The sequence below is a fragment of the Cryptomeria japonica genome, chromosome 6, assembly GCF_030272615.1.
Source record: "Cryptomeria japonica chromosome 6, Sugi_1.0, whole genome shotgun sequence".
Lineage (NCBI taxonomy): Eukaryota > Viridiplantae > Streptophyta > Pinopsida > Cupressales > Cupressaceae > Cryptomeria > Cryptomeria japonica.
The window spans coordinates 401,656,575-401,728,663 of NC_081410.1; positions in this window are offsets into that span (position 1 = coordinate 401,656,575).

The following is a 72,089-nucleotide window of genomic DNA, read 5'->3' on the forward strand; positions in this document are numbered from 1 at the left end:
CTTAAGGAAAGCTTGTTTGTCTACTTTTAAGGATGTCACTGAGAAAGGCTTAGTGATAGAGAAGGTCTTAGTTGAACAAGGAGTCATTAAGATATTCAAAGAAAACAAAGAGGACTTTAAAGGAAAAGATAAGCCACGATTTTGGAACAAGAACAAGAACACAGTAAATGATGGTGTTGTCAATGCTAACACAGTAAGACCCAAAATCATTCTTTCTGGATCAAGTTCTACAAACAACCAAGTGAATACTCAAACAACTTCAAAACCATGAAGAAAATATACCCCATTGGGAGAACCACTTGAATTAGCTTTCAAGAAGCTAGTGGCAAACAAGATAATAACAATTCTAGACAGTCCTCCATATGAGCCAAATGTCAAACCAAATTGGTGGAATTACGATGAGTACTGTGAATATCAAAAGAGCAAGGGACACAAAATAGGAAATTGTCATCGGTTGAAGAACATTATACAAGATCTTATTGATAGAGGTGACATCGAGATCGAAGGACATTCATCCAATCAAGAACATGAGATGTTTAAGGAACCATTCCCTAAACATGATAAGGGAAAAGCCAAAGCCATAGATGAGAAAGCCAACTATACCAAAGCATCCTATAACTATGATTCAATTGTTAATCACATTTCTATGGACAACTATGTTTCTACTATTATCATAAAGGACAAAACACTTGAATGTTCTACCCAAAGAGCCAAAGTTGTCATAAAAGTTATTGGACCTTCTTTCTAATCTACCTCTAAATGTAATGTCACAACTCATCGAGGTAAGGTCACCTTGCATGGTGCTACAGCTAAAAACATCACTTCCTCATCAACCAAACCTGAGTACAACCTGGTAGAACAGTTAGGGAAGACACCCACACTTATCTCCATCCTTGAGCTCTTGCATATCCCCCGCATATAAAGCCATTCTTGATAAAACTTTGAGAGAAACTTTTGTCCCCACTGATCTAAATGTGGACCAATTTCAAGCCATGGTGGGATACCTTTCTGTTCCACATTCTCTCACATTCACAAAAGCTGATGATGCCTCTGTGAGACAACCATGTAATGCACCTTTACACATTGAAGCCTTCATGCACAAACATCAAATAAAATGAGTCCTAATAGATGGAGGAGCTGGTCTCAATATATATACTTTGAACACAATAATACAATTGGGATATTCTGATAAAGTTGTGAATGCTACAAACAAAATTACCATCAAGGCATATGATGACGAAGAGCGTTCATCCAAAGGCACACTCACCTTACCTCTTGGGGTTGGGCTAGTTACAAAGGATGTGGTTTGTCAAGTACTAGACCTCAATCTCACATACAACATATTGCTAGGACATCCATGGATTCATAAAATGAGAGTTGTTCCATCAACATACCATCAATGCATTAAGTTTCCTCATAATGGAGTTGAAGTGACCATCAAAGCTGATCCAAACCCATTCATATATTGCAACAATCTACAACCTATATCAGAAATAACAATCCCAGTCAATCAAGAGGTTGTTCCTTCATCAACATGTGTTGATCCAGAATCCTTGAAAGCTTCTACATCAAAACAAGCAGAGATCAAAGAAAAGTTCAAGTTTAAAGACATGGGATGTGGTGAGTATATCTTTCACGTTGATCAACTCCCACTATATCCTAACACATTTTGTCAACAGGAACAACCTACAAAAAAGTTGCAATGCCAAGGAATTGGGTATAAACCACCTAGTGTTATGGCTACTAAATCTGAATGCAAATCTCCTCTAGTGGTGCAAGCAACTCCTGATATCAATAGTCCTAAGAGTGGTTCTAGTGAAGAATCTATTGAGTTTATCACTATCCCTCTTCATGAATCCTATAGCCTTACCATTTCATCCACTCATTCCATTTCCGCTCCACTTCTACACTTGGATCAACAAGAATTAGAAAAGCCCTTACTAATTGAGGATGAAAAATCAAGCTTTGAAAAGAAAAATCTAAAAGTCAAAAATAAAGAAAAGTTCTTTAGTCCAAATCAAAATCAAAAGCTATTGGAATCTGCAAAAATCAAAGTCAAGGATAAAAGTCCTATGAAAGAAAAAGAGCAAGAGTTGATCTCCCCTAATATCAAAATAACTGGGGGCAAAAGTTCTATAATTTTAAGTCAAAATGCATACTCGTTGATCCTAAGTCTCCATCATTTCATGATACTTTCACTTCTTTTCACAATCATAAGCCTTCATAACTCATCCACTTGTTCCACACATCCATTCCCTTTTGGTGATACATCATATTAGTGGACCTTTAATGGAGCTTCCTCAAGGGAATTTGTTATCAGGGATGCCCAAACTTCTTTAGGTGACATGCATATAGGCCTACGTAGTCCACACATTAGTAATTCTATCTCAATTTATTCATCAAGGAAGACAGTCACTCAAGCTACACATCATTCATTCAAGGAATGATGCAACTACAATCATAACATAAAGCCTCACACATTCAAGGTGGGTGACTTAATTCTCAAAGAACATCTTAAAAATCAGCAAGACGAAGAGAAGGGCAAGTTCAAACCAAATTGGCTTGGTCCTTACATCATCACAATAGTTTACGAATCAGGTGCATATCAACTTTCAACACTAGATGGAGAACCTTTGGAGGATCCTATCAATAACATGCACCTTCGTAGGTTTTACACATAGCTCTTTGAAGTATCTTAATTCAAAAATACAAAAAATAATTAAAAAATTATCAAAAATACAAAAAAAAATTCATAAAAATAAAAAATCATTACTTGGTGAAAACCTGGCAAACAGACGCCTTATGACACAAAAAAAAAAATTGAAAATTGAAAAACAGAAAAACATTTCATCCAACGGTGAAAACTGCTTCGGTGGCGCCCTGAGCAAGTACCATGGTAAAAACCGGTTCACCAGTGTCATGTGTAGAGACATTTCTCCTCCCTCCTTCAGGATTCCATTTCATCCTTTCACTTTGCACACACTCACAACCTATCCATCCATAATAAACTTACCCATTCCTATCATGGCTTGTTATTGATCTATCTAAGATTGATTATCCATTCATAATAATCCCTCCTTTCCATCCATAATAAATCAGCTCCTATCTGTGGCTAAGGAAAATCCTATGTCTAGTGATGGGTGTGGAACTAAGATCATCACACATTTCGAGGAGTACAGTTTCTTCCAATTTTCTTCAGTCTATCCACGCACAATCCACAAAAAAGAAATACTTGCATCACCAATCCGCAATAAAGTTTCATCTTCTCCACAATAAAGTATCAGTTTCATGGATTCAGTCAGTTTCAGATTAGACACAACAGCAACAATGGGCTTCAACAAATCAAATCTTTCAACAAACTCAGACAACATTATGGTTCAATTCTATCTATCCTTTTGTTAAAGTAAACATTGTGACGACAATCAAATAGACCCATACAAGTGACAAGAGACACTAAACTTGAGGACCATAATGGATGTTGGTGTCGAGTCTTGGTTTTCTTTTGATTTTATCTTTTGGTGACATGTCTTTTAGCTTTTCTAGGATGTCTCTGACTAGAGATTTTATCTCCGGGATGTCTTTGACTAGAAAGGCAAGGATGGGGTATCGTCGCCTATTTTTCTTTGTTGTCTATGGATTGTCTCTTAGTAATGCTATGACTTGTCCAAGGACATGAGGACACTGTGAGTCTAGTATGAGTTTGGGCATTCCTTGTTTGTGATTGTCTAATCTCTATGCAAATAGGTACAATGACTTTTCGGGTCGAACATATGCCTCAATTGTCATAACCTATTTGCCATAATAAATCTCAATGATGATAATAGCACAAGAAGAATTTTCACTTCCATATCTTCTATCTTCCATCCCTCTTTCTTGATTGACCTCCATAGTCCTTCTTGAGTCCGTGTAGCCTGCCATCACATGACTAAGAATAATGACACACCAAAAATATTTGCATTTCATGTAGTTTGCACCTGCATTTCCACATATTAGCATACATACATATAGATATCAAAATTACATCACATCCTCCACACAACTCATGTTAGCACATTTTACATACTCATCATGTAAATAGTTATTTGCATTATCATATTCATCAGCATTTCATACATTCACATTTGCATTTGCATAACATATAAAACATAAAAGAACCAAAAAAATATTGCATTTCATCATGTATATATTTGCATCCATATCATAAGCATCATATAGAAACAAACATCACATAGAAACCACCAACACATAGGTACACATGCATATAGTTTTCGCAAGGATGAATCATCTCATATCTATATCAAAATCATAAGTGTCATGATACAATGATGTCAAACTCATATGGCTACAATCACCCGAAGGTGTCTACATCATCATACAAAAAATGGTACAAAACTGATACATAGGGAGCCCTTTAAGGCTATGATGAACTCCCTCTCTCGGAGCTAGTTGGCCTCGACGAAGTCCGAGCCCTAGAAGGACCCACCCCAAGATCATCTCTCCTGCCCCCTCTATCTGGTGGTGGTGGAGGACCCATGACCCCACCAATAGATGCTCGTCTCCTATCTCTCCCTCCAATGGTCATCCTAGTCCGTGATGGTCTCTAGAAGCTCCTAGCCCATTGATCTGGTGGCACCACTCGATAGTACAAGTCTCTCTAGTAGGCTATCTCCTCCCCTACCTACAGAACATAGGCATATCCGACCCCTATGTCCTCTGTTGCATGCCTGGCTGCCCTCAGTGTTGTCTCAGCCTTTGTGTAGCACTGAATAGCCTGATCTCTCTCTCGCTCAGTGTCCCTTAGCTATCTCCTGAGCCTAGCCGCATCCCTCTCTAGATCTTGGATCTCATCTGCTTGTCCCTGGCAGATCTCATTCAAGGATAGTAGCTCATCCTCCTCATCCCCTCTCCCCTCACCCTGTCCCTATGGCTGCTCCTGCTCCTATCCCTGTCCTTGTCCTTGTACCTATCTGGGAACCTATACCTGTCTGGACAGAGGAACCCACTGATCACTCCTTCTAGCACCATCGATAGTGGCAATCATATCATTGTCATAGTATCTCAAGCCACATGTCCTTCCCTCATCTCTAGTCCTGGATCCTGAAACACTCATCTTGAAGTGCATCCCTGTCTCCCTCTCGATCGTAAGGAACTAACTCCCCATTGATAGGTATCCTTGGTATCCTATATACATCCTCTAAGGTGACTATCATCTCACCCATCGGCAAATTAAACGTACATGTCTCTAAGTGCCATCTCTCAGCTAATGCAGTCAACAATCCCATGTTCACCCAAAGCTCAGGCACATATATAATATATTGCAGGTCCATAGCCTCTACTATTGCTTTATCCTTGAATGTCATCTCCGCTAGAAAACTCTGAGTTGAAGGAAATCTCTCCCATGACTCTAGCATAGGTAGGTCCTCCTACAGTCAAGCCAATCACCTATGTCAATCCTAGTAGTACTCCCTGTTCATCACAAAGTGCTACTTTTTATCCCAGTGCTTATATCTATCATATGGCACTCTATCCTAGTAGTACTCTCTATTCATCACAAAGTGTTGCTTTTATCTTATCTCCTAGGGCACCTACTTGAGTGTATCCTCTTGAGTAGCTTATCCAATTGACAACGTATGTTCTATCATAGAATTGTCAATTTCTATGGTACTCCCTGTAGACGTATAAAAATGACCATATTCCTAAATGAATATTTTATGTTCATTTCTCTATTTAATTAAATCCAATTTAATTAAGTCACCCACATTCCTCTATTTAAATTAAGTAAATTACTCAATTTATTTAAATTAAATTCACTAGGCCTCTTTTGACATTTAATGAATAAATCATTTTGTTCAATTAAATCCTTTCTATCCACTTTTAATTAAATTCAAATTTAATTAAATAGTTTACCCTAAATTGAATAAATCTAATTTATTTGATTTCCCCAAATTGCAACCAAATTGAATTAAATTCATTTTATTCAATTAAATCCTATTATCCCTTCATCCACTTGCAAAATCCTACATCTCCCACTTGCTTCCTAAACCCTATTCCTAACCCCTTCTAGAATCTTCTAATCACTTCTAAATTAACCTAACCCATTTCCTAAACTTTGTCACATCCCTAAACAAAGGGAAGTCACTTCTCAAACCCTCAAAGTCTTTGAAAACCCTCAAAGGCTTCAACCACTTCACTTTGAAAGTCTCCCAAACCATTAATGGTTAACTCAACCCTCTAGCATGATTAAAGAATTTCCCTAAACTCAACCTCCATGTAACCCAAGGGTCTCATCAAGCATTTATTGCTTTGACCATGGTTATCCTTAATATTTTGCACAAGAGTTTATCCTTTGGGTAAAACCTTTATCCAATGGGTAATCCTAACTTAACCATAACCCTTACCCCCTAAGATAACCATGAGGTCTTCTCAAGCATTTAATGCTTCCTACCTCTCTTCTCAACCCAACCTTATGTTGAAATTTGTCACCATTTCATTGGTGTCAATTGCAAACATGGATTCCCAACTTTCAAACTCAACCCTTGATTAACTCTTTCAATCCTGACCATCCATTGCCCTATTTTTGCTATAAATAGAGCTCTCATTCCTCCATTTTCATAGATCCAAGTCTTTAGCATCATACTTATACTAAAATCCATCCAAGCTTTAATATATCATTTGTGCTCATCATTTAGCCTCTCTTTTCAATGGGAATTAATCTAAATATGCAAGTTAGACTATTTTCCTTATCATTTAGCTTAATCATAGACTAATATAGCATGCTAGGATAGTCTTGTTACTAATCTTGTCATCTTATAATTAGTATATTGCATTTATAGGATCATGCATAGCTTAGGATGCATTTCATCTTAAAATCAACCAAAGTATCCCTCGTTCTTGCATTTGTCATCCCTAAACCACTTTGCTCAGTGATCTGAGAGCAAGGACATTGGTTTGAGGGACCTTGTGAGATAGAGAACCATGGAACCAACCTTGGGGAGCTAAGCCATACTTCATGACTCCATAGCTTGCACCAAGAAGTCCTGTGGGTGTGTGAGCAAGGCTCCTTAGACTCCGTTTTTCACATATTGAGTTCTATCGACCCGCTTTTCCTGCATACATTTATGGTTCCCACCATGGGGCCCGACCCCATATATCAAATCAGTTTTTGAATTTAACCACTTTTGTAGGTCCGTGGGAAACAAGAATCAGTGTGTGGGAAACATTTCCTAGCACATCCGGTTAACAGTATAGTGCATCCCATTTTCTGTTTAGCGCATGGGGATCATCATCTAGCATGTGACATCCTTAGTTTAGCACATAGTCCTCACTAACATTTTCCTGTAGGTCTCGACACGGGAGAAAAATAGAACAGCGCATCAGAAATACAGAACATCGCATTAGAAATATAAAACAATGCATTAGGGAAGTAGAGTAGCCATCACAGCCATCTTGTAGCGCGTACAGTCTATTTTGTAGCGCATCACAGATAGAAAATAGAGAGCTAATTTGTAACAGAAATCAAAATTTATACTTGTAGAAGTCCATGGAATTCATCTTTTTACTAACTCACTGACTGGTTTGTTTTTGCAGGTTACTAACATTTTGATTGTAGGTTTTAAATCTATTTAGGCTAGAATTAAAGTAGTTTAAATTTTTACTAACTTTTTTAGTTAGGCAAAATTCAAATTTCTTTTTTCCTTGTTTAAGTAAAACTAAACTCACTTTCATTTTTGGGCAAGTAAAACGAACAACAATCAAAATTTTCTTGCTTTTCTAGGAGAAAATTTATCAATTTGGGCTCTAAAAAGAACAATACAAATTTTCATTTTTGCAAAAGGCCTAAAAAGAATTTCACCATCCTTTGGTGCATAAAAGGATCCACCTTTGAATTTGGGCAAAGTAGAGAATCACACCAAGTCACAAAAAGTCAGTTACAATCAAAGAGGGAAGTTATTCCCTTTTTGTCGATTTTCTTTTGTTGACCAAATCAAAATTTTGCTTTGTTGACCAGGTTCTTTTCCTAGATTAGATAAATCACTGATTTGAGGAAATAAAATAAACACCATGTTTGTGGAGCAACATCTCCATATAGATCTTAGAAAATCATTGAATTGACAGGATAAAAAGAACAACTTGATTGCTTTGTCTCGAAAGTAGAAGGTATATGCTCTCCCATTAACTGGGTGATCAAAAAGCCAGACTACTCTTATGCTTTCAGTATTTCAAGCAATAAATCCTTTAGCAGGCCTGCCTTCCCGAGGGGTTGAACTCAACTCTTAAAGCCATTTATGGCTGGTGTGAAGGGAACGACCTAAGTGGGAAAAGACTTTGACGCCAAGTGTTCCAACCCACTATAATCAAAAGTGAAAAGTGATGAAAGTCCTTTTCAACGGTTGCACGCAGTGATTAGCCTTCTCCCAGTATCCTCGAGATACGTAAAGCCTTTGTTCTAAAGGTTGGGAAGCCTCTTGAGGGAGTTTATCACTGACGGTCGAACAAGAAGCTTGATTACGAACCTTAGAAATAGAAACCTTGAGCCAAGTCAATAACCAGACATTTGTAATATCATAGTGCAAAGGTGGGGAAGAATCCACCCCCAAGATCACTCACCATATATCTCCCAAGATAACTACTCAATTGTGAAGCAATTCACTTTGAGTTAATTTCTGGCAAAAGGCAAAAAATGGGCGCCCTCTAAAGGGTGACACGGCTGTTTGAGCTGATGAAGTATCGAGACTAGTGGGCTATGGTATTACTTATGACCTTTGAATAAAGAGTCTTTTTGAAGTGTATTCATTGTAATCAAACCTGTTAAAACATTGGGGATTCGAACACATCCTCACAGAATATACACTTACTGTTTAGATTAGGCAAAAATGGTAATGCATTTTGTGCTGTGTTTGCATTTATTACTTCAGAAAATCATCCATCAATATTGAAAACCTAAGGCAAAACACCAAAATCACAGAAAACAGTCAAAACAGGGCAGTTTAGCACGTAAGAGAAACTTCTTAGCACTTCGGAACCATCCTTTAGCACATCAAAGCCTATCTTTAGTGCATAAAGAATTCATAGTAACGCTTCATCAAAATCTAGAAGCAGTCAGAGACAGTCAGTGCGTTCGAAAAACAGCCTAGTGCATTGAAGCATCAGCTTAGCGCGTAGGAGTCAAAAATCAGTGCATCAGGTTTATCAATTAGGGCATGGAAGGCCCATATTAGCGCATGATCTTTTAAACAAAACAAAAAACAAGATAAGTAGTCTAAAATAGTTAGCACGTAGCCAGGGGCAGCTTAGCGCATGTGGTCTTTTCCTTAGCACGTGAAGAAGTTTTTGTAGCGCATTCGATCTCTGTTTTAGCACGTGATCAAACCTAGAAAAGTAGTGGGCAAAATAGTGGAAATTTTTGAAAATTTAGAAAACATTTTTTAGAGCATCCTTTCATCAACTTCATCTTCATCAAACCAGAGTATAAAAAACAAAGCATTAAAAACTATTTCTTAAGCAAACTTCGGGTCAAAACAAAAGTTGTCCAGAATCCAACACTGATCGCACGATAAAACATATCTATCCTATCAAAATTGGGAAACATCATCGCAAGTGACAAATAGGTTCTTTATTATCTCACGGATTATATCTCAAAACACTTGTTCAAAATCTCAGGGTGTCAAATCAAGTTTCCATATCGGGAGACTTTATCCATATCATTTGACACGCTTTGTCGTGAGGGGGCATCTAAACCTTCACTTTGATAAAGTAAACTTGAGTTTCCAAAACAAGATCAAATAAATCCAAAACAAATCAAAGGAAACCATTGAATCACTTATGCATGACTAATCCCCATATTCTGAGAAGAAAGAATATTTATCGTAACACCACATTGAAGAAACAACAACCAAGTTTTTCCAAATTTGTCAAAAGAAATAAATTTTTATACATCAATCGTCAACTCTTCAAATCTCATCGAACATTCCTTCATCACATCAAACTTTATATTCAGAACAAATCCAACGAATTTGACAAAGAGCCTTTAAAGACTGCTATTGTCAAAAATCTGCATTCAATCAAATCATAAACTGTGGAGGAAAGATCAATCTGGCATTCTTTCCCAACAAGTGCATCACTTACAACACACCCTGATTTGAACCACCAACCCCGGAATAACATATCGAAGAGGATTTTGTCCCCTTTGTCACAAAAATTTTCTACTAAAATGCCTGCTACTCACTCTCAATAAAACAAACAAAGCAAGGCACAAGCAGAATCTAGTATGAATCGGAGGTTATCAAATCCTTTTGAAGGTCCACATCTAGAGAATACTGAAATTTCTGAAGAACTTCTTCAGGAATGCCAAGAAAGTGCTTCATTCCAAAAACTTGTGGAAACACTCATGGAAAATGACAAGGAAAAATACTTGCTCATGCTCACAAGCAAAGGGGTTAAACCCCCTAAAGACTTTGACACGGACATGTTTAGAATGAGATCTCAACATTACGAATATCAAGAATGACAACGAAAAGGGGAATCACGCGACCCTGAACAAGATATTCCTAAACAAAACATACCGAAACAACATACACTAGGACAAAACATCCCTGAGGAACACATCCCCAAGCAAAACATATCGTTCCATACACCATTTCAACCCAGGATTAATGCAAGGAAAGAACTCTTCACTCGGCAAAACAATGTGCCTTTGGTTGCCCTTACTCAGCAAATGCAAATGTTACAAAGACAAATGCAAGACATGCAACAAGGGACGACAATACGATACTCATTAAATGAAATTTGTCCTTATCCCTTTGATAGAAGGTTGCACATGATCCCTTTTCCTCCGAATTCAGACATGCCTAAATTTGACAAGTACGATGGGAAAAGAAATCCCTGTGATCATGTTAGAGAATTTTGTACCATGAGTCTTGAATTTGCTCATGATGACACCTATTTGATGAGGTTATTCCCAAGAAGTTTGGGAGGACAAACAATGGAATGGCTATCCAAAATCACACCTCCTATCAGATCATTTGATGAATTGGTCAACAAATTCATAACACAATATTCCTATAACATTCAACATGCTATAACCATGCTAGATGTCTGCAACACCAAACAGAAAAAACTATGAAACATTCATGGTATTCCTTCAACATTTGTGACGTATGGTTTCACGATATCCTCGAGACATTCCTGAAAAGGAGAAAATGGAAATTTTCATCGACAACTTGAATGGTGAGATGAGTTACATGCTCAAACTCCAATGCATACCGTCTTTCGCTAAACTGATTGAAAACAACATTCAAGTAGAAGAAGCATGTGTCAAAAAGGGAATGCTCAAATTCTTCAAAGAAGGAAAATGTTCATCAAACTACAATAACCAAAACAACAACAACTTAGACAAATCTAGATTCTGGACTCGAAACAAAAATGAAGGCGGCTATGAATCACATGATCCAAAATCTAAATAGCCAGTGCTTGCATTATCAAGAAATCCTCAAGCTACAAAGAATCCTAAAGGTGCTAACCCAAATGCTAACACATACGCACCGAATACCAATCAAGGTCAACCCAACACAAACAACACCAACGATACTCAAAACAAAACCACAAATTGAGAACCTAATAACAATTCATGAGACGACACCAAGAATTTCCAAAAATGTGTCTTCACACCACTGGGACAATCACTGGAGTTAGCATTCAGAGAACTCGTGGAAAACAAGATTATCTCTTTGCCTGCAATCAGCAACTATGAACCCCAAATCAAACCACCTTGGTGGAATGACTCACACTTTTGTGATTTTCATCGCAACAAAGGTCATCAAACGAATGATTGCATGAGATTGAAAAACATTATTCAAGACATGACTGATCGAGGTGATTTAACGGTGGATGGTCTCAAAACAAATGGTGACCATGGAGCCTTTAAAAATCCTCTTCCAAACTACAACAAAGATGGAGCTTCAACCTTGAATGATACACATGGAGCTCGTATCAATCACATCTACAATAACACCATCAATCACATATCAGCTGAAGACAATCATGTAAACGTCATCACAATCTGAGACCAGCATAATCATGAATCTATTAATGTAACAACCAGAGCTCAGAAATATGTCTTGAAGGGCCACACAACAATAACAAACACTACACCAAAAATCCAATATGATTTAGTCAGCCAACTACGCAAAACTCATGCTCAAATATCTATACTAGAATTGCTGAAATTGTCACCAAAAGACAAAGACATATTGGAACAAGCACTGCTGGAAACCAATGTACCTCAAGATCTAGATGCTAACAAATTCCAAGCCATGGTCGCTCATATGATAGGGCCTCATAATATCACCTTCTCAGAGCATGATAATACTTCCTTAAGTCATCTGCATAACACTCCTCTCCATATTGAAGTCATCGTCTATAAACAGCGAATAAAAAGAGTATTGATAGATGGAGGAGTTGGACTTAATATATGTACCTTAAAACTTATCCATGCATTAGGCTTCTCAGAGGAGTCTATTGATCAACGTAAAAAGATTACCATAAAGGCATATGATGATGAGGAAAGATCCTTTAAAGGGACAGTATTGTTACCAATTCAAGTTGGCCCCATACAAAAGGATACTATGTGTCAAGTCTTAGACATAGACCTCACGTACAATATTTTATTAGGTCGACCCCGGATACATAAAATGCAAGCAGTGTCTTCTACATATCACCAGTGTGTCAAATTTCCCTATAATGAACAAGAGGTCTCTATATCTGCTGATCACAATCCATTTCAACATTGTAATGCAATGGGGGCAACCCAGGACAATTTGGTTCCCCATAATAGGGAAAAATAGAATTCCTCAACATCAGATCTACAGAAGGCAAAGTCTGAATAATTACTTGGAGATTTCAAGCAAAAAATGCAAATCAAAGAACAAGGTATGGGGGAATACTCTTTGGAACCCATGTGTTTGGCCAACTTACCAACATCACTCAGATCTCATGGATTACCTACAACATCAACACATCAGGTAACTCAGCCCATCACCAAATTTGATGGTACCTTCATCCAACTCGACACTCTAGCACATGAATCAGAGGAAAAGGACATCCTTAGTTGGTTATACAAAGATGAGGAAGAAGATAACAGAGCAGTTGCTCTGGACATAGTTCTACCAACACACCTATATGGAAAGGGCTACTTAATCATGCAACAAATGGGATATGATGTTAAAGGACCTATTGGAAAATTCAAAGAGGGAGTCACTAAACCAATAGACCTTCCTTCACAGCTCAGTAGAGACAAAACATGATTGGGCTATAAACTCACTTTCCTACTAAGAAAGATACCACACATGAATCCAAAACCTCAATGGAAAGCAAAGAAGAAGTACAAAGAAGAATCCTGGCAGGAAGCACTATTTGAGTCAGCACCAACAATCTGCAAGGACTGTGAACGTAAAGAATAGAAGCAACATCAGGAGAAACTTCTCAATCACAAGAAAGCCATATCTGCAGCAGTAGCTCATATTCAAGCACCAATATCTAAAACAGCAGAACTACCTCCTGATATAATTATTCCTCCCCAAGGAGGAACAATATATGAGCAAATACAAAAGATAGAAATAGGATCTGACATAGAATCAATGAAAACTATCAAACTGGTATCAATCATCAAAGATCTATTTTCACCATACAACATACCTGTTTACAACACTGAAAATATCTGGGATAATACCTGTGAGACTGATTCCAATGAATATGAATGGGGTAGCTTCTCAAATGCTACTGGAGATACTGCTGACAATACTAGTTCCATATCCCTTTCTCAAGAAGAGCATAACATAGAAGATGGACTACCTAAATTTGGACCACAGAATATCTATGACGCCAAAGAAAGCGAACAGAAACATTATAAACAAGTCTATACGAAGGATGATACCATCAAAGACCTCAACGAAATCTTGAACTTCTTTAGCACCCGAACCAATCACGATGAAACCTTTTTCTTGACACTTACAGTAGCAGAACTTGATCCACCAAATGATTCCTTACCACTTGTCTTTCCCGACCTCATTGACTGGGATGAACTCGAAATACATGATATACCAATTTTCCCAGATGATGAATCTATTATCCACTACTTATGTACCATTAACCTAGAAACAGGCTCTACTAGTGAACAAAGTAACAATGTCTGCAAACCAGGGAGTGCCAAGTCTCTCAGTCGCAAAAGTAAACCAAACAAAAGATCCAATGCTGAAAACCAGTCAATGGCAGCTCTAGATCACAAAAAAGTAAAAATAAAGCATGCATCTGAGGGTGAAAACCTTTTTAAGGAACCTAAAGATGGGAGACTTGACACTCTTCCTGAACATTTTCATGAGCGATCACCCATATTGATTGAGCCCACTCAATCAATCAACATTGGTACTACAGAAGCAGCCAAAAACATACACCTGATAGAATCTCTGACAAAGGAGGGAAGATCAGTATTTATCATCTTTTTTAAAGAAAAGCAAATTAACTTTGCTTGGTCATACACAGATGCCTAGAATTGATCCACACTTGATCATGCATCAGTTGTCCATCTCTCCAGGAGTTAAGCTAGTCAAGCAAAAACTATGAAAGATGAATCCACATGTAGCACTCATGGTCAAGGCTGAACTGAAGAAACTATTAGATGTCGGATTCATTCGACCCATCGACTATGCAGAATGGATTTCCAACATAGTACCAGTATCAAAACTAGATGGTAGTATCATAATCTGCACTGATTTCAAAGATGTCAACAAAGCATCTCCAAAGGACGACTTTCCTTTACCTAGTATCGACATAATTGTAGACCTCACAATGGGCCATGCAATGCTCTCACTAATGGATGGTTTTTTAGGCTATAATCAAATAAAAATAGCCCTAGAGGATCAAGATAAAACATCATTTACATGTCCTTGGGGAACGTACTATTGGAATGTTATGCCTTTTGGCTTAAAGAATGCAGGAGCTACTTATCAAGGAGAAATGACAACAATCTTTCATGACATGATGCATACCTTCATGGAAGACTATGTGGATGATTTACTAGCTAAATCCTTCACTAGAGCAGAACACCTCAGCATCTTAACAAAAAAATTTGATCGATTGGAAAAATTCCAAGTCAGGCTCAACCCTAAGAATTGTGTCTTTGGGGTTACATCAGGCAAGTTACTAGGCTACATAGTCTCAGCTAAAGGTATTGAAGTGGATCCAGCAAAGGTACAAGCCATTATGGAGATGCCACCACCAAAGAATATTAGTCAGCTCCGCTCTCTACAAGGATGACTTCAATCAATCAGGCGATTCATCGCTCAACTAGCTGATAAAAGTCTACCATTCAATCACTTGCTACATAAGAATGTACCTTTCAAATGGGAAGCCAAGTGTGCAGAATCTTTTTATCAAATCAAACAATATCTAATAAACCCACCAGTTCTAGTACCACCAATAGTAGGAAAGCGACTCATTTTATACATTTCAACAATAGATATATCACTGGGGGCACTATTGGCACAAGAAGATCAACGAGGAAAGGAACAAGCCATATACTACATCAGCAGGACATTGAATGGCTATGAACTCAACTATACATTCATTGAGAAGGCTTGTCTAACAGTAGTCTTCACTTCTCAAAAGTTCTGACATTATATGCTAGCACACACAATTAGGCTAGTGGTAGAAATTGATCCTCTCAAATATCTACTTAGCAAGGCAGCTCTTATAGGCCGATTGGCTAAATGGGTCATGATTCTCAATGAATTTGACATCCACTACACAGAACGAAGAGCTATCAAAGGACAAGCTATTGCAAATCAACTAGCTGAAGCACTGCTACCAGGAAAACAAACTATGGAGATTGAATTTCCGGATAGAGATGTTCTTGCTATTTCTACCAAGCAATGGACCCTATACTTTGACGGATCCTACACCCAACATGGTTCAGGTGCTGGCATTCTCTTCATGACTCTTGAAGAACACACTATACCAAGATCATATCAGCTTATGTTCCCATGCACAAATAATGTGGTTGAATATGAGGCATTGGTTATAGGCATCTAAATGGTCGTAGAATGAAAAATCACGGAGTTAAAGGTCTACGGAGACTCACAACTAGTCGTCAATCAAATCAACAACGACTTCCAGACAAAAGATGACAAGCTACTACCCTACAAACGAATGGTGGATGACTTCAAACAGTATTTTGTACACATCACCTTTGAACAAATACCAAGGTTGAACAACAAAGCAGTTGATGCAATGGCTACTATTGCTTAATTACTACAGATTCCAGAGCAACAGAGTCATTATGAGTTTTTGGTAGAGCAACTGTTCTCCCCAGCCTATGACCACTCTGAATCCCATGTTGTCTATGCATTGACTAGTTCGGATTCCCCTTTGTGTGGACCGATATATGATTATCTAAAGAACAACATCCTACCCATTGACTTATCCCAAAACTAAAAACATAACTTTATCCGACAAGCCGCCCGTTATACCCTTACTGCTGATACTTTGTACCGTCGAGGTCTAGATGATACTCTTCTTTGTTGCCTTGATCGTAATGAATCTAATTCCACTTTACACGAGCTTCACGAAGGTATTTGTGGCACGCATTCAAGTGGGACTACTCTTGCTAAAAATCTTCTAAGGATGGGATACTACTAGCCTACAATGGAAAAAGATTCTTACCACTTCACCAAGAAGTGTCCTAAATTCCAGATCCAAGGTAATCTGATACATGCACCAGCATAGGAACTACAACCATTTACAACATCCTGGCCCTTTTGTCAGTGGGGACTCGACTTGGTCGGCAAAATTAATCCTTCATCTTCACATGGACACAAGTTCATTATAACTGCAACAGAATAATTTACCAAGTGGATAGAAGCAGTCCCCATGACCACAATAACTGGCAAACAAGTTGCCTCCTTTATCCTAAACTATCTGATCTACAGATATGGTATTCCAAGTTCCATCATCATCGATAATGGATGACTGTTCAAAAACCAAGATGTCCAAGAACTATGTGAACAATTCAAAATACAACATCGTTTCTCTACACCATACTACCCACAGGGAAATGGTCAGGCAGAAGCATCCAACAAAATGATATCAAAATTTTTAAAGAAGACAGTTAATGATGCAGACAAAGATTGGCATGTACAACTCAATCCAGCACTTTGGGCATACAGAACTAGCATCCATACACCTATAGGAGCAACACCTTTCTCATTGGTCTATGGATTAGAAGCTATTTTACCACTGGAGGTAGAAATTCCATCTCTCAGAGTCTCTCTAAAAGGCTTAATCCCAGATGAAGAGTATCGAGTCAACCGACTACAAGAATTGGAACTTCTAGATGAAAGACATCAACATGCCTACAGTCATCTCAAAGCATATCAGCAATGTATGTGCAGGAGCTACAATCACAAGGTCATTCCTCAAAATTTCAAAGTTGGTGACCTAGTCCTCAAAAAAAATCCAAGAAATCAGTAAGATCGAGAAAATAAAGGGAAATTTGAACCTAACTGGTTAGGTCCCTATGTCATCATATTAGTTTATGGATTAGGTGCTTATCAGCTAACCACTTCAGAAGGAGATGTGCTCGATGACCCAACTAACAACATTCATCTGAAGAAATACTACACTTGAGTAGTCTAATGCATGGAAAAAGTCAAAAACAATCAAAAAATTAAAAAAAATCAAGGAAAAGCAAATAAAAAGGTACAATAAAAGCAACTGGTGAAAACCTGGTAACAGGTGCTATTGTGAAAGCATAGCTCCTTTATCTATATCCATATCCTTATCTCCGCAGTAAAGCACTATTGGCCACCACCCAACACTTAGCGAATATCCATTTAGGACATACTTAGCATAGTCACTATCCTAGTTTATATGTATATCCTTTCACCACATCTCGCCATGGCTTGGTAATCACTGTACATATCCACATCGAGAGGTACACTTAGCTAGGGGCAATATTCATCAACACTTAAAAACATGTTCAAACCATCAAAGACTATTTGCAAAACTTAGAGCATCATATCCCACAAAGCAAACAAACTTACACAAACCCAAACCAAAACATCGATCGATAACAGATTCACAAGAGAAATATGATGGATGATTTTCTAAAGTATCAAATGTTGCATTTTGCATAAAAGTTTTGACTATTTTTGCATATAAGCTTTTTGAATTATTGGATTCTCTAAATTTTCTCAACAATTCTTCCAAGCTAGAGAACATTGAGAAACTCCAATATTTTCTTAATCTTCTGTCTGTGAGGCGATCATTTGTACTGTGTAGATACTTGTCTCGGGATGTGATACATCGAATATCACTGAAGACATGATTCCACTTTACGCATGCAAATGGTTTAATCTTGTCTGTTTATGTAATCCACACTCTGGTCGTCTTGGTTCAATTATACCTTGACGCTTGTGCTATCTTGCAAGATAAAACATCATGTAAATTTTTCTTAGGTCATCATGGTTTAATTATACCATTATGCTTGTATAAATTTTCAACATATCCAAAAATCAATCCATGCTCAATGATGATACATATATTAAAAGCAAATAAACATGTGGTTATATCGGATGACAAATGCAGAATGAGGGTGCTCCAAAAACAATTAGTTGCATATCATTTTACAAATAGTTGCATAGCATTTTACAAATAGTTGCATAGCATTTCACAATTAATTGCATATCATTTTACAATTAGTTACATATCAAATCATTCATCTCATTTTCAAGATACATCTCATAAACATCATACATTTACATCATGCATTTCATCTATCTAAGCATTACATCATTATAGAATAAAGTAAAAAAATATAGAACATGCATCCATAACACATCACATGATCAAAGAAAATGGTGTCATATATATATATATATATATATATATATATCAAAAATGATCAAAATGTACAATATATGTCATGTCTCGGCCAATGATAAAAAATACAATAGAGACAGCATCTCTCAAGTATGACTATCTCCTGAAGGAGATGGTCTCCCCGCAAAAGTCCTAGCCCCTGGATCTCAAGGTGGATCATGTCTCAGTGGCCCTGTCACACCTCTGCTCTCTGACCGTGATCCCATCTCTCAAGATCGACTTGATCTCGACTGCATAAAACTCTGCACTCAATGTTCCCTAGGCACCACAACCTCATAATGACGACAGTAGTACTCTGCCTCTTGGGCCCTCAAGGCCAGCTCTCTCAAGGTGTCCCTCATTGGCCCACCTGCTGCTGCTCTTTGCATGCTCATTGCGAGCTCCTCCACTCAACCCCGCCACTCTATCTTAGTGTCACGCTCAGTGGTCAGCTGTGTAATCTGATGTTGATATGCTAATAGTTGTGCCTGCAGCTACTGCACTATCACCTATAAGGTCCTAATCTGGGTGTCCTCCACATGAGTCGGAACCTGAACCCGTAGGGGTACCTGTGAAGGGGTACCCCCTATCCCTCTACCAGTCCTTAGTGCTGGTGGAGGTAGCACATCAGTCCTCCTCCTCTACACTAGTTGTCTCACCTCGTCAGTCCCTCCCACTACTGCTATCACCTCTCCCACCATCCCCTCACCCCCAGCTCCAATCACCAACCCTCCTCTACCTCTATCCATCACAGCTCGTCGGACTACTCTCTCCACTCCTCTATCACCCCTATCTCTCCCTCTGTCTCCTCTCCTACCCTAACCTCCTCCACCTCCTCCCTCATCCCCATCTCCCCCAATGTATGCGGGAAAAGCGAGTTGATATAACTCAATATGTGGAAAACGGAGTCTAAGGAGCCTTGCTCACACACCCACATGACTTCTTGGTGCAAGCTATGGAGTCATGAAGTATGTCTCAGCTCCCCAAGGTTGGTTCCATGGTTCTCTATCTCACAAGGTCCCTCAAACCAATGTCCTTGCTCTCAGATCACTGAGCAAAGTGGTTTAGAGATGACAAATGCAAGAACGAGGGATGCTTTGGTTGATTTTAAGATGAAATGCATCCTTAGTTATGCATGATCCTATAAATGCAATAAACTAGTTATAAGATGACAAGATTAGTAACAAGACTATCCTAGCATGCTATATTAGTCTATGATTAAGCTAAATGATAAGGAAAATAGTCTAACATGCATATTTAGATTAATTCCTATTGAAAAGAGAGGCTAAATGATGAGCACAAATGATATATTAAAGCTTGGATGGATTTTAGTATAAGTATGATGCTAAAGACTTGGATCTATGAAAATGGAGGAATGAGAGCTCTATTTATAGCAAAAATAGGGCAATGGATGGTCAAGATTGAAAGAGTCAATCAAGGGTTGAGTTTGAAAGTTGGGAATCCATGTTTGCAATTGACACCAATGAAATGGTGACAAATGTCAACATAAGACTGGGTTGAGAAGAGAGGTAGGAAGCATTAAATGCTTGAGAAGACCTCATGGTTATCTTAGGGGGTAAGGGTTATGGTTAAGTTAGGATTACCCATTGGATAAAGGTTTTACCCAAAGGATAAACTCTTGTGCAAAAGATTAAGGATAACCATGGTCAAAGCAATAAATTCTTGTTGAGACCCTTGGGTTACATGGAGGTTGAGTTTGGGGAAATTCTTTAATCATGCTAGAGGGTTGAGTTAACCATTAATGGTTTGGGAGACTTTCAAAGTGAAGTGGTTGAAGCCTTTAAGGGTTTTCAAAGACTTTGAGGGTTTGAGAAGTGACTTCCTTTTGTTTAGGGATGTGACAAAGTTTAGGAAATGGGTTAGGTTAATTTAGAAGTGATTAGAAGATTCTAGAAGGGGTTAGGAATAGGGTTTAGGAAGCAAGTGGGAGATGTAGGATTTTGCAAGTGGATGAAGGGATAATAGGATTTAATTGAATAAAATGAATTTAATTCAATTTGGTTGCAATTTGGGGAAATCAAATAAATTAGATTTATTCAATTTAGGGTAAACTATTTAATTAAATTTGAATTTAATTAAAAGTGGATAGAAGAGATTTAATTGAACAAAATGATATATTCATTAAATGTCAAAAGAGGCCTAGTGAATTTAATTTAAATAAATTGAGTAATTTACTTAATTTAAATAGAGGAATGTGGGTGACTTAATTAAATTGGATTTAATTAAATAGAGAAATGAACATAAAATATTCATTTAGGAATATGGTCATTTTTATACGTCTACATTTTGCCCCTCTTTGAAGTGACATGTGTGCACATGTTAATTCAAAGAAAATGATGTGTTATTGTGATTTATGATCAAATAAAAAATTTATGTCATTTTGAGATATGCAATTGCCCAGTTTTGATAATTGATGTTGATAATGCCCCTTCAGGAGATGAATCAAAAATTTAGAAAAATTTGACGTGATTTGATAATTGTGTTTGCTTGGCAAAATTTTGGCTATGTGGAATGCTGAAATTGATTCATCTCCCGATAAGTGATGTGTGCGAGGGTACGAGGAAGACCACGAGTGAATTACATGTGCAATCCCCTAACCTTAATTTTATTTCACCCTATAAAAGGGGAAAAGTGCATTGTTTTGTCTCATTTGTGCTTGTTGACTTCAGAGAAAGAGACTTTTGGAGAGAAGAAAAAATGCCTATTCTATATTCTACGCATTGATTTGAGCGCGTTCGGAGGTATTGGAGGCCTGCCACATATGGACCACTAGTAAGTCAACCTTTTTGACCCCTTTTTGATTTTTTATTTTGTCATTTTGGGTACTTTTTTGGAATTTTCCACGCGGGTTTAACGTTTTAGCACATCTAGGTCGTCGGTCAGTGCATACGAAAAATTTCGTAGCGCATAAGGTTGTAGATTTAGGTTGCGTCCGAAAAATGGAGGGTAGTGCATAGGTTTGCTAGGTTAGCACTTAGGCTTGCTAGGTTAGCGCATAACTGCACATTAGCGCATTAGGGACACAGGGTAGCGCAAAAACTAAAATAGGTAATGCATCAAGTAAACCTACCGCATTGGGTAGATAGGGAGTCGCATGGGTAGGGGGTTGTAGCGTGTATGTTAGACCTAGCGCATAGGGGTAGATAGGTAGCACAGTTGCAGGATAGGTTAGCGCATAAGATAGGTTTAGCGCCTAGGGTAGCTTAGATAGCACATTGGAAGAAATAGGTAGCGCATAGAGTGAATCTAGCGCATGGGGTAGATAGGATAGCACGTGGAGAAAACAGGTTAGCACACTGAGTCAATCTAGTGCATAACTAAATTTAGTTAGCGCATGCGGTTGGTTTTGTGAGAAAAGATGATTTATAAGTAAGGAAAATTGATAGGAGAAGGTCAGTTTGGCTGGGATAGGCGTAAAATGTTTCATTTTTGTGTTTTCCATCATGGTTTTGATAGTTTGTTCAATATAATTGTTGATATAACTTGGTTTGATTTGCGATTTTTCAAGTTATTCATAGATATCGATGTGGATTTGGGATAAACTTGATTTGATTTGTATTGTTTCAAGTTAATATATGTGGAGCCTGATTTGTGTTACAAGCTGATATGATTGTGGAACTTGAGTTGTTTTACAAGTTGATATGGGTTGGAAACTTGAGTTGTGTTACAAGTTGATGTGAAATGGGGACTTGAGTTGTGTTACAAGTTTGATATGGTTTTTGAAAACTTGAGTTGTGTTACAAGTTGATATGGATAGATATGATGTGATTTTGATTTCTATGTTTTGATGAGGAACTGATATTGAACTTGTTTTGTTGTTTGACAAGAGCGATTGGGAGTGGTTCAGTCGCGCGAGCGGTTCCTGAGACCATGGGCATTGATACCACGGTTGGCACTGGCTGATTTGGACTTTATTGAGAGATGTGGCATGTCTTGCCTATTGGATATGCCTTAGTTCACTATGAACCAGGGTTTACTTATAGCGCTTGCAGAGAGATGGTACTGTGATACGAACACCTTCCATTTTGCCACGGGGGAGATGACAGTGACCCCTGAGGATTGTTACCGGATCCTGCGCATAGTTGTAGTAGGGGCACTACTACTTTATGAGAAGTCAGAGGAGGGTGGGACAGAGGCACTTCGTCAAATTTTCCATGATGAGACAGTGTGTGGATATGAGATTCTGTGGTAGGAGTTTCTGGATTTGGATTATGCGCATCTTCCATTAGTACTAGCAGAGTTTGTGGGTGGTTTTCTATGTCCCGACCGCAAGTCAAAGGGACTATCTGTGGGATGGAGATTGGTACTGGAGGAGATGGTGACACAGGGCCGTAGGTTCACATGGGGATCGACTATGCTAGCCCATTTGTATAGGGATCTGCACGAGGTAGTATACCTGGGTTACGATAGTTTGTCAGCTGGCGTTACACTTCTACAGGTATGGTGCTAGGAGCACATTCCTGTAGCTAGGCCACTGGTGGACGGAGATAGGTTGGTTGGACGTGCCTATGCATATGGATACAGGGGATTAGTTGTCCAGCAGAAGCTAGGAAAACTGGAGCATTGGAGGAGGGTTTTGGATGATATTGATACAGTCATATGGTGACCGTATACAGGTTGCGAGGTTTGGGTTGAGGATGGGCTGGAGATGCCATATGTCTTTATCACCTAATTTTTGATAGGGAGGACCCCTTTTATTATTGAGAGGTTTTTGGTTACAAGATTTTTGCGGTAGTTTGGTCGGTAGCAGGGGATACCACAGGGGACCTGTTTGTATGCGCGTCGGAGGCAGGCCATACCAAATTGGGGTCTGACTATTGATAGTGCGGCAGTCGTGGAGGAGTTTGTGCAGCTAGTGGGCCAGATATGGGATTATGCCCAAGAGATTTTGGATGTTGGGATGACAGATGAGTTTGCTAGACTGTTTGCAGCTTGTGTCGTTGCTAGGATATTGGATCCAACAGAGGTGTGCCCTTCTTTTGATGATGATGAGGATGAGAGAGGGGGAGATGGGGATGAGGGAGGAGGTGGAGGAGGTTAGGGTAGGAGAGGAGATAGAGGGAGAGATAGGGGTGATAGAGGAGTCAAGAGAGTAGTTCAATGAGCTATGATGGATAGAGGTAGAGGAGGGTTGGCGATTGGAGCAGGGGGTGAGGGGATGGTGTGAGAGGTGATAGTAGCAGTGGGAGGGACTGACGAGGTGAGACGGCTAGCGTAGATGAGGAGGACTGATGTTATACCTCCACCAGCACCGAGGACCGGTAGAGGGACAGGGGGTACCCCTTCATAGGTACCCCTACGGGTCCAGGTTTTGACTCATGTGGAGGATGCCCAAATTAGGACCTTACAGGTGACAGTGCAGTAGCTGCAAGCACAACTATTAGCGCATCAGCGTCAGATTACACAGCTGACCACTGAGCGTGACACTAAGATAGAGTGGTGGGGTCGAGTGGAGGAGCTCACAGCGAGCGTGCAGAGAGCAGCAACAAGTGGGCCGATGAGGAACACCTTGAGAGAGCTGGCCTTGAGGGCCCAGGGGCATTATCAACATCAATTATCAAAACTAGGGCATGGCATATCTCAAAATGACATAAATTTTTTATTTGATCATAAATCACAATAACACATCATTTTCTTTGAATTAACATGTGCACACACGTCACTTCAAAGAGGGGCAAAATGTAGACATATAAAAATGACCATATTCCTAAATGAATATTTTATGTTCATTTCTCTATTTAATTAAATCCAATTTAATTAAGTCACCCACATTCCTCTATTTAAATTAAGTAAATTACTCAATTTATTTAAATTAAATTCACTAGGCCTCTTTTGACATTTAATGAATAAATCATTTTGTTCAATTAAATCTCTTCTATCCACTTTTAATTAAATTCAAATTTAATTAAATAGTTTACCCTAAATTGAATAAATCTAATTTATTTGATTTCCCCAAATTGCAACCAAATTGAATTAAATTCATTTTATTCAATTAAATCCTATTATCCCTTCATCCACTTGCAAAATCCTACATCTCCCACTTGCTTCCTAAACCCTATTTCTAACCCCTTCTAGAATCTTCTAATCACTTCTAAATTAACCTAACCCATTTCCTAAACTTTGTCACATCCCTAAATAAAGGGAAGTCACTTCTCAAACCCTCAAAGTCTTTGAAAACCCTTAAAGGCTTCAACCACTTCACTTTGAAAGTCTCCCAAACCATTAGTGGTTAACTCAACCCTCTAGCATGATTAAAGAATTTCCCTATACTCAACCTCCATGTAACCCAAGGGTCTCATCAAGCATTTATTGCTTTGACCATGGTTATCCTTAATATTTTGCACAAGAGTTTATCCTTTGGGTAAAACCTTTATCCAATGGGTAATCCTAACTTAACCATAACCCTTACCCCCTAAGATAACCATGAGGTCTTCTCAAGCATTTAATGCTTCCTACCTCTCTTCTCAACCCAGTCTTATGTTGACATTTGTCACCATTTCATTGGTGTCAATTGCAAACATGGATTCCCAACTTTCAAACTCAACCCTTGATTAACTCTTTCAATCCTGACCATCCATCGCCCTATTTTTGCTATAAATAGAGCTCTCATTCCTCCATTTTCATAGATCCAAGTCTTTAGCATCATACTTATACTAAAATCCATCCAAGCTTTAATATATCATTTGTGCTCATCATTTAGCCTCTCTTTTCAATGGGAATTAATCTAAATATGCATGTTAGACTATTTTCCTTATCATTTAGCTTAATCATAGACTAATATAGCATGCTAGGATAGTCTTGTTACTAATCTTGTCATCTTATAACTAGTTTATTGCATTTATAGGATCATGCATAGCTTAGGATGCATTTCATCTTAAAATCAACCAAAGCATCCCTCGTTCTTGCATTTGTCATCCCTAAACCACTTTGCTCAGTGATCTGAGAGCAAGGACATTGGTTTGAGGGACCTTGTGAGATAGAGAACCATGGAACCAACCTTGGGGAGCTGAGCCATACTTCATGACTCCATAGCTTGCACCAAGAATTCTTGTGGGTGTGTGAGCAAGGCTCCTTAGACTCCATTTTCCACATATTGAGTTCTATTGACCCACTTTTCCTACATACACTCCCTATTCATCACAAAGTGCCTCACTCTATCCTATCCTAGGGCCTCTTCTTGAGTGGATCCTCTTGAGTAGTTACCTAATTGGCAATGTATGTTCTATCACAGAGTTGTCAATCCTAGCCCTATCTTCTATCCTAGTCTTCCCTAGAGGACCTATTTGAGTATACCCTCTCAACATCTTATCCAATTGACAACGTATGTTTATCATAGAACTAACAATTCACCCTTGAAGACATAAACTTGCTTGCATACTTCACAAACACACCTGCTCTACAGAGACGTGCCTGAAATACACAGACATGCCTCTGTTATGCACAGATGCTCTTGTCCTACATAAATGTGCCTGCACTTCACATACACACCCGCATTGAACACAGACGCTACTAAAACCATAGACACACTTAAACTTGACATAAACACGCCTAGCCTACCTAGACGCGCCTTAGCATTTTTTACCCCACTTGGCACTTTCTTAGACATACCTAATGTGCATTTATTACCCTACCTAGCATGAATTTATGACAACAATTAATGCAACAAGGTACAAGGAGGTTTTGTGGTACTCACATGCTCTCCTGCATCTGTTGGCCTCTGATATCAGTGAATGTGATCGAATCTGTGCACCAATGCCATCGTTGTTGACTATTGACTGCTCTCTGCTCTCTCCACACTCTGATCTCTTAGGTGTGTGGATGACAATGAGGATGTTTTTCCTCGTAGTCTATCTTATAGACTACCCTAGCCCTCGTTTCATGAGTCAATCTTCTTTATCCCATGACTCTGTCACTCTATCCTATCTTGTCAGTCCTTTCTAGCCTTTCTTTCTTATCAAGAGATTTTCTATGATATTTTCAAACATTTTCATCCAATCTCTCGTGGGGGCATATCATTCCCATCTTGGGGCAACTTTGTATCAATTCATCTTATCTTCTTTGAAACAACACGACAAGTTGCATTGTCTCAAAGAGGGGCAAAATGTAGACACCTAAAATTGTCCTGTCTAATTAAATAAATATTTTTTTTATTTTTTTAATTATTTTATCCTAAGTCTTCTATTAATTAAATAAATCTTTATTTATTTAATTAATTCATTTATCCTCTTCTAGCCTTATTTATCATTTAAATAAATACTTTCATTTATTTAAATAATCCTTTTCTCTTAAATTAAATAAATATTTTTATTTATTTAATTGATCCCACTTCCTCTATTAATTAATTAATTCATTAGCCTTTTCTACCCATGACACATGTCATTCATCTCTTAATTCCTACACTACCTACCCTCTTATTATTTTCTTATTTCCTCTACCTACCCTCTAATCCTAGCCAACCATTTATCTTTTACACCTCTCAATCTTATCCCTCCATTTCTTACAGTGTCTTCTATATAAGAGGATACTCTCCTTCATTATCAACCCTATTGAACTACTAGCTCTTCCAAGCATTCTAGCATTTGAACTTTCATATGCATTCTAGCTATCAACCACATTTCTATTTATTGTTGAGCTCTTGTGCACACATAAAATCTGAGAGCAAATATATCAAGCAAGATCAATGGAGATAGGGAGAATGGAGATTCAAACCCTGTTGGACATGTGAAGGTATAATCTTTGTGATTTTATTGATTTGCATTGTCTTAGGTAATCTTCATATGTTATGGTGGATCTTTGTTGTTGTTAGGCTAGGGTTTCGTGGTTGAATCTATTCAGTCTTTCAATGTTGTTGTTTCCATTTTTACCATAAACACTAACTATGAATTTTTTGATGCGCACGCCAGACACTGTTATGTTTTTCAAAAAAAATCAAGAACTGTTTTTCATGTGCAAAGGATTTAACCCCCTTAATCTTAGCCAATTTTTAAAAAATTTAGTAGTTTGGAAGCTAGATTCAGAGTACTACAATATTTGTTGTTTTATTATCTTCATATTTTGAGTGGACGAGTCTCAAATTGCTCCTCCAAGCTCAAATTTAATTAATTGTAGAAAAAAGGTGTCCACTTATACCCTCTTTTTGCACACCATCTTGGTGCACTTACCCTACTTTCAGGACTTTTGCTCATTTATATCATATGGATGTGAAAACTGGTTCGAAGGAGTGAAATTGAAAAACAAGATCATTGGTGAAAGAATCGCCTCAATATCCTAAGTGGTTTGAAAGCATCAAAGTTTTTGTCCCGAGCAATTTCTCTGATGAAGCTTGAAACTCAAAATTGAAAACCTTAGAGGCCTTGAAAAGGTTCAAACCCCAGACAAATAGATCTTTGGTATATTTTTTGTTGTAGATCTCTTTGAAAGCTTTCCAACAATATATTAGAATGGAAAATTGGACACTCAAGTCAAAAGTTATGGCTCTTAAAAGTTATACCACTAAAACTCAAGTTCTGATGAAATTCCACCTAAGCGAAAAAAATGAACTGATGGACCATCGGGTGCCAAAAGGGGAAAAGTTACACTTCTAGAACATTATAAGGTGGTTATAAACGCTATATAAAGTGATGAAGGAGGATTACAAAGGATAGTTCCTATAGTGCATATTGTGGTTCTGGCTTGCAAATTATTGTAATGGGAATGCCCATGTGGCTATTGCATTATATTTTCTGAATATTATAATTTTATATCATTGAGATAATAAGAACCAACTGTTTCCTCTCTCTCATTTTCTATTTATTTCTCTATTGTTGTTGTGTGTTTGGTTTTATAAGGGGAGTACCCTTCATCACATGTGTGGATCTTTTGGGAGGATGTGAAGTGTACTTGTGCACTTATCCCAACTATACAAGGTGGCTCACATATGTGAGCCTTGTTGTTCTCCCCAAGGTTCATAAATGAACTTTAGGGAGTGGGGTTGGAGAGTGAAAACTCACTTCTCTAAGACCCAAACCATAAATTCTTCATTCCTAAAAAAGACAAGTTTAGAAGGGTCATGTTTTAACCCAAGTACAAGATACAAACTTAAATTAACCCCTAACTCATATATATCCAACCTAGGGTCTCAAAAACCATACAAAAGTTGGAGTAATTTTAGGAAAAATATCTAATTGATTATCAATTAGGTCATTTAATTGCTTTTTCACTTAAGCTAAACTTAAGTGCTTTTTATTATCTAGAGTTTGTTTTTCTAGCTTAAGTTCTTGTTAGGATAACCGGTGAACAACTGAGATGGGGGAGTGAATAAGTTATTAACATATTATTACCAGATTAAGTATCGGTAAAGTAGAAATAGATACCGGTAAGCAATTAAAATTAACAATGAAACAAATAATCAACACAATGTAATCATACCACATAGCACCATGATTTGTACAAGGAAAACGCGAAAAGGGAAAAACCACGGTGGGAAGCCTACCCACAATCAGATGATACTTCTGTAGAAAGTATGTGATACAATGAGGGGTTTGCACATGCAGGAAGGCACACTTCCTAGAGCGTACTACTCATTACAAAAGAGTCTCACTAACTACAGAGAGGCAACAACCATCTCAAGATAAATGGTCAACAATCTAGAATAATGAACTGTCAGAGATAGCATCTACCATGCCTGATTACAGTCCCGGTTAAGCTCAATACCAAAGGCCTTTGACCTCTTCCTTAATCCCAATTCGATCACCTATGATCGACCAAATCTCCTTCACATATGATATTACATTCCACGAAAACAAATGTCTTATTACAATGAGATCTTACATAATTTTATACCAACCCTAAGGCCTAATCCAATTAGGTCAGCCACCTAAAAGATATTACAATAATATCATTGCATAAATCCATATTACAATTATATGCCATGTCAGCTTAAGACCAAAACAACAATAGAAAATCCATAAATCATCCTGAAACATCCTGGTAATGTGTAGAGTACATGTTAACATGATATCGGTCCATAACCTAGTTAGGCACCAGACCTATTCTAGGTCCACCACTCCAAAGAAATGTCTTCAAGCAGTTGAACCATGATCAAAGAACATCTTTAGCATCTTGAAATCCATTTAGAAGCCACACCAACACCACTTATGCATCCTATCACGATTCCTTAGTGAAAGCTCTGCTGGTAAAACCTTAAACCAATGTCGGTAAGGGTTTACAAGAATGTATGATAGCATCCGATTACCAAGTCAATACCAAATGACCAAAACATGCTCCAAAAGCATGTAACACATAGAACCAAACATATTCCATTGACCCAAACATGCCGGAAGTGTCCAACGAATAGTCTCTTCTGCTGGTAACACTAGATCTTTTGTCAGTAACCAAAACTTGTCTGTTGGTAACCATCCATAACAACTAGTGTTGACATTAATGACAAAACATCAATGCAACACATTATCAATTCATCCATAATGGCAACAATCTCCCCCTTTGGCATTGATGGCAACACTCGATGCGAAAAACATCTAAGTACCAAGAAATGCCAAACAAGTCTCCCCCTATGGAAGACAACCAACAATCTCCTGCATATCAATAACTCTCCTTGTGTGAATGATATCTCTGTAAAGTTATGAATAAATCTCTCCCCCTAATTTATACAACTCCTTTATTTTTTTCACATCAATATCTCTCCCCCTTTGACATCAATGCTAGAAATCTGACAAAAATATCAAAGAAATAATGTAATCCTCTGAATAGCAAAGTTGACTACTCCCCCTGAGTAGTAGCACCACTCATCAGTGCCAGAATGAATAATATCTCTGATAATGCATGTCGGACTAATGACAAACTGCATCAATCAAGTCTGTCGTGGAGGGGTAGAAACCCCTAACCTGTCTCTTAAATACTCAAATGATTATTTAGACAATGGTTTAGTGAATATATCTACAATCTGTTCTTTAGTGTTCACATAAGCCAATTTGACTTCCTTTTCTTCTACCTTGTCCTTCAGAAAGTTATACTTTATTGATATATGCTTAGTCTTAGAGTGAAATACCGGATTCTTAGACATGTCAATAGTTGCAAAGTTATCACAGTAGATAACTACCGGTTCACTACAATTTACCCTGATATCCTTCAACATTTGCTTCATCCACAAGACTTGTGTGTTACTAGTTGTTGCTACAACATACTCAGCTTCTACAGTAGATAAAGAAATACATGACTATTTTTTGTTCATCCATGAAACCAGTTTCTTTCCAAGAAAGAAAGCTCCACCATAAGTGCTCTTCATGTCATCAGTATCTCCTGCCCAATCTGAGTCAATATATGCACATAAAGTGAAATCATCATTTTTAGAATACCATAAGCCATATTCTGTTGTTCCTTGTAAATAGCAGAATATCCTATTTATTGCACATTCATGATTTTATTTAGGATTACTTTGATATCTTGAAACAATACTTACTGCATTCATAATATCTGGTCTAGTCTGAGTTAGATATAGCAAGCCACCAATCATAGACTTATACCTTGTCGGATTTACTAGTGTAGAAGTATCCTTGATAGATAATTTCTCACTTGTCACCATAGGAGTACTTACCAGTTTGGAATTATCCATACCAAACTTCTTCAACAATTCCCTCAGATACTTTGTTTGACAAATAAAAATGCCTTTGTCAGTTTGAGTAATCTACAAACCTAAGAAAAAATTCATCTCACCAATCATGGATATTTCAAATTCATTCTTCATATTGTTAGCAAATTCCATGCACAATTTATTTTCTCCTCCAAAAATGATATCATCAACAAATACTTCAATAATCAGAATATTATCATTAGTAATTTTGTAATACAAATTACTGTCAGCACTGCCTTTAGTAAAACCAAGCTTCAAAAGATATTTATCCAACCTTACATACCAAGCTCTGGGAGCTTGTTTCAAACCATATAAAGCTTTCTTCAATCTACAAACCATATCTTTATCATCTGTTAGTGAAAATCCATCAGGCTTCTCAATGTATACTTCTTCCTCAAGTTCACCATTCAAAAATGCACATTTAACATCCATTTGATAAACCTTATAGTTCTTATAAGTTGCATAAGCAAGAAATAGTCTAACAACTTCAATCCTAGCTACAGGTGCAAATGTCTCACCATAATCAATTCCTTCCATTTGAGAATATCCTTTACAAACCAATCTAGCCTTGTTTCTTACAACTTGACTATCCTCATTCATTGTATTTCTAAAAACCCATTTAGTTCCAATAACATTCTTATTTTTAGGTCGGGGAATTAAAGTCCAAGTTTCATTCTTCTCTATGTAATCTAATTCATCTTCCATAGCCTTTAACCAATGTTTATCCTTACAAGCTTCAATAATAGTTGTTGGTTCAACTTGAGAAATAAGACATACCTCTTCATTAGCTAGTCTCCTTCTAGTCATAACTCCCTTGTTCCTATCTCCAATGATTTTATCTTTAGAATGATTTAATCTTACATACCTTGGTGTCTTCTGAACTTTAGGTTCACTATTCTGATCATCAGTTACAATTGAATTTTCTGATTGTGTCGATGTAACTGTCTCAGCTTCTTGTACTGATTGGGGCATTGTCAGTTCAATTATGATCATTTCCACTGTCTGTTCCCTTTCATATGATATAGAATGATTTATGTACTGCTCATCTACTTTCACATTAGCACTCTCCACAATTTTCTTCAATCTTTTGTTATAACATCTATATGCTTTGCTTTGAATTGAGTAACCAAGAAATATCCCTTCATCACATCTGGGATCAAAATTTCCAATTGAATCATCTCTTTTGATATAGCATTTACTTCCAAAAATTCTGAAATACTTAACAATAGGTGTATGTCCAAACCATAGTTCATAAGGGGTCTTACCGATTTCACCTTTGATGTGAACTCTATTGAATGTGTAGACTATTGTAATCACTGCTTCTCTCCAGTAGATATGAGGCAATTTGGCTTCCATCATTATATATATTGTTGCATCCAAAACGATTTTGTTCTTTCTTTCCACTACTCCATTCTACTAAGGAGTCCTAGGTACAGATAGTTGTCTCTTGATTCCATTTGTCTCACAATAACTGTTAAATTCATGAGAAGTGAACTCACCTCCTTGATCTGATCTTGGACATTTGATTTTCAATCCATTTTCAGTTTCAACCTTTGCTTTAAAGATCTTGAATTTATCAAAAGCTTCAGACTTCTCCATTAGAAAAGTCACCCACATCATTCTAGAATAGTCATCAATAATCAACATGAAATACCTATCACCTTGAAAGCTTCTAGTCCTTGCTGGACCACATAAGTTAGTGTGAATCAAATCAAGTACATCATTAGATTTATCATGTATTCTCTTAAAATAACTTCTAACTTTCTTTCCTAATTGACATTCCTTACATACCAGATTATGAGGCTTCATAATATTAGGTATATCTCTAATTGCCTTAGTTGAACCAATCTTAACAATACAACAATCAAAATTAGCATGACACAACCTCTTATGCCATAACCAACTCTCATCAATATGAAAAATCAAACATGTCTTATTACCAGTGATCAAGTGAAAGATATTACCTCCAGTCTGAGTACCGGTTGCAATCTCCAAACCAGTCTTGTTAATGATTTTGCATTTTCTATCTATAAACTGAAGTTGGAAACCCTTGTCCACAAATTTACCAACACTCAAAGATTATGCTTTAAACCTTCTACATAATAGACATTATCAGTGTTATGCTTGCCATCCAAAGAAATAATACCTCTACCTTTGATCATACATTCTTTGTCATCTCCAAATCTGACTTGACCACCATTGTATTCTTGCAGGGACAGAAATTTTCCTTTATCTCTATTCATATGATGTGAGCATCCACTATCAATTACCTATTCATCCTTATCTTCAACTTTTGCTGCCAGGTGCTTTTCTTCATTCTTGATCGCTAGTTGTGGTTCATCTTCCTTTAAAGAATAGAACACCCATTCCTTTCCATTGCCGGATCCACTAGCAGAGTCTTCTATCGGTTCATCCCCAGAGTCGTCAGTTACTCCTTCCTCATCTTCTATGTAGCACTGTTTTCTTTTCTTGAGTCTATATCTGATCTGGTTAGGCTTAAAAGATTTCTTAACTCTTTCCTCAAACCTTGCATTCCTTTCTGGACATCTAGATGCAAAATGACCAATCTTATTACATGCAAAACATTTAAAAGGTGTTTTTCCTTCATACTTACTTCCTATCAGTCATTTAGGTATTCTTCTAGCAAATAAGGCTTCAAGTTGCTCAAGTTCTTCATCTTCTTTCCTCATGTCTTCCAATTCTTTTGCATATAAAAATTTCCAATCACTTTTGTCGGTAGATGATGATGATAATGATGCATGAAAAGCAGGTTCAGACTTCATAGCTTGAGAAGATCCAAATTCTTCAAGCTCAAAAGTAGATAATTTTCCAATCAGAATGTCTCTGTTAACTGAAGTGTTTGCCATTTTTCTCAACTCATTAATTGCAATTGCCTTCATCTTATAAGCTGGTGGAAGGGATCTCAAGACTTTGGAAACTATTTCATCTTCACTCAAAAATCCTCCACAACATCAAATTCCCATAACAATCTCATTTACTCTTTCCATAAACACAACAATTCTTTCATTAGCTTCCATTGTCAAGTTTTCATATCTTACCCGGTAACCATCAAGTTTGGCAATTTTGACAATCGGGTCACCTTCATTCAGAGTTTGCAATTTGTCCCACATAACCTTTGTCAATGATTTATTAGTCAATCCCATGATCTTCTGATCAATAAATGCACACAAGAGGGATTCTCTAGCTCTGCAATCATTTTCAATATTCTTATCCAAGTCTGGAGGAGCAGGATTGCTAGATGTCAGATCATAACGTGTGTATCCTTTCTCAGTGATCTCCTAAATATCCTTGCCAAGACATCTAAGATGAGTCTCCATTTGAATCTTCCATATCCCATAATTTGTTCCATCAAGCTTAGGGATTTCTCTTTTGAAAATAGTTGTCGGTGGATTAGAAGTGCTAGCTTGCATAGGATCTACCTCAAGAGGTTAAGCTTCTACAAAAGAGGACCAAAGCTTTGATACCAATTGTTAGGATAACCGGTGAACAAATGAGAGGGGGGGGGGTGAATCATTTGTTAACAGATTATAACATTTAATCCACTTAATAACCTTTAACCAGGTTAAGTACGAGCAAAGCAAAAACAGATATCGGTAAGCAGTTAAACTTAACAATGAAACAGATATTCAACACAATGCAATCATACCACATAACACCATGATTTGTATGTGGAAAACCCGGAAAGGGAAAAACCATAGTGGGAAGCCTACCCACAGTCAGATGATACTTCTACAGAAATTATGTGATACAATGAGGGGCCTGCACATGCAGGAAGGAACATTGCCTAGAGTGTACTGCTCATTAAAAAAGAGTCTCACTGACTATAGAAAGACAACAACCATCTCAAGATAAATGGACAACAATCCAGAATAATGAACTGCCAGAGATAGAATCTACCATGTCTGATTACAGTCCTAGTTAATCTCAATACTGAAGGCCTTTGACCTCTCTCTTAATCCCAATTCGATCACCTATGATTGACCAAATCTCATTCGCATATGATATTACATTCCATGACCATGAATGTATTATTACAATGAGATATTACATCATTTTATACCAACCCTAAGGCCTAATCCAATTAGGTCGGCCACCTAAAAGATATTACAATAGGATCATTACATAAATCCATATTACAATGATATGCCATGTCGACTTAAAACCAAAACAACAATAACAAATCCATAAATCATCCTAAAACATCTCGGTAACGTGTAGACACGTTAACATGATACCAGTCCATAACCTAGATAGGCACTGGACCTATTCTAGGTCCACCACTCCAAAGCAATGTCTTCAAGTAGTTGAAGCGCAATCAAAGAACATCTTCAGCATCCTGAAATCTATTTAGAAGCCGCACCAACACCACTTATGCATCCTATCATGATTCCTTAGTGAAAGCTCTGTCAGTAAAACCTTAAAACAATGTCGATAAGGGTTTACAAGAATGTATGATAGAATCCGACTACCATGTCAATACCAACTGACCGAAACATGCTCCAGAAGAATGTAACACATAGAACCAAACATATTCCATTGACCCAAACATGTCAAAAGTGTCCAATAGATAGTCTCTTCTTCCAGTAACACTAGATCTTCCACTGACAACCAAAACCTATCTGTCAGTAACCATCCATAATAGCTAGTGTTGACATCAATGCAACACATAATCAATTCATCCATAATGCTAACAATTTTAGATGTTGTTAAGCTTAATTTAGCTCCTACTTTGCATTGTTTTAGTTCTCCTAACTTTAGCATTAGGGTTTGCACCTACGATTTCATTCATCCATTATAATGATTCATTCATTCATCATAATTGCACCTCCAATATTGTATCTCCAATATTCTTTTTGTATAATAATATAGAATTCTCTGGTTGTTATAGAGCATACAATCTTTTCTTTATCTCTTTTGTGTGGCAGGTCTTTTGTTTGTAGGTGATCCTTAGCTCATGTGGTTGATCATCAACTTCTACATTGTATGAAAGTTGTTCTATTAACTTCACATCCACATGCTTGAGGGATCTAACCTGAAATAAATTTTCTATGCACTTTGGGCTCAAATAAAGATTACCATTATTTTTTGCGGCATTGAAAAACCTTAAGATTGACTATCATTTCATCAAAATCGCACCTGAAAATCAAGTCAAAATGGCTAAGGGCACAAAACTCGAGGCGTAGTTAAAAAATCTAGGCACTTAGCACAAAACATAAGTCACAATCACGCTTAAAAGGTCCAAAAACCCTAACATCATCTATCAATTTGTCAAAATCAAAGATCAAGGAATTCTTTGCAAAAAATTTCAGAAAGTTTTCGAACGTTTTTGGCAAGTTTTTCATTTTCAAAATTTGCTATTTTTGAAAACTTTCTATTTTTGGAAGCTTTCTATTTTCGAAAAGTTTCTATTTTTGAAAATTTACTATCTTATTAAAAGTTTCTATTTTCAAAAAATTTCCATTTTTGGGAATCCTTCAAGCCTTCCAAGCCTTAATTGACATGCAATTGGTTTTTTGCCCATGACTTTGTCATATAGAATTGAAATCAAGTTACAAGATTTGTCAAAAAGTTGGTTCCAATATTGACGTGATTTTGTAATTGGTTTTATTAGATTCTACACTAATTTTGCATACCAAGCCTTCAAAGTCAACCTTGACTTTCGCACTCTCGAGACTATATATTGAGCAAACAAACTCTATTTTTTAAGTTATGCATATAGTTTGAAACCTATCAAAGTCCTCTATGCGGATCTACTATTATTTTTTGTGGATTATTCTCTAGGTATATTTTACTCATATTTTTGTGTTTTCACTATCTGGTCAATAACTTGGACAATTTTGCTCTTGAGATGGATTTGTTTGTTGGAGGTGAATGGGTGAAAAAATAGGGTTTCTAATATTAAAGTAAGAAAACCACTAATATTCTAACTAACCATTACATTGAAAAAGGGGTGAATCCAATAGATCTAGCCTCAATCCAACTAAGGAAAGGGCTAATATTTCTGATTAGATTAACTGGTTAGGGTTTGACTCGATCTTTCTAAGTTGAATTGTGAAAATGTTGAAATTGGGGTAAATAGGTGATTATTGAAGAGATCAAGCATAAGCAGTGAGCTACACTCATCATGTGGAACCACAAACCTGGATCTGATCAAAGGAATATGCTTCGGATCTGCTCCCTGAAATTTGGTGTAAATGTTCGGGACCATGGAGGTGGTCACCATGGTCCTCCTAACTTTTCGTTGTCTAAAAGGGAACATGTTCATCTCTATGAATCTTGTCGTTCCTTTGAAATGTAGCTTTGTACCTATTCCTACACACGGTGAAAAGAGGGAATTTTTTTGGGAATGGGGGTTTTGCCTAAGTCAAACCCCAATTTAGGAATTAACCTTGAAAGAATAAATGCAAATACTAAAATAAATTCTAGAAAGATATACCTCAAATCTGCAATCGTTAGTGATGATACTTTTTTCCTTGAATGTAATCACATATGTTGTATGAAATTGTATGGACATGATAAAACCCTAATCACACATACATGCTTGCATATGAATGATGTAATTTTTCTCCATGATGGTTGAATGAAGAATATGCAGCCTTGAAGACCTTTGAAAATTCTTGATAATGGATGCTTCATAGGTGCAAGAATGCTCTCTATCTTAGATCTCCTCTTAATGTTCTAAGTTTGAAAATGAATCAACAAGATGTCTTATATAGGGGTGTCTAGATAAATTACTGATTAGGATGACCTCCAACGGTCATTCAGAGCCATGAAGATGAAATCCAACCAAAAATATATGGCCCTTGGCCCATTTCAAAATTGGGTCCAATTGAGAGGGACCACGACGATTGGTGTCATGGTTTCTTTGAAAATTAAGGCCAAAATTAGCCACAAAGGGAAGGGAATCATGCCAAGAGATCCGCAAATAGGCATTAATGACATTAAAACTGGAGAATAAGCAAAAAATGGACCTAGATAGGTGATGAGGATAGGACGCGATAAAGTAGGGGCACAAAGATGAGGTGTAAATTGGCCTAGTGACAATTTACAACACTATAGGAGATTTCTCTATTTGATTTTTTTTTACATGTTATGAGATTCTTGGGGTTAGATATTTTCATTTGAGGAAGTATTATGGGTTCTTTTGTTTACCCTTTTATTATCGGTCTAGCAAAGGGAAATTATGAGTCTTGGAGAAAGGGAATCTTGACACATCTTAGGTGGCTTGATTTATTTACCTATCTATATGGACTTGTCCATCAACTAGATTCAAAGAGGGGTAAGTATGCTTGGAGGATCATTAATGACCCTATTGTAGGATTGATTAGTTATAGTGTTGATCTTGACAGTATGTGTTCTTGGATAGATATTGAATGTCCTCGCACAATTTGGAGTCACCTTTGGGAGATCTTTGGAGACCGTCATCTCTCTCCATATCCAAAGGATCTTGCAATGGATTGTATCATTCCCCTTGCACATGCAAATTGTACACCCTATGATAATGGTATATTTTAGATGCTTGAATATATCATGAGTCTTTCATGTTCTGATGGATTCAAGTCTTTTATCTCAAATCTCACTCCTCATTTTTAGACAACAAGCAAATCCATCTCAAGCCTTAGTTACAGATGTTGATGATGATTCTTCCTTACAACCATGGTTGTTCTCTAATTCTCAAAAGAGGAAGAAACAAGTCATCTCTTCAGATGATTATGATTTCAGTCAGCTTATTTCCACTACGCCCAAAACTACCAAGAAAGCCAAGACCTTATCAAGGATAAAGGTAGACAAATCTAAGAACAAATATGCAGAGATTTACATTCCTCGTGTTGATAAGGGCGTTGATCAAATTTAGGACTCAAATTATAATATTAACAAGGTTGATTTGGGAAAACAAACTCATGACTTTGTCAAAGGAGATATTCAAATAGCCTTAGATGCTCTCATTGTTAGATATGATGAGGACAAAATAAAAAAAGAAAAGGTTAAAGAACAAGTTGAACAACACATTATTGTTCTAATAAAGGTGACCAAATCCTCTAAAGAAATTGAACCAGTGACTTCATCACTAGATGAACAAGTCATGAAGAGAGTCAAGAAAGTAGCTTCGCAGAGCAGATTAGTGGGTGAATGGATGTATATAATGCTCAGTCAAGGAACATGACTCTAAAGTTTAGTTGTAACCATAGTTAGAAATCTTGACACTATGAAAACTGAGGTGGATAAAACTATAGAACTCTTCTCTCGAGATTGAGAAATGTTGGATATTGTTGAGAAGTTTGTTGGAATAATGTGTTGTCATTGATGTCAGCATATTCCTCTATGTGTTCCAGTGTTGCTGTCAGATTAAATGAGTTGGTTTGGCTAGTGTGTTGTAGATGAGTTGTTGTGGATTAAAGGGTTTTGAGATAAGTATCTCTAGTTGACTCAGCTATAGTTTCAATGGTCTGCATGGAGATTTGATTGAGTTATGAGATCTGGTATTGTGGTTGGTTTCTTAGTTGTTCAGTGTTGATCAGTGTTCTCAATTTTGCTCTCCATTGCAATATATTGGTTTGCAGATTTGGGAGAGTGTTTGGGTCATTCTAGTGTGTCCTCATTTCATATGGTTGTTGTGGATTAAATGGTTTTGAGATAAGTATCTCTTGTTGATTCAACTATAGTTTTAGTGGTTCGCATGGGGATTTGATTGAGTTATGAGATCTAGTATTGTGGTTAGTTTCTTAGTTGTTCATTGTTGATCAATATTTTGGATTTTTCTTTGCGTTGAAATATCTTGTTTTGCAGATTTGGCAGAGTGTTTGGGATGTTTTGGTGTGTCCTAAATTCAAATAGTTCATGATTTGGAGGTCCACGAGTGATTTTTCTAATTTGACAGTCAGTATAGTTGGTGTTTTTGAGGTTTGGTATAATGATGATGAAGATTCTAGTAAGTGGTGATGTTGTGGTTGTTTCTAGTGTAATTTATGATGCTTGTGGATGTTTCTAGATCATTTTCTATTCATGTTGATGATCCACATTGATCGTTGTGCTCATTGTGGATGATTTCTCTGGTGTGTTTGTGTTATACGACATTCTTAGTCGACCAAATGATTGTAGCAGGTTGTGAATATTCAAGGCATAATTCTTGAAGGTGTCTTATGTTCGACGTGTTGATTAGGTTCATACTATGTCTTAGCCAACATTGTTTTGGTTCACATGCAATGTTGTAGTGTGTATGGTTATACTCTTGTAATTTGTGTTGAGTGATGAGCCTACCTTGAAAGATAGGTTGATGATTTGTATAAATATATGTAATGATCATATGAGAGATGTATCTGCCAGTGTATCCAAATGCGTGTGATTGGATAAGTGTGAAAACAAATATTATGATCTTTCGGAAGTGTGAAGAAGTGTGGCAGAGCAGATCAAATTGTGTGCTTAACCAAAATTGTAACTAGGCATGAGGAGATGCTATTTTATCAGTTCATGATCTTCCAAATGTGATCCAAATATTTTTATAAGGCAGTGAGTCTTCCCTAGGGTTGTAGCCCTTCTTGTTATGTTTTTTGAGCAGTGAGCTCTAGGCAGTGTGTCTGAATGCATGTGCATTCCTAATGTAATATTCGTATACTTCTAATAGAGTATATTTATATTGTGGGTCTCAATCCCACCGTGTTTTTTCCCTTAGTTATGTTTTCCACATCAAAAATCTTGGTTTCATGTGTGTTATTTATGTGGTGTTGATTTATACTTTCATTATTTATTATCAGATCTGAAATTGTGTTTGAGTTGAGTAAAGTTTGTGAGTAAATTGATTCACAATTTCACCCCCCCTCCTCTCAAATTGTTGCCTTGTTGCCAATAATTGGTATCCGAGCTAGATCCTCTGATAGAAGCTTGACCGCTTGAGGTGATCTGGGATGGCAACCTATGCTTACAAGAAGGATGGTCAGAGATTTGATGGAATGAACTACACTCTTTGGAAAAACTAGATGGAGTGTCACTTGAGATGCATCGGTAAGATTACTAAGAATTGTATAATGTTCCTCTGAATGGTCATACAACTTTGGATGAGATAAAGGAAGGTAAATTCAATATTAGAGCTAAGGAATTATTGTTGAGTGCCTTGACTGAATTTGAAATGACTAATGTTATGGATTTGTAGATGTCTCATGAGATCTGGAAGAAGTTGGAAACTTTGTATGAAGTTGACAGCCATGTGAAATTTTCTAAGTTGTAGAGCCTAAAGGAAAGTATGAGATGCAGAGAATGGGTGAAGATGAGAACATTACTTTTTTTATGTAGAAAGTGAATGATCTTGTGTTGAATATCAGATGTGTCAGTGGAGTGTTGGAAGAATTAGAGATTGTAGCTAAAGTGTTGAGATCCTTGCCTTCGGCTTACAAGCACACAGTTGTTATTATTGAGGAGATCTACATGGTGACAGATGTGACTAGAGACATGCTGATTGGAAAGCTTGCTGCCTTTGAGTTGAGCAATTTTGGTGAATCTCTTCCTAAGTCAGAATCTCCATTCAAAGCTACTATTTCTAGAAAGTAGAAATATGATTCGAGAGAAAGTTCTACAAGGGTATCCAGATATGAGAAGGAGACGAGAGAGCTTGAAGAAGAATAAAGAGAGCTTAAAGATCTTGAAGCCCTGATTGCTAGGAGATTGCCTAGAGGAGCCGATAAGTATGAAGGAAAATTGCCTCTTAAATTTTTTTGATGCAATAAGATAGGACATTTTGCCTCAAGGTGTCCAGAAAGAGTTCCTAAGTACAAACCATATAATCCTAAATATCAAAAGAAATGTTATTATGTTGCTGATGAAGGTGTGACAAATGATGAATCTGATAAGAGAAATTCGGGAGATGAATGGGTGTTTATTGCTATCAAGAAGATGATCCAGTGCCTATTGATTCTACTAGCTGCATTAATGAGAAGAAAGCTTTGGCTACAAAAGTTAAAGAGAAAGATGAATGGGTTATTGATAGTGGCTTCTCTCATCATATGATAGGTGATAAGAGTAAGTTTGTGAGTATGGAAAAGTATGATGGTGGTGTACTAAGATTTGGTGATGACAAAGCTAGTATAATCTATGGTAGAGGTTCCATTTCTCTTGATGGTAAGCACAATACTGATGATGTCTTATATCTAGAAGGTCTAAAGCATAATATTTTGAGTGTTGGATAGATGGTTGACAAGGGATATGATTTTCAATTCAAGAATGGAAAGTGTAAGATCTTGAGTGGTTCCGGAATTGAGATTGCATCAATAACAAAGACTAAAGGTAATATCTTTCACTAGAATGCTAGTGATAAAAGTTTCTTGATTGCTTGGATTGATGAATGTTGGTTATGGCATAGAAGGATGTGCCATGTGAATTTTGATTGCATGGTTAAGATAAGTTCTACTCAAGTAGTGAGAGATCTTCCTAAGTTGTTGAAGCCTACTAATCCGGTATGCAAGGAATGTCAATTAGGGAAGTAGACAAGAGTTACTTTTAAAAGAAAACAATACAGTTCTAATGGATTATTGGATCTTGTGCATACTAATTCATGTGGTCCTTCTAGAGTGAGAAGCTTGCAGGGTGACAGTATTTCATGTTTTTGATTGACGACTATTCAAGGATGAAGTGAGTTACTTTCTTAAGGGAGAAGTTTGAAGCATTGGATAAGTTCAAGGTTTTCAAAGCCATGGTTGAGACTGAGATTGGACTAAAGCTAAAGTGTCTGAGATTTGATAGAGGTGGTGAATTCACTTCCGGTGAGTTCAATGCATTTTGTGAAGAACATGGAGTAAAGAGATAGTTATCTACACCTAGAACCCCTCAGCAGAATGGTGTTGTGGAAAGGAAGAATAGAACAATTCAGGAAGCTGCTAGAACAATGATGATTGAAGGAAATGTTCTGCATATCTATTGGAGAGAATCTATGAGTATTGTTGTATATACCTTTAACTTAGTGCATATCAAAGGTGATACCGGTAAGACTCCCTATGAGTTATGGTTTGGTCATGTTCCTACAATTAGATATTTCAGAATTTTTGGTAGTAAATTCTATATCAGAAGAGATGAAGATTTAGGCAAATTTGATGCTAGATGTGATGAAGGAATATTTCTTGGTTATTCTACTAAGAGAAAGGCCTACCGATGTTATAATAAGAGATTGAGAAAGATAGTTGAAAGTGCTAATGTGAAAGTTGATGAAAGCAATGTGAGACAAATCAGATCTTGCGGATATGATTCAGATGATCAGGATGTTAGTTTAGATAAAGGAAAGCAATTACAAACCTAGAATCAAATTCAGATTATTCTAGAAAATCCTGAGAATGAAGGAGAAGGTACAAGTGCTATTGCAGAAGAAAGAGTTCAAGAGTTTGGAAATCAATAAAATCCTAAGACTCCCAGGTATGTAAGGTCGAATCATTAAGAAAATCAAATCATAGGAGATAAGAATAAAGGTGTGATGAATAGAAGAAGAATTGCTAAAGAATATTGCTTGATTTCTAAGAGTGAACCTAAGGATGTTAGTGAAGCATGCAAAGATGAAATTTGGGTTAAAGAAATGGAAGAAGAATTGAACCAGATTGAAAAGAATAATACATGGATTCTTGTTCCTAGACCTAAGGATAAAAATGTAATTGGAACTAAATGTGTTTCAGAATAAATTGGATGAAAAAGGTGAATTTGTTAGGAACAAAGCTAGACTTGTTTGTAAGGGTTATTCTCAAATGGAAGGAATTGACTTTGAGGATACTTTTTCTCTGGTAGCAAGAATTGAAGTTGTTAGATTATTTCTTGTTTATGCTGCTTACGAATATTTCAAAGTGTATCAAATGGATGTCAAGTCATCCTTTCTTAATGGTGAGTTGGACGAGAAAGTTTATATAGAGCAACTTGATGGATTTCAATTGATAGATCAGAAAGATATGGTTTGGAGATTAAATAAAGCATTTTATGGACTCAAGCAAGCCCCAAGAGATTGGTATACCAGATTGGATAAGTATTTGTTGAAGCTTGGATTCAATAAAGGTGTCATTGATTGTAATTTGTATTTCAAGATTGATCATGACTACATTTTAATTGTTGAAGTTTTTGTTGATGACATTATTTTTTGTGGAAATGATGGTCTGTGAAAGAAGTTTGCTAATCAAATGAAAAATGAGTTTGAGATATCTATGATTGGTGAGATGGAATTCTTTTTGGGACTACAAATTACTCAGTTGGATAAAGGTATTTTTACATCTCATTCCAAGTATGTGAAGGAATTATTGAAGAAGTTTGGTTTAGATGATTCAAAGATAGTTGGTACTCCTATGGTGACCGGATGTAAGTTGACAAAGGATGATGATTCTCTAAAAGAAAATCAAAGTAGATACAAATCTATGATTGGTGGATTGTTATATTTGACTTGGACTAGACCAGATATTATGAATGTTGTTTGTCTTGTTGCTATATTTCAAGTTGATCCTAAGGAATCTCATGTTGTAGCCATGAAAAGGATTTTCAGATATTTGAAAGGGAAAGTTGATTTTGGTTTGTGGTATCCTAAAGATGATGACTTTACTTTGAGTTCTTTTACTTATGTTGATTGGGTAGGTGATGTGGATGACAGAACAAGTACTAGTGGTAGTGTATTTTTCTTGGGTAAAAGATTGGTTTCATGGATGAGTAAGAAGTAGAATGCTATTTCTTTATCTACTAAATAAGCTAAATACATTGTTGTTGCTAGCAATGGTACTCAGGTGGTATGGATGAAGCATATGTTAAAGGATATCAGAGTTGTTTTTGATGAGCCTACTGCTATATATTATGATAATTCAAGTGCTATCAACATTTCTAAGAATTTGGTGTTGCATTCAAAGACCAAGCATATATCAATCAGGTTTCATTTCTTGAGAGAGAAGGCGAATGAGAAGGAAGTCAAATTGGAGTATGTATCTACAAAGGAACAAATTGCAGATATCTTTATGAAGCCTTTTCCTAAAGATAATTTTGAGTATCTCAGAGAAAAGCTAGGGGTGATTGCCCCTCCTGATGAGAACTAAGATGCATTGAGTTGCATCAATCCAGTGGACTTCATAGAAAAATATTGTGATATGGATTGATGAGTGAGGCTTCTACTTAGGGGACTAGTCAGTGTGGTAGTTGTGATGTTCAGTTGTGGAGAGATAATTTGGCTAAAGGGGGAGATAATCATGATTTTCATATGTGCCTTTTGCATTGATGTCAAAGGGGGAGAGAATCATGTGAAAAAACATTTAGTGATCTTAGGGGGAGAGATTATCTGGTAAGGGGGAGAGAATATTTGTATTGTGTGGGAAATTGTTGAGAGTTGTTGATTTCTTTGACATTGATTGTTTTTCACATTCATATGTTTACAGCAATGCCAAAGGGGGAGATTGTTAGATATTGTTGAGAAGTTTGCTAGAATAATGTGTTGTCATTGATGTCAACATATTCCTCTCTGTGTTCCAATGTTGCAATCAGATTAAATGAGTTGGTTTAGCCAGTGTGTTGTAGATGAGTTGTTGTGGATTAAAGGGTTTTGAGATAAGTATTTCTAGTTGATTCAGCTATAGTTTCAATGGTGTGCATGGAGATTTGATTGAGTTATGAGATCTGGTATTGTGGTTGGTTTCTTAGTTGTTTAGTGTTGATCAGTGTTCTCGAATTTGCTCTGCATTGCAATATTTTGGTTTGCAGATTTAGGAGAGTGTTTGGGACATTCTGGTGTGTCCTCAATTCATATGGTTCATGATTTGGAGGTCCGCAAGTGATTTTTCTAAGTTGACAGTTAGTATAGGTGGTGTACTTGAGGTTCGGTATAATGATGATGAAGATTCTAGTAAGTGGTGATGTTGTGGTTATTTATGATGTAATTCATGATGCTTGTGGATTTTTCTAGATTGTGTCTTATCTGTGTTGATGGTCCACATTGATCAGTGTGCTCTTTATAGATGATTTCTATGGTATATTCATGTTATGCAACATTCTGAGCCGATTGGATGATTCTAGCATGTTGTGGATGTTCAAGGCATAATTCTTGAAGATTTTTTATTTTTGAGGTGTTGATTAGGTCCATACTATGTCTTAACCAACATTGGTTTGGTCTGCATGTAATATTGTAGCGTGTATGGTTATATTCTTGTAATTTGTGATGAGTATTGAGTCGACCTTGAAAGATAGGTTGATGATTTGTATAAATATATGTAATAGTCATATGAGAGATGTATCTGTGAGTGTATTTGAATGTGTGTGATCGGATAAGTGTGCGAACAAATGTTATGATCTTTCGGAAGTGTGAAGAAGTGTGGCAGAGTAGATCAGATTGCGTGTTTAATCGGAACTATAACCAAGCATGAGGAGATGCTATTTTATCAGTTCATGATCTTCTGGATGTGATCTAATTTTTATTGTAAGACAGTGAGTCTTCCCCAGGGTTGTAGCCCTTCTTGTTATGTGCTTTGAGCAGTGAGCTCTAGGCAGTGTGTCTGAATGCATGTGCATTTCCAATGTAATATTCTTATACTTCTAATAGACTATATTTATATTGTGGGTCTTAATCCCATCGTGGTTTTTCCCTTAATCGGGTTTTCCATGTCAAAAATCTTGGTGTTATGTGTGTTATTGACATGGTGTTGATTTATGCTTTCATTGTTTATTATCAAATCTGAAATTTGTTGGCATTTGCATGAAGATTGCATTAATGATATGTTATGTTGTCATTGATGTCAATTAACCGGTAATGATATTGTTGATATAGTCGTTATTCTTGATATTGTCTTGTAACCGATAGGTAGAACTTTGTGGAGGACATTGTAAACTGGTATGTAAGTTTGTGAGTTGAACTAGTATACAGTATAAGAGGTTAAACCCTACCAATTTTTTTGTTAAACCCTAACCGATTAAGGTTGTTGAATTGGTTATGTTGGTTTATGATCTAATGATGAGCGGTAATGATGACGACACGTGTGATCATTGTATGAAGACAAGTTCAAATTATTTTGGTGCGTTTTTGTCTAGGGAATGAGCAAAGTGTATTGCATCTAATGTAAAGCGTGTGATGAGTTACTGAGTTCGATGAAGCGGTGATCAAGGAGCGGTTGGAGTTTTCTTGATTAATGTGTACAAATTATTATGTAAATCCAACAGTCATACTCAAACCGATTTGTTTGTAATCTCTATGAGAGAATTAGGTTTTTGTTGTGTTACTGACCTAATTGATTTGTTATAAGGTTGATGAAGTTTTTTTTTAAAAGGTGTTGGCATAAATCAGTTGAGTGTGTGGTTGTCAAACCGGATAATGAATCTGCAGTTTGAGTAAAAGCGGACAAGAACTTAAAAGGATCCGATCAAGAAAGTGTAGTGCTATTCAGACAAATCAAGCAAAATCATGTTGTTTTCTAACAATTACAGTAGAACTAAAATTCCCTAATCGAGTAAGCTCTAACAAGATTGGTTACTTCCTAAATCATCTAACAAGGTGATCCATTAGCTTGGATTCTCAAATCCTCTACCGAGGTTACTCCTAACAGGGTACTTGCTTCTAACAAGGCATTTGTAGTCAATCCCTTAACCGGGTGATTCTTAACAGGATCAGTTCTTAACAAGACTTTTGTAACAGCTTTAACAGACTTGGCTCCTAACAGGGCGAACTTCAGAAGAATTTAGATAGTTATCTTGTGAGTCTCATCTCACTGTGGTTTTTCCCATTTGGGTTTCCACGTCAAAATATTTGTGTCATGTGGTGAATGTTTTTGTCATTATGATCTTATGGTTGATTTGATTAACTACTTGACTATTATGATAAGGCATGGTAACCAGAATCATTAAGAAATGAAGTCTGTTGACATATGATAAAGCATTTGGATGTTTACAAGTTTAATGTTGTATACTATTAAGTTGCTATAACAGTCAACCAGTTTTTCTTATGAGATTTTATCTTGATAGAGATATTTTATTGATAAGTTTACTTTGTGTGATTGAGATTAAGATTGGGAAATTTTGTATCAATTTTTCAATTTACTGATTCACCCCCACCCCCCCTCTTAGTAATCTACCAGATACTTATTCTTTCATCATACCATCAATTGGTATCAGAGCATCTCAAGTCCTCTAAGATATAAGCCTAACAACCTTAGGAAAAGATCTTGCAAAATTTTACAGAAGGATTGGTGTAGTAGTGGAAGCTATTCCACAAGGGGAGTATTAAGTTGCAGATTATTGTTGTTGTATAGTGAAATTTGCAATTACATGATTTACTTTCAATTTGGCATTGCTATCAAAGGGGGAGAATTATTATGTGATTATGAGGAGGAGAACCGGTAAAAAGATGAAGACATGGAGAGCATGGTGAATACTTGGTAATGTAAACTAGGATTCCTATTCACAATCACAACAACAATCAATAGACAATGATATTTGTATTGCCATCAATGCCAAAGGGGGAGATTGTTGGAATTTGCATGAAGATTGCATTAATGATATGTTATGTTGTCATTGATGTCAATTAACCAATAATGATATTGTTTTTATTATTGATATTGTCTTGTAACCAGTAGGAAGAACTTTGTGGAGGACATTGTAAACTAGTATGTAAGTTTGTGAGTTGAATCGGTAACCAGTATAAGAGGTTAAACCCTACCAGTTGTTTTTTTGTTAAACCCTAACCGATTAAGGTTGTTGAATTAGTTATGTTGGTTTATGATATAATGATGAGCGGTAATGATGATGACACATGTGATCATTGTATGAAGACAAGATCAAATTGTTTTGCCGCATTTTTGTCTAGGCAATGAGCAAAGTGTATTGCATCTAATGTAAAGGGTGTGATGAGTTACTTTGTCCAATGAAGCAGTGATCAAGGAGCGGTTGGAGTTTTCTTGATCAATGTGTATAGATTGCTATGTAAATCCAACGGTCATACTTGAACTCATTTGTTTGTAATCTCTATGAGAGAATTAGGTTTTTGTTGTGTTACTGACCCAATTGATTTGTTATAAGGTTGATGAAGTTGTTTTTTAAAAGGTGTTGGTAGAAATCAATTGAGTGTGTGGTTGTCGATCCAGATAATGAATCTGTAGTTTGAGTAAAGGTAGATAGGAACTTAAAAAGATCTGATCAAGAAAGTGTAGTGCTATTCAAACAGATCAAGCAAAATCTTGTTGTTTTCTAACAATTAAAGCAGAACTAAAATCCCATAACTGAGTAAGCTCTAACAAGATTGGTTACTTCTTAAATCCTCTAACAAGTTGATCCATTAGCTTGGGTTCTCAAATCCTCTACTGAGGTTACTCCTAACAGGGTACTTGCTTCTAACAAGGCATTTGTAGTCAATCTCTTAATCGGGTGATTCTTAACAAGATCAGTTCTTAATAGGACTTTTGTAAAAGCTTTAACAGGCTTGGCTCCTAACAGGGTGAACTTCAAAAGAGTTCAAATAGTTATCTTGTGAGTCTCATCTCACCGTGGTTTTTTCCCATTTGGGTTTCCACATCAAAATATTTGTGTCATGTGGTGAATGTTTTTGTTGTTATGATCTTATGGTTGATTTGATTAACTACTTAACTATTCTGATAAGGCATGATAATCAGAAGCATTGAGAAATGAAGTCTATTGACATATGATAAAGCATTTGGATGTTTACAAGTTTAATGTTGTTTATAGTTAAGTTTCTATAACGGTCAACCGATTTTTCTTGTGAGATTTTATCTTGACAAAGATATTTTATTGATAAGTTTACTTTGTGTGATTGAGATTAATATTGGGAAAGTTTGTATCAGTTTTTCAATTTATTGATTCACCCCCCCCCCCCTCAGTAATATACTAGATACTTATTCTTTCATCATACCATCAATTGGGTCTCAATCCCATTGTGGTTTTTCCCATAATCGGGTGTTCCACGTCAAAAATCTTGGTGTTATGTGTGTTATTGATGTGGTGTTGATTTATGCTTTCATTGTTTATTATCAAATCTGAAATTGTCTTTGAGTAAAGTTTGTGAGAAAACTGATTCACCCCCCCCCCTCAGTTTGTTGCCTTGTTGCCAACAAGAAACACAAGAGGACTTTGATACATGGTTGAAGCTTGAAGATTTTGAATTAGATGATGTTGTAGAAAATGTTGTCATTCCTTCTCGAAATATATATGTAGAATAGAAAGAAGCATAAGAGCATCAAATGAATACTCTATAGTGGCTTATTAAGGACATGAGATAGGCTCAAATGGAATGCATAGATAAAAAGAAGGAAATTGTTGATAAAGAATCAGAAATTCCCTGTACTTTCTTAGATGAAAATCAGAAAGCTCTATATGTGGATGTGGTCATCAAAGAGTTTAGTTTGTTGCTAACTGCTGAAATTGAGAAAGAGGACTTCTCTTTGTCCTCTATTGACAAATTGGTAGATCTTCAATTCATTATGTATTTTCTGGATTCTCTCTTGAAAAAACATAAGAAATTTTGCATTGATTTGGGAGATTCTATTGTATGGTTCAATAGCAGCACCAATCATACTCAAGGACCCAAGGAAGCCCAAATGAAAATACTCAAGGACCCAAGGAAGCCCAAATGTTAAGATGAAGATACTTTAGATTATTTTATGTTTTCTTAGTGCCATTTTATAATTAGCTATTGACACCTCATGTGTCATTCTATATATACACTAGTACACATATAGGACTTCATGTGTCCTAAGTCAAATAGGTTTATACTTTTGACTTAGTCCCAATTAGTTGTAACTTTTCCCTATTTTTGTGCATCATCCCTCTTATATATATATATATATATATATATATATATATATATATATATATATATATATATATATATATATATATATATATATATATATATATATATATATATACAGGAGATCATTTTGTAATAAAGATCTTTTGGATAATACATTGAGACTCTTTAGAATTGAAAATTTATCTAAGACTTTGAGCTTGTAGTGTATTCAAGAAGTTTAATCAAAGAAGAAAAGAAGTTAAAACCAATCTTTATCTTGGGACTAGTTTACTGTGTGAGGGAATGTTCTTATGTCATTATTTTCTACTTTCTTTGAGATTAAATCTTGCATTTTGAAAAGTATTTGAGTTTAAATAAATTAAGTAAAATATTGTAGATTTTGTGTTATAATATCTTACTGAAAAATTTGTATTAAGTGGATAATAAGGCAAAGATTTTGTAGTTTGTTGAGTTATCTTGTTAGAGTAGAAAGTTATGTGATATATTTGGAAGACTTTATGCTTGCAGTATATTGTAAACCTTATTTCAACATTGACAATTGTCATTATTTGGGTTATAGTGGTTGATAGGACTTGAGTATTTGAAGGAGACTTTGAGCTCTTTATATACAAAAGACTCATCCCTTAAGTCATTTTTAAAAAAAGGAAGCAATGGAAGGATTCGTACTTTCATGGACACGTTTATTCCAATTAGCATAGATGTTTAAGATTACTGCAAGTTAGAATTATTTTGTTTCTTTATTTTAAATAGAGAATTGGACAAATACTTGTTCCTGAAAAAATAGAACTAAGTTATTGTATCATCCTAAAATTACTATAAAGTTAGCAGGTAGATTAAGAATAGATATAGATTGCAATAGAAAGGGGGATTCTTCCCTTATAAATAGGAGAGACCATATCTTTCCTTCTGAGAGGTATTGTCTCACACATTGTTGTGAAAATCCTCATTTTGTAAGCCTCCTTGAATTTAAAATTTTTTCACCCAACCATCCCAATTTTGAGTCATACTAAGATAAATCATAATGTAATAAATCACTGATGAAGACATCATACCAAGGCTTATGAGATTTCTTCCCAAACCATTTCCTACCCTAAGATATTGAATGTTGACTAGATCCCATTTACCCAACCTTCGCCTAACCCTAGGGAGGAGCTTTATCTTAATCAACCATGTCAAAAGTTAAATTTATCTATATAAAATGATGATTCATTTCATTTTCACATTAAAGATCCTATTAAGATTAATTTGGATGATGATTTTTATGCTAAAATTTTGAAAATAACAATTTTGATTAAATGTATGAGATTATTGAGATTAACCATGTGCTATCTTCAATATTTTCAAAAGCATTAATACTAGATCCTAGTGACAAATGACTTGACTCATTGTTAGAGAATGGTCCTTGTTTGGAACTTGTATTGGATCCATCTATTATGCTTGTTGTGGCTCCTCTTTCATCCTTTCCACCATCCTTTGATGATGTTAACCAAGATTGTGAGAGGGATAATTTGCTTGACTAGCTTCACTTGTACTGTGAACTTTGTTGTGTGTTTGCTTGCATGTGATGTGGTTCCCCCATGATGTGATGTTTGATATGTATTTGTATTATGTCACACTCTCTTTGAATTACCCTTGTCACTCCATTTCATGAAAAGTAACAAAGAGACCAAATCTATTGTGACATTCTAGTATTTCTATCTCAATTCTTCTATTTTTTGTATTCATGTAATTTCATAAATGTTCCTTTGATTTGTCGACTTGTGGACAATGCAAATAATTGAGATCTCTATTTTTGGTCTCTTCCATGTTGACCCAAATAAACTTTTGGTGTTCTTCTTATTTGTTCTTCTTTCCATTGTCCTCGTTGTTCCACAACCTTTGGGGGATGAGGTCAATTCATTACAATCATACCTAATATACATGATTTATCATGATGTGCATACAAACCTTAGTTAGTGGATCCCTTATGTTCTCTCTTTGTCTTGTGGTCCATTATCTTTTATTTGCTTTTTCTTGGGGGCATTTCACTATTGTGAAGCTCTTGTCTTTTGCATGCATGTTTGTTACCTTAAAGAACTTGCAATACTCATTCCTTTCTCTATTTGTTGGTCCTTTGTTCAACCTAGATGGGCTAGACAGGGGTGCTTAGTGCCCTTGTCTAGACCAAAAGGGACCAATTTCGGTCAATCTAACTATCAAAAAATTTTAGAAAAAAATATATTTCCCATGTTAGCCTTCTTTGTAATTTCAAACACATTTCGTGGGGTGGGATATAAAAGAAAGTCTTACTCCCTCATTCAAAACACCTCTCAATTATCTCTCAATTTTGAATTCAATTCCTATAAATCATATTCAAATCAGAAAGTAATCAAGCGTCATTAAAGAAATGAAGGAGAGATCAGGTATTCAGATTTCAAGCATTCAAGATGGCATCGGTGATCATTTTTTTATGAAGATATCCATACATTCCTATAAGACAACATCAACCTTATCATCGAGGCTTGAAAACAATCTATTCATAAAGGTATAACATTCCAATTAAACATTTCAATTTTAGATATATCATGTGCCCTTTCAAGACATTCTTTTAATTTGATTTCAATTCATCATAGGGTTAATTCTAAACCAAGGGTTTGACCTAGGAAAACCCCTATCAACCCAACAACATTTTATTGTCTTGTGTTTTTTGGTGATAGGATATTGATATTATAAGAGGAGATAATGATGGATAGGAACTAATTTTAAAGAATTAGAAAACATTGGAAAATGGCAATTGAAAAATATTGTTTAACACTTTTCTAATGAATTTCAAGGAGACACTCAAAGTGACATCCTAATTTTGAATGTATCTCATTTGTTTGCATGTGAGAGTCTTGGATAGAGACACCTAACATCATTGTCTAATATTTTCTACTCTATATTTTAACCACAGGTTCCTCTCTACTTCCCATTTCTATATCTATGCTTCATGTTTTCATATCTAAGATGAAACTACATGTATATGCTCATCATTGTCAATTTTGCATCATCAACCCTAGTCCTTGAATTAAATTCACATATTTTCCATAATTATTTTTCAACTCGATCACAAGGAGTACTAAATTCACTTTGTGCTCAACCCCTTTCCATCAAATTGGAGGTTGAGCCAATTGGATTCATTTTCCTTCCAAGTGTAATATAATTGAAAATTGGTATAATTCCTAGTTTGCATGCATAAACTTGTGAACCCTATTTCCTACCATTACAAGGGATAGCTTTGGTATTTGTGGTTTTGGGAGATATTTTATCATAGACAACATATTGTGTGGTGCTCCTACATTTTGACTGGTGTCCTTACATCCTCTCTAGCACTTGTTCCTTTTCAGGATCTACAGACCCTTTCATGTTCATCTTTGCATCATTTTTTACTTTGATAACTTGTCATTTTATCCTATGCTTTGTGATTGGAATTCGTATTGGCCTCATTTTAAAAAATTATTATTTATTTTAATAGGTTAATTCTCATGTTTTGCATTTTTTTGGATATTTAGATGCAAACAACATAGCATGTGGTGCAATAGTTCCCATGACACCCTTGCATATCCTATGACACGTGTGCCTTTGTTAGTTTAAATTCCTATGTTTTTATTCTCTACTTTTCCATACATGTTTAGAGTGGCATTTGTGCCCCATGTCTTGGTACTAGGTGGTTTTATCATTTTCCCAGCATTAACCTTGATCATTTTGACTCTCCTTTTGTTCTAGTAAATCTGATTAGTTTGAACAAAAATATCACAACATTAATTCTATACAATAGTTTTTTTAGTATTTAAGATCCACATAGTATTATTTGGGTGGACATGTTTTTACCTCAAAATTTTGTTTCTAAAAATTATAATAGTTTTAAACAAAATAAGAACTTGATAGGAAGTCAAATAAAATATTATTCATAAATTGGGTGTGAATATTTGACTAAGTTTAAGTGAAAAACTTAAAAATCGGCTTCTTTAAAAAAATTAAAATATAAAAGGGGAGAGTTTTTAGTTTGACTTTTCAACATATTTTTAAATTTGAGCGCTTAACAAGTCATTCTTAAAAATATTGCCCTTGATTTTTCATGATTTTCTTTAGACTGTACAAGAATCAAATTTTTAATTAAATATTTTTATACTATATTTGTTGTAAATGTTTGATTGGTTAACATTGCTCAATCTATTTTCTGGCTAAACATGCAAACTTTAGATTCTTCGATGATGAAACTAATAAGATTATATGATCTCATGGATGATGTTTTCCCATGTATTTTGGTAATTAATTTTTTTGGTTGTTCATTGAAGAGATTTAAATGCCTAAATATGTAAGGTGCAAATTCATTTCAAGGAGTTTGGACTACATTCTAGAAAGCTTGGCCTAGTCCCTTTTTAGTAGCATCTAAGTGAAAATCATACCAACCTCAACCATTGAATTGACCTAGTCAAAAGATCCCAATTTGAACATTACTTGATCAAATGAAATATTGTAATAGAATTACAAAATTGAATGGGAGTTGATTATATATATGTGCAAACTCACCTACACTTCTTATTATGTAATTAGTTTCCAAGCCATCTTTGTTACATCTTTGGGTTGAGAGTGATTTGTGAAAAAAAAAAGATTGAATTATTTAGAAGTGATCTATATATGGCCATGTTCAAGAAGCATCACTATGAAACTATTGTTCTAAGTCATCTATATTATTTGTCTTCTAAAGTTGAGAATCTTGTTACAGTACTATCACTTAGTGAGCCCAATATAATTACCATATTTAGTTCAACATATTATGGTTCATGTGCTAGTGGATGAATTTTAGAGTGTGGAGCTACTCATACTATTGTTACCTCTCTAGATGTTATCAAATGTAGCATGTAGGTAAAGTCAAACTTTTATGGCTTTAATTATGTTATGGTTAATGAGGTATTTGAGTAAGGGGCCCATTTCCTTCAACTCCTTTCTCCATGATAGGACCTCACTCCACTATGGGTCCCTCTCCCCTATTGGATATACACCATAAATAACATCACAAAAAATGTAGATTATGACCAAGTATCCTAATTACGCAATTAGACGATTCACCCATTAAAAAAGTTTCCATAAAAAAATTGTGGTTTTATATTATGTAAATATTTACTTTGTTTTGGGATGTTATCCTAGTTCCTATCACATATTTCTATTAGATCCATTTCTTGGTAGAAAATGTAAGCATATATAGTTTGGATTGACTTCCACAATTATGTTCCATGACTTGAGATTAATTCACTGATGAGGGAAAAAATACATTCTCAATCCTTTTTGTCAAACCATGTTGTAGAAATCAAATTAACTAGGTGCTAAGAATTAGATTTCTTAATATTTGCTAACAAATTATAAGTTAGGAGTTTTTCTATGTAAAGAAAATATTTATCTTATGACAATTTCTATTAATTTTGTTATTGATGCATGGGGAAATACATAAAATGTTACTTCAGAAGTAATATTCCTACTAAATTGGAAGTAAAATGTAGAGTGATCAAGAAACTTTAAATCATTCATAAAACAAAAACTATAACCATCCAATTTGATAACTCAGTTATGGAGATATACATCCACAAGCAACACCGATACTATCATGCGTAATCACAAACATGAAAAACTTATACACAACTAGAATGCTACATATGTATAGTAACTAATACATGTAATCATTTTTGGCATTTCTTAAACTCTTTACTCATTTTTTATGTTTCAAAATATTGATAGGCCTTTTAACACTCTCAATATATAGATTGAATGTTTCCCCTCAATGTCCCCTAAAAGAGGTAGAATTATAGTACTTCAGACATCCCAAGGTCTCTTTTGTTGGGTCACAATGGTCTTGGATGTCTAAGTGTTCGTTATGGCTTGCTAAACAAGAGGGTATTTTGGTTCCAAGTTGAAAGGTATAGGTTTCCTAATCCACTTCCTACCTCACAAGATTAAAAGAAATAATAAAGAATGTAATGGGGCTGCCAGAAGATGAATGATCAATATTATTCTTAACTAACAATATCAACAAAATCCAAAAAGCATTATGTATTTAAATCATTTGACATCCTAAAATTATTAATCCCAACATGGAAATGGGATTAGAACTTAAAAATATAGATTGTTTTTCTTATGCATTCATCATTTAACCTCAATTATCGTAAAGCATGCATAGAGAGAGAGAGAGAGAGAGAGAGAGAGAGAGAGAGAGAGAGAGAGAGAGAGAGAGAGAGAGAGAGAGAGAGAGAGAGAGAGAAGTGATGATAGATATTGTAGACACCCATTTTTGTCCATTTAATTAAATAGATATTTGGTATTTATTTGATTATTTAACCATTGTTCAACTATTAATTAAGTTAATATTTAATTAATTCACCCTAGCTATGTTCTTCTATTAATTAAATAAATTATTTAATTTATTTGATTTAATTCATTTAACCATGTTCTACATATTAATTAAATAAACTTAAGCATATTTGTTTAATTAATTCACCTAACCATGTTCTACCTATTAATTAAATAAACTTAAACATATTTCTTTAATTAATTCATCTTTTCCTAAAATCTCCTCTCACATTTAAACAAATTAATATTTATTTAAATATGTTTATCCTTCCACACAATAACATAATTAAATAATTCTCTTATTTAATTTAAATCCCCTCACCCACTTGCATTTTCTAAAAAATGCAAGTTGCACACTAATCCTCCCCTTAATCATTTTTAAATCCCATATATATCATTAGCCTAATTGCCCCCTAAGTGTTTGTACTTTCCTAAACCATGGGATTAGGGAAGAGTCACTTCTCAAACATTTGAGGCCCTTACAAATCCTTTAAGGCCTTCTCCCTTCCACAAACAAACCCACATGGGCTTTGACTATCCTAAACCTTGTTTTCATGCTTGAAATCATAAAATTAAGCTAATTAGGAAATAAGGACGATCACAAATCATTAACTAATCTAGCTAAAATCAAACACAAGGCAATACAATAAATGCAAGAAACAAAAGATGTATGCTAATTAAACTCTCTATTCCACATTTGTGCTTCCATTGTTCTTCTCCAAATTGTTGGCATGGCTCTTAGGTATTGCACTAGGATTTCTTGCATAAGATGGCAATTGTTTTGAAGAGTGTGATCTAGTGTGATTTGAGAAATTGATATTATTTATATAGATTTTCATGAGAGATGGGGAGGGATTTTGAACTCAAGTCCTAATTGGGAGACAAGTGATTTAGATTGATCAATTAACAAAGTTGATTGATTTGTTAACTCAAATTGATTGAGTGGTCAACTAATTAGATTGGATAGTGAACTAAATAGATTAGCCAGTTGACTGGGTAGATTGAGGAGATGACTGAATGGATTGGAGAGATGATTGATTTTATTGACTAGTTAGAAAAGGAGATTGAGAGTGAAAAGTAATTGATGAGTTAACTGATTTGATCAATTAATTATGATTTTCAACATGTGTTGTAGGAGATTGAAATGAAATTCAATTTCATTTGGATTTTCGAATGCTGAAATGCACATGAGATCAACTAAAATGTGTTGAAATGCAAATTTGGTGAAATGTTAATTTGATGATTTGGAATTAGATGAAATTAATTGAAATCCACATTTAGGGAATTGTGAATTTGAGAGAAATGAAATTAGATGGAATTATTTGAAATTTGAATTTGGGGAATTGGAGGAATAAATTAATTAATTAAATAATTCAAATGAAATTATTTAATCATTAGAAATTAGATTAATTAAATAATTAAGATTATTTAATTAAGGAAATAATTGTAATTAATTAAATAAATAATATTTAATTAATATTTGAGATAGGGTTAACTGATTAATTAATTAAAGAATATAAATTTGATAATTAGAAATGTTGAATGTGATGATTGAGTCAGTTTAGAAGAATAATTAGCTTAATTAAATAATTAAAGAATTACTTAATTAATTAGGATGAATAATTAGTGTGTGATTAATGAGACATTTTTAGGTGTCTACATTTTCTCCTCTTTGACACAATGTGGAGACGACATTGTTTCAAAGAAAACAAAAAAATTTATGCCCCAGTATGCCCTAGTGATGCTTATAGCGTAAATATGCCCCCTCGGAAAAAGTGGTCAAAAAATTTAGAAATCAAGACCATTTTTTCGATACCATGCTTGTGAGAAATTGTGTGAAGTTTCGCATGATTTTGAATCTGTTTGACTGGTCTACAAGTGTGTTGAAGTTCAGGGGGACCGCAGCATTTGGAGTGGTAAAAACCCTAATTTTGAGCTATAAATAGTGATTAGGCTTTCTAATTAGCTCATTTACATTCATTTGATTTTGTAGAGCTCTTAGCAATTTTGCTGATTTCCTACAACTTTGGAGCATGATGGTGGGTCATAGAGTGAGGTTGCTTTTGTCTGATCAAGTCAGGTCATATCAAAGACCACCCAGCACTAGAGGCATGGTAAGTTTTCCAAAAACTTTGCTCGTTTTTGCTTGCTTTTTAAAAAAAATTCCTGACATTGTCAGAGCAAAAAAAAATTATTTGATGCGCAATTGCCTATCGATATATGTGTGATTGCTTATATTTGTGCGCAATATATTTTATGATTTCCATTTGATTGTCTTAATGTGCAATTGATTGTAATAATTTTCATATGTTGTAAATAATGCGCAATTGACTTTAATGATGCACAATTGCTCTTATTGATGTGCATTTTCAATAAATGATTCACATTTGACTGTTCATATTATATCTGATTCGCACTTGGTGTTTTTGTGATTTTTCCAAAATGACTTACTTGATTTTCCGTCATGTGAATATAGTATCTGATTTTTTTATGTATTTCATCTTGTACCTGTACATTACCCTGTCCTAGTTGGTAGACAAACAAGTCCATATGGTCTTGAGTGTCATCGTGAACTTCTTGATGAGGAGACTGTTTTGATCAAACACTTGGGCTTGTATCACATATTGCACTTGCCAGAGGTTATGACCAACAAGGCCATGATCACTACTTTAGTCAAGCGGTGGCATTCCGAGACTTGTTCATTCCATTTACCTACTAATGATCAGTCACACTCAAGGATGTGTGGTGCATTTTGCATATTCCTATTGATAGCGCCTGAGTTACATTTGATCATGATGATGGTGTTGTCAGACTATGTGATTTGTTCAAGTACTCAGAGGAGGACTTACCTAAACGGGGTCAATATGAGATCCCATGGGATGATCTGGATTATGATGACCTGACTGTCATTTTGTGCTCTATTGTTGTTGGCCTACTAATTCCTAATAGACAAACACATGGTTTTCCTGTCAGATGGGGTAGATTCATCTGAGATATGATTATTGATAGACATTTTTTGTGCTTGGGGTCCTTGCTTATTAGCCAATTTATATCATCAGTTTCATGGCATGGAGCAAAAATCTCTTGGTTGTGGCATCACTTTACTCTAGGTATGGGCTTGCAAGCATATGGCTATCTTTCGGCCAATGATTCATATTGATCGAGTTAATGAGCATCCATATGCATACAAATATATAGTTGGTATCAGACATAGGGGTTCGGGGAACACCCTATACTGGAGAGATCAGATAGATATCTTGCAGTACTTCTCTTGGAGACTGTATCTTGATTGTCGTGATTGGGCCGATGACACTCAACATTTACCTTATTGCCAACAACAACAATATCTCATCGGTTGAGATGTTGGCAGGCACATGGTTATTGATATTCATCTTCCTGGCTGAGTACTCCATTAGTTTGGGGAGGTACAGGGTGTGCCAGATATGACAACTTACTTCGCTCGGATTACTCGAGAGATTGGGGATTGGGGGGTTTATGTACAACCTCATGTTTCTATAGTTGAGTTTGATTCTCTTCGCCCTTTGTAGTTTGGTTGGTCAGTCAGGGTTGCAAATCCAGGTGTGACTCCTTAGTATGATGCTTGGTGGGTTCAGTGCATGCCAGTGCCATTGACGGATCGCATGGTTCCTATTACAGCACAGGAGATTCAACATGGTAGACCTCAGGGAGGGAGAGGGAGAGGGAGAGGGAGAGGGAGAGGTGGAATAGGGTGGGATCGTGGAGGATGAGATGGAGGTCAGATTGGATTGATTGCAGCAACAGTGGCAGCAGAGGCAGAATAGGAGGATACTAAGGAGGATGTAGACATCAGTAGAGACACTGAGTCTATGAGTAGCTCTAACCGGGATGATAGTGAGAGTGATGATTCTCTATCAAAGTCATCTGGTAGTGGAGGGAGTGATGGTGGGGATGGTGGTGGGCAAGACAATGAGATGCCCCAGGTTGGAGATGTGCTAGTCATAGAGGAGGGTGAGGATGAGTTGATATTGAGAGCCTGGATTAGGAGCTTGGAGGATCTAGTTACCACTTTGAGACAGTCGTGGATGGATGATAGGAGCACTTCCAGCAATCATATAGTGTCGTGGTTGCTGAGAGGGATCAAATTACATGAGAGAGGGATAGGGCTCTTGTTGATAGAGATTGACTCCAGAGAGAGCAAGATGATGCGGTGCAGAGATCGCAGGTGACCATGGATTCCTATGATTAGTTGTTTGGTCCAGGGACTGATGCACGAACTTAGTCAAACAGATCTTTCACTACTACTCAGGAGGCTATATACTCTATATAGGCTTATGAGAGAGATGTTCCCGAGGGTCAGAGGGAGCCTAGCTATCGAGCCTATAGATCTTAGAGTGGATCTAGCAGAGACACGAATTGACAGACGAGTAACAAAGGCACGATGGGTCCTCCTAGGGCATCATTGGGACATCCCGGAGCAGGATCTAGTAGGCAAGATCCTCTTGGAGATACAGGTAGTGTCAGTTGATACTCTGTGTTGTACATGATTTGATGTAGTTTGACACTTTTTTGAGATATATATGATATGCATTTTGGCAGCGTCTTACATGCCTTCTTTTATTTCTATGATGTATGATTCTATATGATGTGTCTATATGTGTTTTATGTATGTGATGCATTCTATGATTCTATGTGCATTTTATTTTATGTAATGATGATGTGATGATATGATTGTTCAAATAATGCTTTTGACACAAATTAATATGATAATGAAACTAAAATGAATTTTACATGATATGATATTTATCTGAATGAATCTAATGTAATGAAATCTAAGTGAAGATGTATTTAAGCTATATGAAAATGCAAGTGAATCTAAGTAACACGTAATTAAGTGATAAAGAAAATTAACCAATAGAAAATTTATTATGTACTTAAAATGATATGCAACCTATATGAATGATTTTGTTATGCCAAAATACCTTGTGGATTGTGCCTCTTGAATTAGAAGAAGTGTTAGTAAGAAATATAGATTTGGAAAAGATGGTGAAGAGATACGTTAAAAATGAAGAATCAACTGTGTCAACTTGATATCAAGAACTGATATGATACGATATGAATGATAATGATGAGGACTCTTCTTTCCCTTTATTCATAGTGCAATATATTATCGTCATTGAGCCTTATTATGTAACAATGAAGCTTATTACACCGAGGTATAACGAACCAAGATGTATAGATATCTCATTGCAAGAAAGAAATAGGTAGCAAACAAGGAATGAACCCTTCATTCGGGGAATTACGCTAGGGGTTGAGGTATGTGTGGCATTCACAAGTTGAATGCTCCTATCACAGACACCCACTAGATCAATTTCCCTAGAACTTCATTGGTTCACACCACAAACAACAAACAAAGAAAAGGATCATGCTCATCATATCTCCTCTAGTCACTTTTGGACATCCTTGAGTAGCATAGAAACATGATCTTCGCTAATTGGTTAAAGATAAAAACCAAATTAGACAAAACTCAGTACCTAAAATGACTATACCTTTTCTTCGATTTGTTTGATGTTGTGGTTGATAATGTCTAGTTTCATAAAGTTTTGGAACCCTGTTTAAGACTGATTTGTCTGATTTCGAGTGTATCCTCTTTTGTTTAAGACAAGATAATGATCACGTTGATATGGATATTGATAATTGATAAGACTTGATCAGTTTGGTTGCAGATGTTTGATAAGATAGCTATATCCTTTGTTTAACTTCATGTGAAGTGTTTGTTGGATATCTATTAGGGATTTTAATCATTACGAGACATTTTATTGCAAGTTTTGATTGTTTTTTGATTTTTACTTCTTTTTTAAGAGATTTTTAGATGTTTTGGGTATTTATTCAGGATCTTTTTATGATTTTTTAGGATTTTTTCAAGACTTTTTACAATTTTTATGATTTTTTCAAGACTTTATCCAATTTTTAGGATTTTTTCATGACTTTATTTGATTTTTAGGTTTTTTTCATGACTTTATATGATTTTTAGGATTTTTACAAGACTTTATCCGATGTTTAGGATTTTTTCATGACTTTATGTGATTTTTAGGATTTTTTCATGACTTTATCTAATTTTTAGGATTTTTTCATGACTTTATATGATTTTTAGGATTTTTAAAAGACTTTATCCGATGTTTAGGATTTTTTCATGACTTTATGTGATTTTTAGGATTTTTTCAGGACTTTATCCAATTTTTAGGATTTTTTCATGACTTTTATTTTTAGGATTTTTTCAATTACACCCCCAGTATGCAGACCTATTATGACATGATGATCTAGGCGATGCATATGGAGATAATGAATTTTTGATATGAGTTATACTAATGCAAGATGCATGATGAAGATGCAATTCTTATTTGAACAAGGATGATCATGTGCATCTTTCATTTTGAAATGCACTAATTGGATTAAAGGTGTGAAACATTTAAGAGATAGGAGTTCAATATGTTCTCAAAAGACCTTAGGCCATCCAACCTAACACACTATGTAACCAAGATTTATGAATGGAGGCACAAAAAACTTCTCCATCAATTCTTGTGATCTTCTTTTGCCCATGTGTGTGCATCTGAGTTTATTCCCACCCTTATAACCGTTTCAGACCTTTGGAACCTATGTGGCTAGCTACGTGAATTATTCTGACTTCAAAAGCAACCTGGATAGAGTCTCGCTGCCAGCAATATTTTAGGGCTCTAATGACGTTACACTTCATAATCACTCAAATATTGCTCCATTGCCAGTAAGCGTCCATAGCCCTAATGGAGTTATTCACATGTTCCCTTAGTCAAGCTCTATTGCATATTTTTGCATGATATTTCAGTTATATATCTTTGCTCATTTTTGCTATGATATTTTCATATTGATTTGGCATAGCACTTTTTTTCTTTTATTTTCTTGCCTTGACTTGTAAGTAATGACACCTACTTGGGTATGACAATTATAGTGGCGCTAAAGCAAAATAGTGGATTTTTCACTAGCCACATGACCAACTAGGTATCTATAATGACTTAGAGCATGTGATTAATGTGATAGATATAGCGATTGATATATTTTTAGTAACAAGAATCGATAGTGAAACTTTTACACAACCATGGATAAAGCTTAATCACAAGGTGATGTTGAAGATAAATGACTAAAGACCTCCTAAAGACTTCATGAATAAGTATCTATGAAACGAGATCACCTTCTCTTCTTTCAATGCAGAGAGGTGAATGATTTAGAAAATCCCCTTGTTTTATTGATGCAACTATATGCACAAGCAAATATTATATTCTATGAAGATTGTGAATGCGATGCATTTAGGAAAGAAACTATATGAGATGCAATGTGTTAAGGAAAATGATATGCAAATGTGGAAAGTAAATGCTAAATTAACCCAGCCCTTAGATGTATATTATTCTTAGGTGTATGTTGTTCATGGGATCTGGGAGTGGATCTCTCTCCATTTTTGTTAAATGATAAGCACCATTTCTAACTACTCTTGTGATGACAAAAGGACCTAACCAATTAGGTTCAAACTTTCCTAGTTTTTCAAGTTCTGTGAGATTCCTTTGATTCTCCTTAAGGACAATATCCACTATTTCGAAGCAACGTGGTCTTACTCTTTTGTTATAGCTTCATCTCATTCAGTTTTGATATTCTTGCAAATGATTCAGAGTGCTTCATCATTTTTCATCCAATAATTCATGTTCTTGCAAATGGGCAACTTTGTAGTCTTCCTCTGATATGATGTGTTTCACAGAGACTCTTAGTGGTGGTAATTCTACCTTGATAGGTAAAATGGATTCTGAACCATATACTAAAGAGTAAGGTGTAGCACTGGTAGCTGTGTGGACACCAGTTCAATAAGCCCAGAGAGTTGGATTCAGTTGAAGATGCTAGTCTCGTCCAACATTATTGACAACTTTCTTTAAAATTTTCAATATGGTTTTATTTGTTGCCTCAGCTTGACCATTTCTTTGGGGGTAATAAGGAGTTGTAAAATGTTGTTGAATGTGGAATTGATCACACTCACTTCTTTATTTTTAAAGGGTCGCCCATTATCAATGACAATGCACATGGGGACTCGATATCTGTAGATGATATAATTCAAGATGAACTTAGCTATTTGTTTTCTAGTTGTGTAGGTTATAGGGATTGCCTAGACCCATTTAGTAAAGTACTCAATAGTTGTGAGTATGAACTTGTCTCCATTGGAGGATGTAGGGTTTATCTTCCCAACAAGGTCCAATCCCCATTATGAGAACGGCCATGGTGATGTAATCGGTTCAAGATCTTGAGCAAGTGCATGGATCAAGTCTCCATGTATTTGGCATTGTCTACATCTTTGGACATACTTGTACGCATCCTTTTTCCATTGTTGGCCAATAATACCCAGTTCTCAACAATGTTTTTGCTAGTGTCAAACTAGAAGAGTGTGCTCTGCAGATCCCATCATGAACTTCTTTTAGGGTAGTATGTGCCTCCTCCACATTGAGACATCAAAGTAAAGTACCATCTAGGCCTTTTTTGTATATATAGTATCTGCAATGATTGTGTATTTTGCAGCTTGGCGGATAAGTTTTTTTTTTTATTGAGTGAGAGATCAGGAGGTATATATTGATCATGAAGGTATGCATATACATCTTTGTACCAAGGAGATTCAAGTCCCACCATCATGCAAACATATTTAGTAGATGGTATTTCATATGCTAGTACCATAAGTTGCTCGACTATGAACTCAAAGTGAGTTCCATTGTTAGGCATGTCTAAGAGAGAGCCTACTATTGCCATAGTGTTAGCCACTTTGTTTTCTGCCCTTGGGATTTTCTCAAATGTTATATTGGTGAATTGTTGTTTGTATTCTTCCATGAACTATTTATAAGGTGTCATCTTATCATATTTTGTATTGTAATCATCATTGACTTGATTGATGATAAGTTGTGAATCTCCATAGACTTGTAACTCCATGGTTTTCCACTCTTTGGCAGTATGAAGTCCTATTACTAGGGCTTCATATTCAGCTATGTTATTGGTACAAGAGAAGCTAATTCTAAATGATTTAGGAATGGAATCTCCTTGAGGAGTTATGAAGAGAATCCCTGCTCCTACTCCATGATTTGTCTAGGATCCATCAAAATACAATTTCCAGTTTGTAGGTCTTGAAAGTGTGAACACTGATTCATCTGTAAAATCTACCACCATTGGATGACTCCCTTGTAGGGGTGCCTCCATAAGCTGGTATGTTATGATATGTCCCTTGATGGCCTTTCTGTCTACGTACTCTATGTCAAATTTACTTAGTATTAGGACCCACTTGGAAAGTCTTCTGATTAATACTGCTCTATTCAACAAGTACTTGAGTGGATCAAAGTGTGCAATGAGATGGACTTTATGACTCAACATATAGTGTCTTAGCTTTTGAGATTCAAAGATCACTGTGAGACATGCTCATTCTATTAGTGTGTAGTTGAGTTCATATCCAATGAGTATTCTACTAATGTAGTAAATAGCTCTCTCTTTTCCTTGCTCATCATGTTGTGCTAGAAGAGAACCTATGAAGGAATTTATTGCTGATCTGTACAAGAGTAATGGTTTCACATGTGTTGGTGGTACCAAAACTGGTGTGGACAAAAGATATTATTTTAGTGTTTGAAATGCCTCTTGGCATTGCTTTGTCCATTTGAATATGACAACTTTCTTCAAAAGATGTTGAAATGGTTGTCACTTGTCTGCCAATTGTGCAATGAAGCATCTTATGGATTGTAGTCTCCCTTGTAGACTTCTTAATTTCTTGAGCGTAGTGGGTGATGGAATGTCTAGTATAGCTTTGACCTTCTCTAGATCTATTTCTATTTCCCGGTTTGATACAATGAATCCCAAGAGTTTACCAGAAGTTAACAAAAAAACAAACACTTTTTGGGATTTAGGCGGACATTTTATTGCTCAAGTCCATCAAATATTTTAGCTAAGACATCCAGATGATCACCTCTTATTGTGGATTTAGCTAGTAAATCATCTACATAATCTTCCATGATTTTGTGTATCATGTCATGAAATAGGGTGGTCATTGCTCTCTGATAAGTAGCACTGGCATTTTTAAGGCCAAATGGCATCACATTCCAGCAATAGGTTCCACATGGACAAGTGAAAGTTGTTTTATGTTGGTCTTCTGGTGCAATCTTGATCTGATTATAACTAGAAAAACCATCCATGAGTGATAGCATTTCATTGCTAGTTGTAAATTCCACTATCATGTCTATGTTAGGGAGTGGAAAACCATCCTTTAGGTAGGCCTTGTTGAGATCCCTTTAGTCGGTGCAGATTCTGATACCTCCAGTATGCTTGGTTACTAGGACTATATTAGAGATCCATTTTGCATAGTGTATGGGTTTGATGAAACCCACATCTAACAATTTCTGCAATTCAATCTTGACTAATAGAGCTATGTAAGGATGCATTTTCTTGAGTTTCTACTTGTATGGTTTTACTCCTAGGAGTAATGGCAGATGATGTAAGACTAGCTTGGGATCTAACCCTGGCATATCAGAATAAGTCCATGCAAAGTTGATTGGCCTTTGTGTGAAAAATTGAATTAATTTTTATTTTTCCATTGGATTTAGATATTTTGCCAGGTGTATCTCATGTACTATCTCAGCATCTCCAATATTGATCTCTTCAGTTTATTCAATTAGTAATGTTGAATGTTCTTTGTCTATAGGAATGTTGTCCAATCTGTTGTGAATCATATGTTTTGCTTCATTTTCATCATTTGGATTAGAAGAGGAGCTTGCTTCTCCAAAATATGCAATTCTATCTAGATCTATGGTGAATCCAACTTTAAGATCATCATAAGGAAGTCCATCCCTTGCACCCAAGAATTTAGCTATAGCTTCATCATTTTGAAACCAATCTAATTATAGTTTCCCTTCTTGCCCCCAGTATATTAAATGAGGATACATGAGATAAATATTTATTTCTTCTACAGGGGAAGATGATGTCAAGATCATGTGGATTCTATTATCGAAAACATACTTGACTGATGGTGGGAAGATTGGTATTCCTTTATATTCAATGTTGTCATCTTCAACTAGTTGGTTGTCATAAGCTCTAAATGTTGAAAATGTGCTACAATTGTGTGTAGATAGAAACTCATAATCATGTGAATCAGTTATACTCTCCATATATGTCTCTCTATCTAATTCATATTCATCAATTTCTTCTATTGGAGAAAGAGGATTGTCAGTTGTATTGATGATGAATGGCACAATATCTTGATTGGTAGGCTCTTCTTCTATGATAGAAGCTTCATTGAGTGCTTGAATAAGAGATAGGGGCAATATTGGATTACCATCTCTTGTTGGTGATATCCTTGTTTTTTTATGTACTACTTGGTGATGACAGTGTGGAAGTATCTGATAATGGTGCAATTCTTGTCTCCATCACTATATTGACATGGGATATTGGTTGAAAGATTGTTTGTAATGTGTTGCTTTGTCTTGGTGAATCAAGGTCATGATCTTCACTTTTTATTATTGGGGTATCTGGTATAACTATTCTTCTTTTCCTTGTCAAGCCATTGTACCCTAATCCCCAATTCTTTGGATTTTTTGAAGGTAATATGGGCTCTATGATACCTTGTGCAAGTGCCCCCAAGCCTATGGTTCTGTCATAACCATGTCGTTGTAACATCTTGAAACCATTACCATATTACTCTGAGGGGAGTTTGATGTTTGGAGTGTCATTTTCTTCTTTATACAGCCATCCATTAAAATCTTCATCTAGAGATTCATCACTAAGCTCTCCCCATCTGATAAAAGAATAAGAATCAAAAAAATGGACAATTTCCTTCCCTTTATCTTTGTTTGTTAGATTTAGTAATGTTCTCCCAAAGGACCTGGGAGATAGTTTCCCTACTAACAAGGTTCTATAACATGAGTACTCGCCACACCCTTCATCTTTGATTTGAAGAGGATGTGTTGTAGGTGATAATTCTAATACTTAATGTAAGTACAGATGCCAAGCTAATAAGATGAGAGGGGGGGGGGTGTGAATCATAAAAACAACAGATTCAACCTTGGTAACATATACTTTAGTGATATAACCAAAACTGCTAAACATGCAAACTCAAAAGCATATAAACATCATAATCCTCATAACACCAAATTTAACATGGAAACCCAAATAGGGAAAAACCACTGTGGGATTTCAGAACCACTAAGAAATATACTCTTCTAGAGTATGCTCGGTTAAAAGAAAATCCTGTCAAAGATTACAAACACATTGCTAGATGTGACCGGGTTAAGGGATTTCCCTCAGATTTGTTAGGATCTTCACTTTGTTAGAAGTGACCTTGTTAAAGGATTTCAAACACTCAATTAGAATGTCACCTTGCTAGAGGGTTTTACAAATAAGACTGTTAAGTCCACTCAGTTAAGAGATTTTTGGTCACTTCACAAAATAACAGTAATAAAAATCTATCAGCAACTTCACATCTAAAATGCTAAAGCAGATTCTTATTTGCTCAATACAATCTAGGACTTATCTTGTCCATCTGTTGGGCTCTATACTCTGTTATTAAAACAGGTCTTCAAGCTTCTGTGCTCGGTAATCACTATGTAGCATCCCTATGCATACACTTGCCTGCATACATTGTTTATCAATAGTTCCTTATTTATAAACAATTTGCCAACCGCTTAATCTCCTTGATCACATTTCCCATGATCAATCATAGCCATCAGATCTTCAAACTTGACCAGGTTCAATGTATTCTTTGATCTAAAAAATGTTTTACCCCACCTTAGAACTTGCATAAATTTTTTGGAACTTGTGCTAGGGTATTACGGTTCAATCTATGCTGTAGATCTTCCTGTCGATTTTCCTTTGCCATAGATTCTTTAACAAACTTCATGCAAAACATACCAATCATTTAATCAGTTCCAGCTCATCAGCTTCCTTCATTAAATAACGCATGTAATCATTTAATGCATTCTGTTACAGCTCGGTTACAACTCGCTAAATACTAAACTTCACTCGGTAGACATTCCGCCTTCATTAACCAATAGTGATAACCTTAGGGTTTACCGACTAGGTTCCTTAGGGTTTAACGACTAGGTTCCTTAGGGTTTATCGACTAGGTTCTTTAGGGTTTACCAACTAGGTTCTTTAGGGTTTACCGACTAGGTTCTTTGCTTGGTAACATAGTATAGTATTAACCTTACAATCAACAACATATGCAGGATATCAAAACAATCTAAACATCATGATCTCATTGTTGTCTGACTCGGTAATAGTTGCCCATTGAATAACTTATTCCTCTCCTTATTCATCACATTCTTTCTGTGTCTTTTACCGACATCTTTATACTCATCAAATCATACTTCTTAAGATATGGCAACATCATACTGAATTAGAAAATCAATTACTTGACATCAATGACAAAATAATAATATTAAGACAGTAAACATCCTTAATCCATTATATCCATAATCATCAACAACCTTCTCAATATCCTTATTGAAATGCCAACAATCTCCCTTTGTCTGTTATAATGCCAACAATCTCCCCCTTTGGCATTGATGGCAAAACCAATTGATTTGACCTAAATGATTCAGATTCATATTGTTGTGATTCTGAAATGCTCTCCCCCTATCATCAGTCTTCTCCCCCATACATTAGTATTCTCCTCTTTTCTTCAGTCTTCTCCCCCTTTGACAACAATGCCAAAAAGTAAAGAACTAAAACATAATTTCTTCCTGTATGAAGTGATTTCCTGTTGTGATGTGTTAACTTAGTCTCGGTTAGAGCATTATGTCTTCAATTCCTGTTCCCTATATTGTTTCCTGCACACCTTTAGAAAACCTCCTAAAGTGTGTAAATCAGCATCAACTCCTAAAAGATATTCTATAGAGTCATCGAATTGATGCTTTCACCGAACTCGGTCAGTGAATGGAAGATAGGGGTAGGACCCCTAACTTACTTCTGAGATACTCAAAAGTGTCCCTTGGCAGTGGCTTGGTGAAGATATCTGCTATTTGTTCCTTTGTGCTAACATACTCCAACACCACTTTCTTCTCTTGAGCTTCTTCTCTAAGATAATGATATTTGATAGAGATGTGTTTTGTCTTAGAGTGCATAACAGGATTCTTTGAAATGTTAATGGCACTAGTATTGTCACAGAATATAGTTATTGGCTCAGTAACTTTCTCATTTATACCATCCAACAATTGTTTGATCCATGCTATGTTGGTATAATTCAAAGCTGCAGCAACGTATTCAGCTTCTACTGTTGACTGTGAAACACATCCTTGTTTCTTGCTTAGCCAACTCACTAGTCTTTCTCCTAAAAAGAAAGCTCCTCCACTTGTGCTTTTTCTGTCATCAATGTTGCCTACCCAATCATCATCAATA